The following is a 72,089-nucleotide window of genomic DNA, read 5'->3' on the forward strand; positions in this document are numbered from 1 at the left end:
CTGGGGGACTTATATAACCACTGATGACCTGACGAGGATAACAAGCCCCAGGGGTCACATGCCATGACATACCTCTGCAGAGAGACACCATTCTGTCCCAATGAAAGTGTGTGACTGACGGGATAGCAAAAAGGTGACTGAAACAACAAAACTTATTGGAAGACAATTTTATTTTTTACCTTTATTTAACTAGGCAAGTCAGTTAAGAACAAATTCTTATTTTCAATGACGGCCTAGGAACAGTGATGCCTTGTTCAGGGGTAGAGCGACAGATTTGTACTTTTTCAGCTCAGGGATTTGATATTGCAACCTTTGGGTTACTAGTCCAGCGTTCTAACCACTAGGCTGCCTGTCACCCCAGGCTTAGCAGCAGATGTTTGCTCACCTTACCAAATAGAACATGTGCAATGTTTATGATCATATAGGAGAGACTACATGACAGAATCTACTATACAGTGTGTCAGTCCAAAATTCTAGTCAGTGCAACTGTGATAGAGACAGTTCCACGTGGTTTGCAGTGGCCTTTATTTTTATCCATGACCAATTCAGTGAGGAGTCAAAAAACAGTTCTAATTCTCTGTCAGCTTCACGTCTATAATGATGATGTATGGATTATTTCTAGAAGGCATCCAAGTCATAACCATTTTCATCATCAACTGTGCAGGTTTCAGCATTGATTAGCCCATCATACCATTATCAACTGTATAGGTTTCAGCATTGATTAGCCCATCATACCATTATCAACTGTATAGGTTTCAGCATTGATTAGCCCATCATACCATTATCAACAGTATAGGTTTCAGCATTGATTAGCCCATCATACCATTATCAACTGTATAGGTTTCAGCATTGATTAGTCCATCATACCATTACCAACTGTATAGGTTTCAGCATTGATTAGCCCATCATACCATTATCAACTGTATAGGTTTCAGCATTGATTAGCCCATCATACCATTATCAACTGTATAGGTTTCAGCATTGATTAGTCCATCATACCATTATCAACTGTATAGGTTTCAGCATTGATTAGTCCATCATACCATTATCAACTGTATAGGTTTCAGCATTGATTAGCCCATCATACCATTATCAACTGTATAGGTTTCAGCATTGATTAGCCCATCATACCATTATCAACTGTATAGGTTTCAGCATTGATTAGTCCATCATACCATTATCAACTGTATAGGTTTCAGCATTGATTAGCCCATCATACCATTATCAACTGTATAGGTTTCAGCATTGATTAGTCCATCATACCATTATCAACTGTATAGGTTTCAGCATTGATTAGCCCATCATACCATTATCAACTGTATAGGTTTCAGCATTGATTAGCCCATCATACCATGATCAACTGTATAGGTTTCAGCATTGATTAGTCCATCATACCATTATCAACTGTATAGGTTTCAGCATTGATTAGCCCATCATACCATTATCAACTCTATAGGTTTCAGCATTGATTAGCCCATCATACCATTATCAACTGTATAGGTTTCAGCATTGATTAGCCCATCATACCATTATCAACTGTATAGGTTTCATCATTGATTAGCCCATCATACCATGATCAACGGTGCAGGTTTCAGCATTGATTAGTCCATCATACCATGATCAACGGTGCAGGTTTCAGCATACCAGCAGGTAATATCTTACAAGCCACCACATTAAGCATTACGTGGTCGAAATTACTATTTGGCAGTCACGACTCTATTACCTTGCATTGTGCATCATACGATTTTGGGTGCAGCCTACTGTACTGTGCGCACAGCTCACACTTAAAGCATGAAGAGAGAGCACTGAGTATAGCCTACTGCAAATACATTTTGGATAAATATTTTCAACAGTTGATTGTGCATGTCCAAAATGCAAAACGGTAACTTTTGTTTCCATAAGAATTAAGCACAATCAAGTTGTTGCATTATCTTATTTTTTCTTGCACGAATATATAACTGCTTATCATCATGCAACATGATTTTATTTTGATGAAAACATTTTCGATTAAATCACATTTTTTATTAAAGAAGGTAGGCTAATTAAAGATAATTAAATTTGTGCACCATGCCAGGGGTAATTGATTTATCTAATTCCTTTCTCAAATAGCCCTAGACCATGCCTAGTATTAAATGTATAATTATTTCTGTAACAATAGTCTAGACAATCTGCACTGATTCAATACCTAAACTTTCACGTTGACCACTTGTGTTTCAATATTCTTTAGACGCATGCAAGCTGTTCTAAGCTGTCCTAAACAAAATATCTGGATGGCTTAATTAAAAATATAGTTTATCGTTAGGCTATGGTTTGTCCCTGACAAGGCACACTGACGCTCCCCCAGCCAATTTTGCCCGTTTTCGGTCTCGCCAGACCAGCTGGCACCTCGTTTGCTGCGCAGCGCCCCAACTCTTGAGAGACTGACAGACAGATGGGGGAGTCGCGCACTGCAGCGTTAGCACAGCAGCGCCGGGGTTTCCCAGGCCATACATCGACAGTCTTTCTGCAGCTGCTGCTGCCATAGGACATGTCCTTGTGTGCATTTGAGATTTCCCCATTCTCTGTCGGTCTATAATTATAGTGAAACCACTGTCACTGGGTGTGCAGGCGTTTTACAGTAAATGAAAAACAGCAGCATGTGAAGGTCTATAGCTAATCTTAGTAACTGGCTTTTGATGGGGGTAAATAAATGACATTCATGAATTAATAATGTTGGATTCTGGAGGCTTTAGATTCGAACCTAATTCGATGTTGACTGCAGTTTTATTTGAAAATACCCCACTAAGGTCCGCATCAAAACTTGGCACCATATTCCAAATGAACCTCTTGGCAACTAAAGACAAACATTGTAAGGTGGGACATTTATGTGCGGAATTTTAAGTTATAAGGCATTGACTATGTTTGACTCGGGAGAGCACAACTTTACAGTACTGTAAAGTCTTACAAACTTGAATATTTCCCTTATAAACCTGAATTAAACAGAGGGGAGTCCTGGAGAAGGTGTGCCAGAGACATGTACCATGCATGGGGAAGGGAGGGGGGGTGTATAGCTATTGAAATCTAGTGACACTGCAGCAAAGGTATGCAGCAGGAGACATAGCCCATAACTTGTCATTTCAGAAAGTGAGTTCACCACTCAGCAGCCTCATTGGTCAGTGGGCCCCCGGACCAATAAACTTGTCCGATATAGATGTATCCAGGTCAGGCTGTGCTAACCTGAATTACAGCTTCACTCACTGACACTGACCCTTTGATAATGTCAGAGAAACACCAGACAGCTTGATGAACTGGATGGCATCAGTGTATCAACTACTATGTTAAAACTGGCACTACCAAGATCTGAACGTCAAATGTCACAACGCTCTCTCTTTCTCTCTCACTCTCTATCTCTCTATGAAACGTGTCTAGAACATTAATATCTTATATTGATGACCTAATGAGACTCTTAAGGGACCATTCTCTTAAGATGTGGGAACGTTTGTTGTTAGCTGGGTTGCTCTCTTTTTATTTTTTATTTTTGTATTTATTTTTATTTTACCTTTATTTAACCAGGTAGGCCAGTTGAGAACAAGTTCTCATTTACAACTGCGACCTGGCCAAGATAAAGCAAAGCAGTTCGACACAAACAACAACACAGAGTTAAACATGGGATAAACAAACGTACAGTCAATAACACAATAGAAAATCTGTATACATTGTGTGCAAATGATGTAATGAGGTAAGGCAATAAATAGGTCATAGTGGCGAAGTAATTACAATTTAGCAATTAACACTGGAGTGATAGATATGCAGATGAGGATGTGCAAGTAGAAATACTGGTGTGCAAAAGAGCAGAAAAAACTAAAACAAATATGGGGATGAGGTAGGTAGTTGGTTGGATGGGATATTTACAGATGGGCTGTGTACAGCTTCAGCGATCGGTAAGCTGCTCTGACAGCCGATGCTTGAAGTTAGTCTCTAACACAAGCTAGGCTGAATTCACACCTCCCTGGGAGCCCAGACCACACATATTCGCGCGTGGTACGTGTGACATGGGCCTTGGTCAGGTTTGACTTCTGACCTGAAGAAAACGAGGGGCTGTTACCATGCATGTTATAGATTCTCCCCCGGCAGTAGATAGTATCTTTCTGGAAGCGTTGTGTTCATTAGGGCACTCAGTGGTAGTCCCTCCCTGTCTGTTTTCTTGCATTAGTGGCCTAATTAAGACAACACAGTGACTTTAATACAAAATAAACATTTACAGCCAACTTCACATTTGAATGCATTTGCTTGATCGATAAAAGTGACAGACAGTGTCCATAAAATATAGTAAATCGATACAGAATTATGTGCTTGCTGAGGACATTCTAAAATCTATGCAATGAATTGCACCGAACAGCAACTTTTCTCCTTAAAACCAGTTAAATGTAATTAAATGTAATCGAAAATGTAATCTAGGTGATCCTCAAAAGTAATAATTTATCATGAGAGTGTCATAAACAATAACTAGTAATGCTGCATACCCCAAGAAAGGTTCAAATTTCCCTTGCTGGTACATTGTTGTATACATTGCTGAGGCGTAGTCACTTTTGAGAACACAAGCTCAAGTACACAGTGCAAATATGATAAAATATGAAATATTTTATATGATGTATTTCCTACTCAACAAAACTGGATGAATAAGGCTTTAAATGACTTATATGCTTTCTAAATATTGTATAATCAAATTATAAAATGACTAAGTATAAGATTTCACCTTCCTTATATCTGTAAAATACATATTTGAATGTTTAGTGTTGGAGAAAATGTGCATATTTTCTAAAGGTCTCACTTGATCAAAATGTCTGCCCCCATTACTGTCAACGTCTCACAGAACTTGGCGTCCTGAATTCATTAGGAACTCACCTTTTATTTCATATGAATCTTGTCTGTCTTTGACAAACAAAGTATTTTATGTTTAAAATTTATGAATTCATTTAGATTAATGGCTATAAATCTATCTCTGAATGTGCTACGGTGATGAAACCCCTCTTTCCTGCTACGCTACGATGTAAGGATTGCAGGCATGTGCTTTGTCAGTGGTTGTGATGTAGAGTTCAGCAAGGAGTTGAGGGACAGTCCGAAGAGCGAATTAAATGGTAGAAGGGACATTCCAGGTTCGTGGTTTCAGATTTCACATACTATGTCACACAGGCTCAGAAAATATACTACTGTGTCCGTGGGAACGGGCAATCACTCAATGCAAGCCAGTTCCATCTACCGTGTCCACAGATCGATTTCTAAGAGACAAGGTCAGTCTGAACCGGTACCAGAACCACGCCTTGCCTAGTTAAATAACATAGGGGACTTTACATCTAAGTTAACTTGTTGCTTATGATTCTGATATTGAAACATTATTTGCTTTGTTACTAGTTGTTCGCCTGTCTCCAGTCTCTCTGCCTGGGAACACCACAGCCATCCTGTGTGTCATCACCTCTACAAATATTATGCTGAATGTCCACACAGAGTTCACCCATGCTTTAGGCTGTCAGTGCCAGTTAGCTGTTGTGATACCTGCAGAACACAAACAACTTCAAGTAGTAAGCTGTCCTGAAAAGAACACGTAGCGCCTAGTAAAATACTTAAAATCGTCCTTCCTTCTTTCCTTCCTTCCTTTCCGTTACCACAAACAACTTAAGTATTGAGATGTCCTTAAATGAAAACAGGCCCTGTTGGAATATTTGTAATTGAACCCTTTCTTCTTGGCGTAACACTGATCTGATAAGTGAATGCAAAGTTCCAACCATCTCTCAGATCTGTGATTTAAATATTCAAACTGGGCCACAACTGTATACACATGTTCTGAGAAGAAAAACAGTGACTCCCAATCGAGAGTGAAGGAGGAAAAACTGTCAACAGCACAGAAGCCAGTTGGCTTGCAGCCCCTGCAGGGCCGTCCAATAAAGGAGAGTAAAACAGAGGAACTGAACTCTGTCCACTGACGCTTGGCTGCAACACTGTGCCTGCAACACTGTGCCTGCGAACATGATCTAGCGGGACTATTTCTAAACAGTTACATAGTCTCTCGAGTGTTCATAGCTAACATTCATTTAACCAACGAGGTCCTTTGACTTTAATGTCACTCATCTACGTTAAGTGATTTGAACAGGCTATTCTACGGGCCAAAGAAGAGGGACCTGATGAGGCTCCTATGACGCAATCAATTATTTGTGGTCACCGTTAAGTGAAAGGACTAGCCTACATAAGGTCAGGCTATTGTATTACTAAGCACTCATGCTTTGACCGAGATACATGCAGGAGTAGGATAGGAAAGTGGAGAATAGGAAAATGTGCATACCATTATGTAACAGGGCCTCATAAGCTCATGAGCTAACTTTGATCCTTTGTCTTCCCAGTTCTTGTGAAATAGATTTCAAGGAAATTGCAAAGGTTGTTGTGCAGACTAGAAAGAGAGAGACACAGAGAGAGAGGGGGAAAGAGAGAGAGAGGGGGAAAGAGAGAGAGAGGGGGAAAGAGAGCGAGAGAGGCAAAAATTGAACATTTGAGCAGCAGCTGCTGAAAAAATGAGCTCCTACAAATATTGAAATTTACATGGTTTTTAGAGTGAAGTACATCAGAAAAAAGCAAAAGAAAACTGCAAGACTGAATAGGAGACAAAACAAGCAACAAACAAAGAAGATGGGCTTTTGAAAAAGTAACTATTCTTCAAAAAAATTGTAGTTATCTTAGCTAGCTGAATTGTTTACTAGTTGTTAAGCAGTTGCTAGGGACTCTCCTGGAAGAAGCTAGCTAGCTAACAAAGAATAACAAAGAATATCAAGTTAACAGAAGAAAAGAAAGACAAAATAAGGACAGAAGAAAAAGGACATCAAAGTGAAACAGTCCTCTAAAGACACAAGAGACAATAATACAAGAACCAACGCTTCTATTGCAACATTGTAGCCAACATCACCAGCGTTGCTATGGAAATGGTTTACCCACCAGACATCCAAACAGAGACAGAACCATGAATGCCTGTTTGCAGATCTTACAAGTTGCAAAACAAGAGCAAATTAAATTGTTAATACCAAACGAGGGCACATATGGAAAAGGGTTATTTGCAACCATTTCCCTTTCTAAAAAAAGAGAGACATCAGCCAAGGATGTCAGATCAGCATTTTTGAAGAAGCTGACCAGAGCAACACGTATCAAACAGTAAACTCATATAATAATGGAACTGTATTGATACAAGGCAATGATTCAAGCCTCCAGGCTTTTGAGAATAGATTTGCTACCCTAAAAGCAGAAGCTGAAATCATCTCAGAAACTACTTACTGCTCAGCTCTTGGGACAAGTGTAGTCGATTATGCCATCACTGACATTGACCCCTCCTCCATTAGTGCATTCACTGTCAGACCACAGACACCATTGTCAGATCACAGTCAGATCAACGTGTTTCTGAAGAAATTAACCGACAATACTCATTCAAAAAAACAGCCCAATAAACTCTACAACATAAACCAATCGTACAGATGGGCTCCAAACAGTGCAGAGAGATTCATTGAAATGTTGAACTCAAATGAAATGATGAACTCTATACAGTTTTTCAATAACTCACAATACCAAAACAATAAAGATGGTGTCAATTCGGCTACTCAAAACATCAACTGCATATTCCAAAAAGCAGCATCGAAAGCAAATTTGAGAAAACCAAAGAAATGCAACATCAGAAACAAAAAACAAAATGTTTCTGATAAATGGTTTGATAATGAATGTAAAACAATTAGAAAACACCTAAGACAAATGTCAAATGAAAAACATAAGCAGCAAAACAACCCAGAGCTACGATATGAATACTTTGAAACTCTGAAACAGTATAAACAAACACTGAAACGCAAGAAATTGAATTATACCAACAAGACACTTAATGAAATTGAAAACGCAATTGACAAAAATCAGTTCTGGGACATGTGGAACAATTTAAGCACAACAAAGCCACAAGAATTAGTCATACAAGATGTAGGAATTTGGAAAACTTATTTTGATAATCAATACAAAAACATCCCACAAAAAGACTTAGAACAGAACCAATTAGAAATTAAAGAAAAATTGAACATCCTTGAATCAGTCATTAAAAACAACCAAAATCCATTAGAATACCCAATAACCCCACAAGAACTAAATGAAAAGCTCAAATCTATTAAATCAAAGAAGGCTTGTGGTCTAGACAACATCAGAAATGAAATGCTGAAAAACAGCACACCTGAGTTAAAAATGCTGTGCTTAAATTGTTCAACATGGTTTTAACTTCTGGCTGCTTCCCTGATGTCTGGAACCAGGGGCTCATCTCCCCTATCCACAAAAATGGAGACAAATCAGACCCCAATAATTACAGGGGAATTTGCGTAAACAGTAACTTGGGAAAGGTTTTCTGTAGCATTTTGAATTCAAGAATTCAAACCTTTCTTCAAGAAAAAAATGTAATAAGTAAATGTAAAATTGTCTTTCTCCCTAACCATTGCACTACTAAACACGTCCACCAAAAAAAAGAGGACAAAATCTTTGCTTGCTTTATTGACTTTAAAAAAGCATTTGATTCTATTTGGCACGAAGGGCTATTCAACAAAATTCTCCAAATTGGGCTTGGTGGTAAGGTGTATGACTTAATAAAATGTATGTACACAGAAAACAAATGTGCAATAAAAATCAAAAACCAAAGAACAGAATTATTTTCACAATGTCGAGGTGTGAGACAAGGCTGCAGTTTGAGTCCAAACATTTTCAACATTTATGTCAATGAATTAGCAGACATGTTGGACCATTCTCCAGCCCCAGGACTCCTGCTATATGCTGATGACTTGGTACTTCTATCACCAACCAAAGAAGGTCTTCAACAGAACATTAGTATTCTACAGCAATATTGCTATAATTGGGCCCTGGCAGTAAATTTCCCAAAAATGAAAATCATGATTTTCCAACAAAAAAACAGATGTCAGAAACACAAATATAAATTCATCCTGAACAACACCATCATTGAACACACTAAAAATTACACCTACCTTGGTCTGACCATATCTGCATCGGGAAACTTTAATATGGCAGTGAATGCACTCAAAGAAAAAGCCCGCAGAGCATTGTATGCAATAAAAATGAAATTATTCAAAATCAACATCCCAATTACAATTTGGATGAAAATATTTGACAGTGTAATCCTACCAATAGCTCTTTACGGAGTGAGGTTAGGGGGCCACTCAATAAACTGGACTTTAAAATGTGGGACAAACATCCAATTGAAGCCCTACATGCAGAATTCTGTCGGGAAATCCTACAAGTCCAGAGAAATACACCAACTAATGCATGTAGGGCAGAATTGGGCCGCTTTCCAGTAATAATGAAAAATACAGAAAAGATCATTAAAATTTTGGCTACATCTAAATTCAAGTCCAAATTCAAGTCTGCAATTTAAAGCACTTCAAACCCAAGAGCTGAGCCCAGAAACGAGCCCTCTCAGTCAGCTGGTGTTGGACCTCACCAACCAAGCTGACACCAGCACTGCTTCAAAAGAAAGAATTCAAATAAACAAAATCATGAACCAATCAAAGGACTCATATTTACAACATTGGAAAAACGAAACAAAATCCCAAAGCCAACTAAATTGCTATCTGACCCTAAACAGAGAATATGAATTGGCTGATTATCTCTACTCTGTCAGAGATACGAAGCAGAGACAGATCCTTACCAAGTACAGGCTGAGTGACCACCGATTGGCAATAGAAACCGGCAGACATAAAAAGACATGGCTACCCAAAGAGGAGCGTGTATGTGGTCACTGCACGACAGGGGAAGTAGAGACAGAGATGCACTTTCTCCTTTACTGTGATAAATATTCCTCACAAAGAGATTCCTTATTCACAGAAATGACTACATTTATTCCAAATTTGAATTTATTAAACCCAGAGGAAAAACTAAAAATACTCATGGGCGAAGGAGCAATGGCTCCTTTTGCAGCCAAATATGTATTTGCCTGACATAGCCTGAGGGACACTGAATAATAACATCTGCATAGTAAGCAGTAACTTACTTATTATTACTATTATTGTTATTGCTATTATTATTGTTGTTTATCATTCCAAATAGTAGTGGTATGGGTGGTAATGGTAATGATAGCAGTTTAGTGATGGTGGTGGTAGTAGTAGTGGTAATGATGATAGTAGTTGTAGTACTGATGTAATGGTGAAGTTGACCGTTATTTAGTTATAAGTTAGTTATAGATTCATTTTCCATATTTATATTTTTATATTTATTACATTCTACTATTTTACTATTATTTTACTACTATTTTATTGTTATTATTTTTATATTTAATTTGGTATTATTATTTACTGCCATTTTATATAATTATTTGTTTATAATTGTATTACAATGTATATTGTATACATTGTTGCTTTGGCAATATTAACACAATGTTTTTCATGCCAATAAAGCAGCTTGAATTTGAGAAATTTGAGAGAGAAGGAACAAGAGAGACAGAGAGAGAAGGAAAGAGAGAGACAGAGAGAGGGGAAAGAGAGACAGAGAGAGAGGGAAAGAGAGAGACAGAGAGAGGGGGAAAGAGAGAGACAGAGAGAGAAGAAAAGAGAGAGACAGAGAGACGGAAAGAGAGAGACAGAGAGAGAAGGAAAGAGAGAGAGAAAGGGGGAAAGAGAGAGACACAGAGAGAGGGGGAAAGAGAGGGAGAGCGAGAGAGGGGGAAAGAGAGAGACAGATGGAGGGGGAAAGAGAGAGAGAGAGAGAGAGAGAGAGAGAGAGGGGGAAAGAGAGAGACAGAGTGAGGGGGAAAGAGAGAGACAGAGAGAGGGGGAAAGAGAGAGAGAGGAAGAGAGCCAGAGAGGGAAAGAGAGAGACAGAGAGAGGGGGAAGAGAGACAGAGAGAGAGGGAAAGAGAGAGACAGAGAGAGGGGGAAAGAGGGAGACAGAGAGAGGGGGAAGAGAGAGTCAGAGAGAGAGGGAAAGAGAGACAGAGAGAGAAGGAACGAGAGAGACAGAGAGAGAAGGAAAGAGAGAGACAGAGAGAGGGGGAAGAGAGAGAGAGAGCCAGAGAGGGAAAGAGAGAGACAGAGAGAGGGGGAAAGAGAGAGACAGAGAGAGGGGAGAGAGAGAGAGAGAGAGAGCCAGAGAGGGAAAGAGAGAGACAGAGAGAAGGAAAGAGAGAGAAGGAAAGAGAGAACACATGAAAACATGTCGCCCTGACCCCACATCTCTACCCGGTGTGACACAATTTGCAGGCCCCTTTGAAGTTTCATCTTGTTTGGCCCTCTGCCCCCCTCTCTCTCTCTCTCTCTCTCTCTCTCTCTCTCTCTCTCTCTCTCTCTCTCTCTCTCTCTCTCTCTCTCTCTCTCTCTCTCTCCTCTCTCTCTCTCTCTCTGTCTGCAGCATGCAATCCCTATATTGGAAGACAGGCCTTTTAGTTTAAACAACACCAACCAATCACATAAACCATGTTTTTTTGTTCCTTTGTCTTATGCTCTGTAAATAAAATCCTAGGATGTAAACACTTCTTTTTTTTTACACAGCAGTGTTAACTATCCACTGCATTGATGCCTGCATTACAGTTGTTATAGGCTACAAACGCTGTTTATAAAATGCTCAATTGTTCAATTGAGTACAGGCTTAACTGAATGAACATTAAAGTTGGAATGCAATATGACGTTTTATTAAATAGTTTGGGGAATGGTCTAGTCTCCGAGGGAAGATCCTCGGATTCAGATGATGTGATGGCAGGTAGCTCTATGCAGGACTGCTGCCATCGAAACGCTAGGGAAAAGAAGTTCCAATGACGGGCCTTGAGGTTATTCTAGATGGTGGTGGTGGGAAGGTGGATGGTGTTTAAAAACTGCTAAAAAAACAACAAGTTGACATATAAATACATCCCAAGATTTAAGCCCATTGGTTGAGACAGGAAGGTGATAATTGCTAGAGTGAGCCCATAGGTTAAACAGCAAGCATGAGGAATGTGTATTATTGTGCTGTGCTTATAGACTATAAGGTAAATAGGTGAATGACATTCCGCACATGGCTAATAGTGAAGAGAAGAAGAAACGAGACCCTATGCTGATGATACATTTGTATTCATTCTCACTATGCCCCTAGAATAGGAAACAAAGTGAATGATGCTATTCTTACTGGGGCTGCAGGTAGCCTAGTGTTTAGAGCATTGGGCCAGTAACTGAAAGGTTGCTGGATCGAATCCCAGAGCTGACAAGGTAAAAATCTGTTGTTCTGCCCCTGAACAAGGCAGTTAACCCACTGTTCCCTGGTAGGCGGTCATTGTAAATAAGAATTTGTTCTTAACTGACTTGCCTGGTTAAATAAAAAAAAGTTAAATGAGCATTCAGAACTTTCATAAACTGCATTTGAAACAATAATAAAACTGTCACCCTGGTAAACAGCTGAGGGAAGGGCCTGGATAAATGTAACCCTTCTGTTCTGGTAAACAGCTGAGGGAAGGGCCCGGATAAATGTAACCCCTCTGTTCTGGTAAACAGCTGAGGGAAGGGCCCGGATAAATGTAACCCCTCTGTTCTGGTAAACAGCTGAGGGAAGGGCCTGGATAAATGTAACCCTCTGTTCTGGTAAACAGCTGAGGGAAGGGCCTGGATAAATGTAACCCCTCTGTTCTGGTAAACAGCTGAGGGAAGGGCCTGGATAAATGTAACCCCTCTGTTCTGGTAAACAGCTGAGGGAAGGGCCTGGATAAATGTAACCCTCTGTTCTGGTAAACAGCTGAGGGAAGGGCCTGGATAAATGTAACCCCTCTGTTCTGGTAAACAGCTGAGGGAAGGGCCTGGATAAATGTAACCCCTCTGTTCTGGTAAACAGCTGAGGGAAGGGCCTGGATAAATGTAACCCTCTGTTCTGGTAAACAGCTGAGGGAAGGGCCTGGATAAATGTAACCCTCTGTTCTGGTAAACAGCTGAGGGAAGGGCCTGGATAAATGTAACCCTCTGTTCTGGTAAACAGCTGAGGGAAGGGCCTGGATAAATGTAACCCTCTGTTCTGGTAAACAGCTGAGGGAAGGGCCTGGATAAATGTAACCCTCTGTTCTGGTAAACAGCTGAGGGAAGGGCCTGGATAAATGTAACCCTCTGTTCTGGTAAACAGCTGAGGGAAGGGCCTGGATAAATGTAACCCCTCTGTTCTGGTAAACAGCTGAGGGAAGGGCCTGGATAAATGTAACCCCTCTCAAATTCATAGACGGAGCTAATCATACAAGATAACAAATTATTGTTTTAAACATGTTTTGATCCATGTGGTTGTTTACGTTTACATTGTTGGAGTAAAACAAGCTTACATTCTGGGTTCTGATGGGGTACGACAGTTGAACTAAGTTCATGAGGCATTTATAAGTTATATTCTTCAAGAATCAATGGGTACATATCATTAATTTATAAGTCCAAAAATTGATGAAGCAACTTAGGATTCTAGCTTTAAGTCTCCTCGCTGACTGCAAGTGCATGCAATAGCTGACCATAGGGGATCTCAGGCCATGCTAAAAAAATACAAAAGGTGTGATGGTTTCGCACTCAAAAAGATGTTGCATAAAGGACACTTCATTATTATTTTCACCACATCAAGGACAGCGTGCACAGACTTTTCTGCTTTGCAGCCTTCTTCATTGTTAAAAGAAAGCCCCATTTCACCAGATCACAGCAAATTGCATCAGCCTTGTAATTTTTCAAAAGTTGCAAAAGAACTTCAAACAGCCACACCGACAGCCTGCACTGTCTGTCACCTGCACTGTCTGTAACCTGCACTGTCTGTAGCCTGCACTGTCTGTAACCTGCACTGTCTGTAACCTGCACTGTCTGCAACCTGCACTGTCTGTAACCTGCACTGTCTGTAACCTGCACTGTCTGCAACTTGCACTGTCTGTAACCTGCACTGTCCGTAACCTGTACTGTCTGTAGCCTGCACTGTCTGCAACCTTCCCTGTCTGTAACCTGCACTGTCTGTAACCTGCACTGTCTGTAACCTGCACTGTCTGTAACCTGCACTGTCTGTAACCTGCACTGTCTGCAACCTGCACTGTCTGTAACCTGCACTGTCTGTAACCTGCACTGTCTGTAACCTGCACTGTCTGCAACCTGCACTGTCTGTAACCTGCACTGTCTGTAACCTGCACTGTCTGTAACCTGCACTGTCTGTAACCTGCACTGTAAGCAGCCTGCACTGTCTGTAACCTGCACTGTCTGTAACCTGCACTGTCTGTAACCTGCACTGTATGCAGCCTGCACTGTCTGTAACCTGCACTGTCTGTAACCTGCACTGTCTGCAGCCTGCACTGTCTGTAGCCTGCACTGTCTGTAACATGCACTGTCTGTAACCTGCACTGTCTGCAGCCTGCACTGTCTGTAGCCTGCACTGTCTGTAACATGCACTGTCTGTAACCTGCACTGTCTGTAACCTGCACTGTCTGTAACCTGCACTGTCTGTAACCTGCACTGTCTGTAACCTGCACTGCCTGTAACCTGCACTGTCTGTAACCTGCACTGTCTGCAACCTGCACTGTCTGTAACCTGCACTGTCTGCAACCTGCACTGTCTGCAACCTGCAATGTCTGCAACCTGCACTGTCTAAGTGGAACTCCCTTTCTCGCCCCACACTTTCGGTCTTTCTCTCTCTTTCTGTCCCCCCCTCTCTCTCTTGCACGCTCTCTCCCTCCCTCCATTCCAAAGCCTGTCCTCCCCTGACTGAGCCCTCCCTCTTCCCCAGCTTGTAAATAAGCTCTAGAATTACCGGGAACATTCTGTCTTTCTGATCCAGCTTCACGCCTCCACTCTGTACACACACACACACACACACACACACACACACACACACACACACACACACACACACACACACACACACACACACACACACACACACACACACACACACACACACACACACACACACACACACACACACACCTTCACCCCATCCCTCCTTCGTTCTTCTCAACGCACAGGGCCCCTTGCACAATGTCTTGTGCGTGTTTGAGAAATCTCAAGAGAGTTGTGCATTAGTTAAAGACCATGGTGCACTTCTGGTCTGCAGAGTACATCAGATCACATGATTCTTCACACTTGCAACATTTATATACACAGACATGCATGCATGCATGCAAACATCAAAATATATTCTCATACATACGCGTGTATGAACATTGTTTACCCCTTGCTCAGCCATTACAAACTGAGTCACAGAGAACATTGTCGATGAATGCAATTCAACAGAATTCTACCCTTATCAAATTCAATATGACCTGCAAATATGTCTTTCAAAATGAGCCAGAGCGTTGCATGAGTAACAGCAGCAAAGTGCAATTCAACAGAACGCTACCCCTGTTGAATTCGTCTATCTGGCCCTGGCCTTTCACAGCTGATCTATCTGGCCCTGACCTTCCACAGCTCGTCTATCTGGCCCTGGCCTACCACAGCTCGTCTATCTGGCCCTGGCCTTCCACAGCTCGTCTATCTGGCCCTGGCCTTCCACAGCTCGTCTAGCTGGCCCTGGCCTTCCACAGCTCGTCTATCTGGCCCTGGCCTACCACAGCTCGTCTATCTGGCTCTGGCCTTCCACAGCTCGTCTATCTGGCTCTGGCCTTCCACAGCTCGTCTATCTGGCTCTGGCCTTCCACAGCTCGTCTATCTGGCCCTGGCATACACTGCTCCACAGTAATACACTCCAAAACATATCTCATGCCTTCCAATACACACACCCCCTACAGTAGCCTGAGGAGCACACTGAGGTGGGTGTTGGATTTACTTGTGGTGACATGTGATATTGTTCCAGGACAGAGAGTGCTCAGGTTAGCGTTACCGGTGGCACGCAATCAAATGCACACTCTCAACTACACACCTCAAATACACAAACATAAACACACACACACATTCATGCACACACGCACACAAGCACACATACTTTCAAATAAGCAGGAAAAGGTGGAGAGAGAGAGGGATTGGAGGAAAATGGAGGCAGGGGGAAGGGTGGGTCTGGAAAGGGCTATGTGTTTTTCTCTCTATCCTACATTTTCAGTTGTGGCTCAACATGCACTCTTTTGTTTTTCCAGTTGTCAGTGGAAAAAACAGGGAACAGTGTGTCTCTGCCGTGGCAGTCTCTGCCTGGATCAGATAGAGAGGGAGGGCTGCAGGAGAGGAGGAAGAGATGGGTCATTCCCTCACTAACTACACCCACCACATGTGGTAAACAACCAAACAACAGTACCATTACAACATATTTAAAGCAGTGCCAAAGAACATATAGTGTAGATAGATGTGAAATCATATTTTATGTACAGTGGTGAGAGAAAGAGGGGGAGAAAGAAGGATAATACAAAATTCAAGGCCCAAATAAAACCCAGGAAATCAACAGGAGAAGAGGGCAAAAAACACCCAGCGATTGAGATGTTGGAAATCAACAGGAGAAGAGGGCAAAAAACACCCAGCGATTGAGATGTTGGAAATCAACAGGGAAGGAGGGCAAAAACACCCAGTGATTGAGATGTTGGAAATCAACAGGGAAGGAGGGCAAAAACACCCAGTGATTGAGATGTTGGAAATCAACAGGGAAGGAGGGCAAAAACACCCAGTGATTGAGATGTTGGAAATCAACAGGGAAGGACGACAAAAACACCCAGTGATTGAGATGTTGTCGTGTCACACTCACTGAGATGTTATTGTGTTGACAGTATGACAAAATGACTGACAAGGCTTTGCACTATGTACAGTCCACCTATCATCAAGACCACAGGGTGAAAAACACTGAGCACTAATGATAGCATGTTTATATGTTATGAAATATGCCTCAAACAGCTAATTTCCAGAAATCAGCCAAAGGGTCTTTCAAGCATGTGGTGCAGTTCATTATAATAATAGCATGTTTATAAAAAATATGTTGATGAGATATGTTTCAAACAGCTCGTTTCCAGACATCAAATCAAATCAAATTTGTTTATAGAGCCCTTCTTACATCAGCTGATATCTCAAAGTGCTGTACAGAAACCCAGCCTAAAACCCCAAACAGCAAGCAATGCAGATGTAGAAGCACGGTGGCTAGGACAAACTCCCTAGAAAGGCCAAAACCCAGGAAGAAACCTAGAGAGGAACCAGGCTATGAGGGGTGGCCAGTCCTCTTCAGGCTGTGCCGGGTGGAGATTATAACAGAACATGGCCAAGATGTTCAAATGTTCATACATGACCAGCATGGTCAAATAATAATAATCACAGTTGTCGAGGGTGCAACAAGTCAGCACCTCAAGAGTAAATGTCAGTTGGCTTTTCATAGCCGATCATTGAGAGTATCTCTACCGCTCCTGCTGTCTCTAGAGAGTTGAAAACAGCAGGTCTGGGACAGGTAGCACGTTCGGTGAACAGGTCAGGGTTCCATAGCCGCAGGCAGAACAGTTGAAACTGGAGCAGCAGCACAGCCAGGTGGACTGGGGACAGCAAGGAGCCATCATGTCAGGTAGTCCTAAGGCATGGTCCTAGGGCTCAGGTCCTCCGAGAGAGAGAAAGAAAGAAAGAGAGAAAGAGAGAATTTGAGAGAGCATACTTAAATTCACACAGGACACCGGATAAGACAGGAGAAATACTCCAGATATAACAGACTGACCCTAGCCCCCCGACACATAAACTACTGCAGCATAAATACTGGAGACTGAGACAGGAGGGGTCAGGAGACACTGTGGCCCCATCCGACGATACCCCCGGACAGGGCCAAACAGGCAGGATATAACTCCACCCACTTTGCCAAAGCACAGCCCCCACACCACTAGAGGGATATCTTCAACCACCAACTTACCATCCTGAGACAAGTCCGAGTATAGCCCACAAAGATCTCCGCCACGGCACCACCCAAGGGGGGGTGCCAACCCAGACAGGAAGACCACGTCAGTGATTCAACCCACTCAAGTGACGCACCCCTCCTAGGGACGGCATGGAAGAACACCAATAAACCAGTGACTCAGCCCCTGTAATAGGGTTAGAGGCACAGAATCCCAGTGGAGCGAGGGGAACCGGCCAGGCAGAGACAGCAAGGGTGGTCCGTTGCTCCAGAGCCTTTCCGTTCACCTTCACACTCCTGGGCCAGACTACACTCAATCATAGGACCCACTGAAGAGATGAGTCTTCAGTAAAGACTTAAAGGTTGAGACCGAGTCTGCATCTCTCACATGGGTAGGCAGACTATTCCATAAAAATGGAGCTCTATAGGAGAAAGCCCTGCCTCCAGCTGTTTGCTTAGAAATTCTAGGGACAATTAGGAGGCCTGCGTCTTGTGACCGTAGTGTACGTGTAGGTATGTACAGCAGGACCAAATCGGAAAGATAGGTAGGGGCAAGCCCATGTAATGCTTTGTAGGTTAGCAGTAAAACCTTGAAATCAGCCCTTGCCTTAACAGGAAGCCAGTGTAGGGAGGCTAACACTGGAGTAATATTATCAAATTTTTTGGTTCTAGTCAGGATTCTAGCAGCCGTATTTAGCACTAACTGAAGTTTATTTAGTGCTTTATCCGGGTAGCCGGAAAGTAGAGCATTGCAGTAGTCCAACCTAGAAGTAACAAAAGCATGGATAAATTTTTCTGGATCATTTGTGGACAGAAAGTTTCTGATTTTTGCAATGTTACGTAGAAGGAAAAAAGATGCCCTTAAAACAGTCTTGAAGTGTTCTTCAAAAGAGAGATCAGGGTCCAGAGTAACGCTGAGGTCCTTCACAGTTTTATTTATTTATTATTTATCAGCCAAAGGCTCTTTCAAGCATGTGGTATAGTTCATTATAATAATAGCATGTTTATAAAAAATATGTTGATGAGATACGTTTCAAACAGCTCGTTTCAAGATAACAGCCATCGGGTCTTTCAAGCCTCAGTATGTAATAGAACATCTAGTATGTACTACAACAGCTGGTATGTACTACAACAGCTGCTATGTACTACAACAGCTGGTATGTACTAGATCAGTTGATATGTACTACAACAGCTAGTATGTACTTTAACAGCTGGTATCTACCAGATCAGCCAGTGTGTACCTGAACAGCTGGTATGTACTAGAACAGCCAGTATGTACCTGAACAGCTGGTATGTAATAGAACAGATAGTATGTACCTGAACAGCTGCTATGTACTAGAACAGCCAGTATGTACCTGACAGCTGGTATGTACTAGAACAGCCAGTATATACCTGAACAGCTGGTATGTACTAGATCAGCCAGTATGTACCTGAACAGCTGGTATGTACTAGAACAGCCAGTATGTACCTGAACAGCTGGTATGTACTAGAACAGCCAGTATGTACCTGAACAGCTGGTATGTACTCGAACAGCTAGTATGTACCTGAACAGCTGGTATGTACTAGAACAGCCAGTATGTACCTGACAGCTGGTATGTACTAGAACAGCCAGTATGTACCTGAACAGCTGGTATGTACTAGATCAGCCAGTATGTACCTGAACAGCTGGTATGTACTAGAACAGCCAGTATGTACCTGAACAGCTGGTATGTACTAGAACAGCCAGTATGTACCTGAACAGCTGGTATGTACTAGAACAGCTAGTATGTACAAGAACAGCTAGTATGCACTAGAACAGATAGTATGTACTAGAACAGCTAGTATGTACTAAAACAGATAGTATGTACTAGAACAGCTAGTATGTACTAGAACAACTAGTATGTACTAAATCAGATAGTATATACTAGAACAGATAGTATGTACTAGAACAGCTAGTATGTACTAGAACAAAAAGTATGTACTAGAACAGCTAGTATGTACTAGAACAGCTGGTATGTACTAGAACAGCTAGTATGTACTAGAACAGCTGGTATGTACTAGAACAGCCAGTATGTACCTGAACAGCTGGTATGTACTAGAACAGCATGTATGTACCTGAACAGCTGGTATGTACTAGAACAGCCAGTATGTACCTGAACAGCTGCTATGTACTAGAACAGCCAGTATGTACCTGAACAGCTGGTATGTACTAGAACAGCTAGTATGTACCTGAACAGCTGGTATGTACTAGAACAGCCAGTATGTACCTGACAGCTGGTATGTACTAGAACAGCCAGTATGTACCTGAACAGCTGGTATGTACCAGAACAGCAAGTATGTACCTGATAAGCTGGTATGTACTAGAACATCCAGTATGTACCTGAACAGCTGGTATGTAATAGAACAGATAGTATGTACCTGAACATCTGGTATGTACTAGAACAGCCAGTATGTACCTGAACAGCTGGTATGTAATAGAACAGATAGTATGTACCTGAACAGCTGGTATGTAATAGAACAGCCAGTGTGTATCTGAACAGCTGGTATGTACTAGAACAGCCAGCATGTACCTGAACAGCTGGTATGTACTATAACAGCCAGTGTGTATCTGAACAGCTGGTATGTACTAGAACAGCCAGTATGTACCTGAACAGCTGGTATGTAATAGAACAGATAGTATGTACCTGAACAGCTGGTATGTACTAGAACAGCCAGTATGTACCTGAACAGCTGGTATGTAATAGAACAGATAGTATGTACCTGAACAGCTGGTATGTACTAGATCAGCCAGTATGTACCTGAACAGCTGGTATGTACTAGAATAGCCAGTAAGTACCTGAACAGCTGGTATGTACTAGAACAGCCAGTATGTACCTGAACAGCTGGTATGTACTAGAACAGCTAGTATGTACCTGGACAGCTGGTATGTACTAGAACAGCCAGTATGTACCTGAACAGCTGGTATGTACTAGAACAGCCAGTATGTACCTGAACAGCTGGTATGTACTAGAACAGCCAGTATGTACCTGAACAGCTGGTATGTACTAGAACAGCCAGTATGTACCTGAACAGCTGCTATGTACTAGAACAGCCAGTATGTACCTAAACAGCTGGTATGTACTAGATCAGCCAGTATGTACCTGAACAGCTGGTATGTACTAGAACAGCCAGTATGTACCCGAACAGCTGGTATGTACCTGAACAGCTGGTATGTATTAGAACAGCCAGTATGTACCTGACAGCTGGTATGTACTAGAACAGCCAGTATGTACCTGAACAGCTGGAATGTACTAGAACAGACAGTATGTACCTGAACAGCTGGTATGTACTCGAACAGCCAGTATGTACCTGAACAGCTGGTATGTACTAGAACAGATAGTATGTACTAGAACAGCTAGTATGTACTAAAACAGATAGTATGTACTAGAACAGCTAGTATGTACTAGAACAGCTGGTATGTACTAGAACAGCTAGTATGTACTAGAACAGCTGGTATTTACTAGAACAGCCAGTATGTACCTGAACAACTGGTATGTACTAGAACAGCTAGTATGTACCTGAACAGCTGGTATGTACTTGAATAGCCAGTATGTACCTGAACAGCTGGTATGTACCTGAACAGCCAGTATGTACCTGAACAGCTGGTATTTTCTAGAATAGCCAGTATGTACCTGAACAGCTGGTATGTACTAGAACAGCTAGTATGTACCTGAACAGCTGGTATGTACTAGAAGAGCCAGTATGTACCTGCACAGCTGGTATGTACTAGAACAGCCAGTATGTACCTGCACAGCTGGTATGTACTAGAACAGCCAGTATGTACCTGAACAGCTGGTATGTAATAGAACAGATAGTATGTACCTGAACAGCTGGTATGTACTAGATCAGCCAGTATGTACCTGAACAGCTGGTATGTACTAGAACAGCCAGTAAGTACCTGAACAGCTGGTATGTACTAGAACAGCCAGTATGTACCTGAACAGCTGGTATGTACTAGAACAGCTAGTATGTACCTGGACAGCTGGTATGTACTAGAACAGCCAGTATGTACCTGAACAGCTGGTATGTACTAGAACAGCCAGTATGTACCTGAACAGCTGGTATGTACTAGAACAGCCAGTATGTACCTGAACAGCTGGTATGTACTAGAACAGCCAGTATGTACCTGAACAGCTGCTATGTACTAGAACAGCCAGTATGTACCTAAACAGCTGGTATGTACTAGATCAGCCAGTATGTACCTGAACAGCTGGTATGTACTAGAACAGCCAGTATGTACCCGAACAGCTGGTACGTACCTGAACAGCCAGTATGTACCTGAACAGCTGGTATTTTCTAGAATAGCCAGTATGTACCTGAACAGCTGGTATGTATTAGAACAGCTAGGATGTACCTGAACAGCTGGTATGTACTAGAAGAGCCAGTATGTACCTGCACAGCTGGTATGTACTAGAACAGCCAGTATGTACCTGCACAGCTGGTATGTACTAGAACAGCCAGTATGTACCTGAACAGCTGGTATGTACTCGAACAGCCAGTATGTACAAGAACAGCTAGTATGCACTAGAACAGATAGTATGTACTAGAACAGCTAGTATGTACTAAAACAGATAGTATGTACTAGAACAGCTAGTATGTACTAGAACAACTAGTATGTACTAAATCAGATAGTATATACTAGAACAGCCAGTATGTACCTGAACAGCTGGTATGTACTAGAACAGCATGTATGTACCTGAAAAGCTGGTATGTACTAGAACAGCCAGTATGTACCTGAACAGCTGGTATGTAATAGAACAGATAGTATGTACCTGAACAGCTGGTATGTACTAGAACAGAGAGTATGTACCTGAACAGCTGGTATGTACTAGAACAGCCAGTATGTACCTGAACAGCTGGTATGTAATAGAACAGATAGTCTGTACCTGAACAGCCGGTATGTACCTGAACAGCTGGTATGTACTAGAACAGCCAGTATGTACCTGAACAGCTGGTATGTACTAGAACAGCCAGTATGTACCTGAACAGCTGGTATGTACTAGAACAGCTAGTATGTACCTGAACAGCTGGTATGTACTAGAACAGCCAGTATGTACCTGAACAGCTGGTATGTACTAGAACAGCCAGTATGTACCTGAACAACTGGTATGTACTAGAACAGCTAGTATGTACCTGAACAGCTGGTATGTACTAGAACAGCCAGTATGTACCTGAACAGCTGCTATGTACTAGAACAGCCAGTATGTACCTAAACAGCTGGTATGTACTAGATCAGCCAGTATGTACCTGAACAGCTGGTATGTACTAGAACAGCCAGTATGTACCCAAACAGCTGGTATGTACCTGAACAGCCAGTATGTACCTGAACAGCTGGTATGTACTAGAATAGCCAGTATGTACTAGCACAGCTGGTATGTACTAGAACAGCTAGTATGTACCTGAACAGCTGGTATGTACTAGAACAGCCAGTATGTACCTGCACAGCTGGAATGTACTAGAACAGCCAGTATGTACCTGAACAGCTGGTATGTACTCGAACAGCCAGTATGTACCTGAACAGCTGGTATGTACTAGAACAGATAGTATGTACTAGAACAGCTAGTATGTACTAAAACAGATAGTATGTACTAGAACAGCTAGTATGTACTAGAACAGCTGGTATGTACTAGAACAGCTAGTATGTACCTGGACAGCTGGTATGTACTAGAACAGCCAGTATGTACCTGAACAGCTGGTATGTACTAGAACAGCCAGTATGTACCTGAACAGCTGGTATGTACTAGAACAGCCAGTATGTACCTGAACAGCTGGTATGTACTAGAACAGCCAGTATGTACCTGAACAGCTGCTATGTACTAGAACAACCAGTATGTACCTAAACAGCTGGTATGTACTAGATCAGCCAGTATGTACCTGAACAGCTGGTATGTACTAGAACAGCCAGTATGTACCCGAACAGCTGGTATGTACCTGAACAGCCAGTATGTACCTGAACAGCTGGTATTTTCTAGAATAGCCAGTATGTACCTGAACAGCTGGTATGTATTAGAACAGCTAGTATGTACCTGAACAGCTGGTATGTACTAGAAGAGCCAGTATGTACCTGCACAGCTGGTATGTACTAGAACAGCCAGTATGTACCTGCACAGCTGGTATGTACTAGAACAGCCAGTATGTACCTGAACAGCTGGTATGTACTCGAACAGCCAGTATGTACAAGAACAGCTAGTATGCACTAGAACAGATAGTATGTACTAGAACAGCTAGTATGTACTTAAACAGATAGTATGTACTAGAACAGCTAGTATGTACTAGAACAACTAGTATGTACTAAATCAGATAGTATATACTAGAACAGCCAGTATGTACCTGAACAGCTGGTATGTACTAGAACAGCATGTATGTACCTGAACAGCTGGTATGTACTAGAACAGCCAGTATGTACCTGAACAGCGGGTATGTAATAGAACAGATAGTATGTACCTGAACAGCTGGTATGTACTAGAACAGAGAGTATGTACCTGAACAGCTGGTATGTACTAGAACAGCCAGTATGTACCTGAACAGCTGGTATGTAATAGAACAGATAGTCTGTACCTGAACAGCCGGTATGTACCTGAACAGCTGGTATGTACTAGAACAGCCAGTATGTACCTGAACAGCTGGTATGTAGTAGAACAGCCAGTATGTACCTGAACAGCTGGTATGTACTAGAACAGCTAGTATGTACCTGAACAGCTGGTATGTACTAGAACAGCCAGTATGTACCTGAACAGCTGGTATGTACTAGAACAGCCAGTATGTACCTGAACAACTGGTATGTACTAGAACAGCTAGTATGTACCTGAACAGCTGGTATGTACTAGAACAGCCAGTATGTACCTGAACAGCTGCTATGTACTAGAACAGCCAGTATGTACCTAAACAGCTAGTATGTACTAGTTCAGCCAGTATGTACCTGAACAGCTGGTATGTACTAGAACAGCCAGTATGTACCCGAACAGCTGGTATGTACCTGAACAGCCAGTATGTACCTGAACAGCTGGTATGTACTAGAATAGCCAGTATGTACTAGCACAGCTGGTATGTACTAGAACAGCTAGTATGTACCTGAACAGCTGGTATGTACTAGAACAGCCAGTATGTACCTGCACAGCTGGAATGTACTAGAACAGACAGTATGTACCTGAACAGCTGGTATGTACTCGAACAGCCAGTATGTACCTGAACAGCTGGTATGTACTAGAACAGATAGTATGTACTAGAACAGCTAGTATGTACTAAAACAGATAGTATGTACTAGAACAACTAGTATGTACTAGAACAGCTGGTATGTACTAGAACAGCTAGTATGTACTAGAACAGCTGGTATTTACTAGAACAGCCAGTATGTACCTGAACAACTGGTATGTACTAGAACAGCTAGTATGTACCTGAACAGCTGGTATGTACTTGAATAGCCAGTATGTACCTGAACAGCTGGTATGTACCTGAACAGCCAGTATGTACCTGAACAGCTGGTATTTTCTAGAATAGCCAGTATGTACCTGAACAGCTGGTATGTACTAGAACAGCTAGTATGTACCTGAACAGCTGGTATGTACTAGAAGAGCCAGTATGTACCTGCACAGCTGGTATGTACTAGAACAGCCAGTATGTACCTGCACAGCTGGTATGTACTAGAACAGCCAGTATGTACCTGAACAGCTGGTATGTAATAGAACAGATAGTATTTACCTGAAAAGCTGGTATGTACTAGATCAGCCAGTATGTACCTGAACAGCTGGTATGTACTAGAACAGCCAGTAAGTACCTGAACAGCTGGTATGTACTAGAACAGCCAGTATGTACCTGAACAGCTGGTATGTACTAGAACAGCTAGTATGTACCTGGACAGCTGGTATGTACTAGAACAGCCAGTATGTACCTGAACAGCTGGTATGTACTAGAACAGCCAGTATGTACCTGAACAGCTGGTATGTACTAGAACAGCCAGTATGTACCTGAACAGCTGGTATGTACTAGAACAGCCAGTATGTACCTGAACAGCTGCTATGTACTAGAACAGCCAGTATGTACCTAAACAGCTGGTATGTACTAGATCAGCCAGTATGTACCTGAACAGCTGGTATGTACTAGAACAGCCAGTATGTACCCGAACAGCTGGTATGTACCTGAACAGCCAGTATGTACCTGAACAGCTGGTATTTTCTAGAATAGCCAGTATGTACCTGAACAGCTGGTATGTATTAGAACAGCTAGGATGTACCTGAACAGCTGGTATGTACTAGAAGAGCCAGTATGTACCTGCACAGCTGGTATGTACTAGAACAGCCAGTATGTACCTGCACAGCTGGTATGTACTAGAACAGCCAGTATGTACCTGAACAGCTGGTATGTACTCGAACAGCCAGTATGTACAAGAACAGCTAGTATGCACTAGAACAGATAGTATGTACTAGAACAGCTAGTATGTACTAAAACAGATAGTATGTACTAGAACAGCTAGTATGTACTAGAACAACTAGTATGTACTAAATCAGATAGTATATACTAGAACAGCCAGTATGTACCTGAACAGCTGGTATGTACTAGAACAGCATGTATGTACCTGAACAGCTGGTATGTACTAGAACAGCCAGTATGTACCTGAACAGCTGGTATGTAATAGAACAGATAGTATGTACCTGAACAGCTGGTATGTACTAGAACAGAGAGTATGTACCTGAACAGCTGGTATGTACTAGAACAGCCAGTATGTACCTGAACAGCTGGTATGTAATAGAACAGATAGTCTGTACCTGAACAGCCGGTATGTACCTGAACAGCTGGTATGTACTAGAACAGCCAGTATGTACCTGAACAGCTGGTATGTACTAGAACAGCCAGTATGTACCTGAACAGCTGGTATGTACTAGAACAGCTAGTATGTACCTGAACAGCTGGTATGTACTAGAACAGCCAGTATGTACCTGAACAGCTGGTATGTACTAGAACAGCCAGTATGTACCTGAACAACTGGTATGTACTAGAACAGCTAGTATGTACCTGAACAGCTGGTATGTACTAGAACAGCCAGTATGTACCTGAACAGCTGCTATGTACTAGAACAGCCAGTATGTACCTAAACAGCTGGTATGTACTAGATCAGCCAGTATGTACCTGAACAGCTGGTATGTACTAGAACAGCCAGTATGTACCCAAACAGCTGGTATGTACCTGAACAGCCAGTATGTACCTGAACAGCTGGTATGTACTAGAATAGCCAGTATGTACTAGCACAGCTGGTATGTACTAGAACAGCTAGTATGTACCTGAACAGCTGGTATGTACTAGAACAGCCAGTATGTACCTGCACAGATGGAATGTACTAGAACAGCCAGTATGTACCTGAACAGCTGGTATGTAGTACTAGAACAGCTAGTATGTACCTGAACAGCTGGTATGTACTAGAACAGCCAGTATGTACCTGCACAGATGGAATGTACTAGAACAGCCAGTATGTACCTGAACAGCTGGTATGTACTCGAACAGCCAGTATGTACCTGAACAGCTGGTATGTACTAGAACAGATAGTATGTACTAGAACAGCTGGTATGTACTAAAACAGATAGTATGTACTAGAACAGCTAGTATGTACTAGAACAGCTGGTATGTACTAGAACAGCTAGTATGTACTAGAACAGCTGGTATGTACTAGAACAGCCAGTATGTACCTGAACAACTGGTATGTACTAGAACAGCAAGTATGTACCTGAACAGCTGGTATGTACTAGAACAGCCAGTATGTACCTGAACAGCTGGTATGTAATAGAACAGATAGTATGTACCTGAACAGCTGGTATGTACTAGAACAGCATGTATGTACCTGAACAGCTGGTATGTACTAGAACAGCCAGTATGTACCTGAACAGCTGGTATGTACTAGAACAGCAGGTATGTACCTGAACAGCTGGTATGTACTAGAACAGCTAGTATGTACCTGAACAGCTGGTATGTACTAGAACAGCCAGTATGTACCTGAAAAGCTGGTATGTACTAGAACAGCAAGTATGTACCTGAACAGCTGGTATGTAATAGAACAGATAGTATGTACCTGAACATCTGGTATGTACTAGAACAGACAGTATGTACCTGAACAGCTGGTATGTAATAGAACAGATAGTATGTACCTGAACAGCTGGTATGTAATAGAAAAGCCAGTATGTATCTGAACAGCTGGTATGTACTAGAACAGCCAGTATGTACCTGAACAGCTGGTATGTACTAGAACAGCCAGTGTGTATCTGAACAGCTGGTATATACTAGAACAGCCAGTATGTACCTGAACAGCTGGTATGTAATAGAACAGATAGTATGTACCTGAACAGCTGGTATGTACTAGAACAGATAGTATGTACCTGAACAGCTGGTATGTACTAGATCAGCCAGTATGTACCTGAACAGCTGGTATGTACTAGAACAGCCAGTATGTACCTGAACAGCTGGTATGTAATAGAACAGATAGTATGTACCTGAACAGCTGGTATGTACTAGAACAGCCACAGCTGGTATGTACTAGAACAGCCAGTATGTACCTGAACAGCTGGTATGTACTAGAACAGCAAGTATGTACCTGAACAGCTGGTATGTACTAGAACATCCAGTATGTACCTGAACAGCTGGTATGTAATAGAACAGATAGTATGTACCTGAACATCTGGTATGTACTAGAACAGCCAGTATGTACCTGAACAGCTGGTATGTATTAGAACAGATAGTATGTACCTGAACAGCTGGTATGTAATAGAACAGCCAGTGTGTATCTGAACAGCTGGTATGTACTAGAACAGCCAGTATGTACCTGAACAGCTGGTATGTACTAGAACAGCAAGTATGTACCTGAACAGCTGGTATGTAATAGAACAGATAGTATGTACCTGAACAGCTGGTATGTACTAGAACAGATAGTATGTACCTGAACAGCTGGTATGTACTAGATCAGCCAGTATGTACCTGAACAGCTGGTATGTACTAGAACAGCCAGTATGTACCTGAACAGCTGGTATGTAATAGAACAGATAGTATGTACCTGAACAGCTGGTATGTACTAGAACAGCCAGTATGTACCTGAACAGCTGGTATGTAATAGAACAGATAGTATGTACCTGAACAGCTGGTATGTACTAGATCAGCCAGTATGTACCTGAACAGCTGGTATGTACTAGAACAGCCAGTATGTACCTGAACAGCTGGTATGTACTAGAACAGCCAGTATGTACCTGAACAGCTGGTATGTACTAGAACAGCTAGTATGTACCTGGACAGCTGGTATGTACTAGAACAGCCAGTATGTACCTGAACAGCTGGTATGTACTAGAACATCCAGTATGTACCTGAACAGCTGGTATGTAATAGAACAGATAGTCTGTACCTGAACAGCTGGTATGTACCTGAACTGCTGGTATGTACTAGAACAGCCAGTATGTACCTGAACAGCTGGTATGTACTAGAACAGCCAGTATGTACCTGAACAGCTGGTATGTACTAGAACAGCTAGTATGTACCTGAACAGCTGGTATGTACTAGAACAGCCACTATGTACCTGAACAGCTGGTATGTACTAGAACAGCCAGTATGTACCTGAACAACTGGTATGTACTAGAACAGCTAGTATGTACCTGAACAGCTGGTATGTACTAGAACAGCCAGTATGTACCTGAACAGCTGCTATGTACTAGAACAGCCAGTATGTACCTAAACAGCTGGTATGTACTAGATCAGCCAGTATGTACCTGAACAGCTGGTATGTACTAGAACAGCCAGTATGTACCCGAACAGCTGGTATGTACCTGAACAGCCAGTATGTACCTGAACAGCTGGTATGTACTAGAATAGCCAGTATGTACTAGCACAGCTGGTATGTACTAGAACAGCTAGTATGTACCTGAACAGCTGGTATGTACTAGAACAGCCAGTATGTACCTGAACAGCTGGTATGTACTCGAACAGCCAGTATGTACCTGAACAGCTGGTATGTACTAGAACAGATAGTATGTACTAGAACAGCTAGTATGTACTAAAACAGATAGTATGTACTAGAACAGCTAGTATGTACTAGAACCGCTGGTATGTACTAGAACAGCTAGTATGTACTAGAACAGCTGGTATGTACTAGAACAGCCAGTATGTACCTGAACAACTGGTATGTACTAGAACAGCAAGTATGTACCTGAACAGCTGGTATGTACTAGAACAGCCAGTATGTACCTGAACAGCTGGTATGTAATAGAACAGATAGTATGTACCTGAACAGCTGGTATGTACTAGAACAGCATGTATGTACCTGAACAGCTGGTATGTACTAGAACAGCCAGTATGTACCTGAACAGCTGGTATGTACTAGAACAGCAGGTATGTACCTGAACAGCTGGTATGTACTAGAACAGCTAGTATGTACCTGAACAGCTGGTATGTACTAGAACAGCCAGTATGTACCTGAACAGCTGGTATGTACTAGAACAGCAAGTATGTACCTGAACAGCTGGTATGTAATAGAACAGATAGTATGTACCTGAACATCTGGTATGTACTAGAACAGACAGTATGTACCTGAACAGCTGGTATGTAATAGAACAGATAGTATGTACCTGAACAGCTGATATGTAATAGAACAGCCAGTGTGTATCTGAACAGCTGGTATGTACTAGAACAGCCAGTATGTACCTGAACAGCTGGTATGTACTAGAACAGCCAGTGTGTATCTGAACAGCTGGTATGTACTAGAACAGCTAGTATGTACCTGAACAGCTGGTATGTAATAGAACAGATAGTATGTACCTGAACAGCTGGTATGTACTAGAACAGCCAGTATGTACCTGAACAGCTGGTATGTAATAGAACAGATAGTATGTACCTGAACAGCTGGTATGTACTAGATCAGCCAGTATGTACCTGAACAGCTGGTATGTACTAGAACAGCCAGTATGTACCTGAACAGTTGGTATGTAATAGAACAGATAGTATGTACCTGAACAGCTGGTATGTACTAGATCAGCCAGTATGTACCTGAACAGCTGGTATGTACTAGAACAGCCAGTATGTACCTGAACAGCTGGTATGTACTAGAACAGCCAGTATGTACCTGAACAGCTGGTATGTACTAGAACAGCTAGTATGTACCTGGACAGCTGGTATGTACTAGAACAGCCAGTATGTACCTGAACAGCTGGTATGTACTAGAACAGCCAGTATGTACCTGAACAGCTGGTATGTACTAGAACAGCCAGTATGTACCTGAACAGCTGGTATGTACTAGAACAGCCAGTATGTACCTGAACAGCTGCTATGTACTAGAACAGCCAGTATGTACCTAAACAGCTGGTATGTACTAGATCAGCCAGTATGTACCTGAACAGCTGGTTTGTACTAGAACAGCCAGTATGTACCCGAACAGCTGGTATGTACCTGAACAGCCAGTATGTACCTGAACAGCTGGTATTTTCTAGAATAGCCAGTATGTACCTGAACAGCTGGTATGTACTAGAACAGCTAGTATGTACATGAACAGCTGGTATGTACTAGAAGAGCCAGTATGTACCTGGACAGCTGGTATGTACTAGAACAGCCAGTATGTACCTGCACAGCTGGTATGTACTAGAACAGCCAGTATGTACCTGAACAGCTGGTATGTACTCGAACAGCCAGTATGTACAAGAACAGCTAGTATGCACTAGAACAGATAGTATGTACTAGAACAGCTAGTATGTACTAAAACAGATAGTATGTACTAGAACAGCTAGTATGTACTAGAACAACTAGTATGTACTAAATCAGATAGTATATACTAGAACAGATAGTATGTACTAGAACAACTAGTATGTACTAGAACAAAAAGTATGTACTAGAACAGCTAGTATGTACTAGAACAGCTGGTATGTACTAGAACAGCTAGTATGTACTAGAACAGCTGGTATGTACTAGAACAGCCAGTATGTACCTGAACAGCTGGTATTTACTAGAACAGCATGTATGTACCTGAACAGCTGGTATGTACTAGAACAGCCAGTATGTACCTGAACAGCTGGTATGTACTAGAACAGCCAGTATGTACCTGAACAGCTGGTATGTACTAGAACAGCTGGTATGTACCTGAACAGCTGGTATGTACTAGAACAGCCAGTATGTACCTGACAGCTGGTATGTACTAGAACAGCCAGTATGTACCTGAACAGCTGGTATGTACTAGAACAGCAAGTATGTACCTGAACAGCTGGTATGTACTAGAACATCCAGTATGTACCTGAACAGCTGGTATGTAATAGAACAGATAGTATGTACCTGAACATCTGGTATGTACTAGAACAGCCAGCATGTACCTGAACAGCTGGTATGTAATAGAACAGATAGTATGTACCTGAACAGCTGGTATGTAATAGAACAGCCAGTGTGTATCTGAACAGCTGGTATGTACTAGAACAGCCAGTATGTACCTGAACAGCTGGTATGTACTAGAACAGCCAGTGTGTATCTGAACAGCTGGTATGTACTAGAACAGCCAGTATGTACCTGAACAGCTGGTATGTAATAGAACAGATAGTATGTACCTGAACAGCTGGTATGTACTAGAACAGCCAGTATGTACCTGAACAGCTGGTATGTAATAGAACAGATAGTATGTACCTGAACATCTGGTATGTACTAGATCAGCCAGTATGTACCTGAACAGCTGGTATGTACTAGAACAGCCAGTATGTACCTGAACAGCTGGTATGTACTAGAACAGCCAGTATGTACCTGAACAGCTGGTATGTACTAGAACAGCTAGTATGTACCTGGACAGCTGGTATGTACTAGAACAGCCAGTATGTACCTGAACAGCTGGTATGTACTAGAACAGCCAGTATGTACCTGAACAGCTGGTATGTACTAGAACAGCCAGTATGTACCTGAACAGCTGGTATGTACTAGAACAGCCAGTATGTACCTGAACAGCTGCTATGTACTAGAACAGCCAGTATGTACCTAAACAGCTGGTATGTACTAGATCAGCCAGTATGTACCTGAACAGCTGGTATGTACTAGAACAGCCAGTATGTACCCGAACAGCTGGTATGTACCTGAACAGCCAGTATGTACCTGAACAGCTGGTATTTTCTAGAATAGCCAGTATGTACCTGAACAGCTGGTATGTATTAGAACAGCTAGTATGTACCTGAACAGCTGGTATGTACTAGAAGAGCCAGTATGTACCTGCACAGCTGGTATGTACTAGAACAGCCAGTATGTACCTGCACAGCTGGTATGTACTAGAACAGCCAGTATGTACCTGAACAGCTGGTATGTACTCGAACAGCCAGTATGTACAAGAACAGCTAGTATGCACTAGAACAGATAGTATGTACTAGAACAGCTAGTATGTACTAAAACAGATAGTATGTACTAGAACAGCTAGTATGTACTAGAACAACTAGTATGTACTAAATCAGATAGTATATACTAGAACAGATAGTATGTACTAGAACAGCTAGTATGTACTAGAACAGAAAGTATGTACTAGAACAGCTAGTATGTACTAGAACAGCTGGTATGTACTAGAACAGCTAGTATGTACTAGACCAGCTGGTATGTACTAGAACAGCCAGTATGTACCTGAACAGCTGGTATGTACTAGAACAGCATGTATGTACCTGAACAGCTGGTATGTACTAGAACAGCCAGTATGTACCTGAACAGCTGGTATGTAATAGAACAGATAGTATGTACCTGAACAGCTGGTATGTACTAGAACAGAGAGTATGTACCTGAACAGCTGGTATGTAATAGAACAGCCAGTATGTACCTGAACAGCTGGTATGTAATAGAACAGATAGTCTGTACCTGAACAGCTGGTATGTACCTGAACAGCTGGTATGTACTAGAACAGCCAGTATGTACCTGAACAGCTGGTATGTACTAGAACAGCCAGTATGTACCTGAACAGCTGGTATGTACTAGAACAGCTAGTATGTACCTGAACAGCTGGTATGTACTAGAACAGCCAGTATGTACCTGAACAGCTGGTATGTACTAGAACAGCCAGTATGTACCTGAACAGCTGGTATGTACTAGAACAGCTATTATGTACCTGAACAGCTGGTATGTACTAGAACAGCCACTATGTACCTGAACAGCTGCTATGTACTAGAACAGCCAGTATGTACCTAAACAGCTGGTATGTACTAGATCAGCCAGTATGTACCTGAACAGCTGGTATGTACTAGAACAGCCAGTATGTACCCGAACAGCTGGTATGTACCTGAACAGCCAGTATGTACCTGAACAGCTGGTATGTACTAGAATAGCCAGTATGTACTAGCACAGCTGGTATGTACTAGAACAGCTAGTATGTACCTGAACAGCTAGTATGTACTAGAACAGCCAGTATGTACCTGCACAGCTGGTATGTACTAGAACAGCCAGTATGTACCTGAACAGCTGGTATGTACTCGAACAGCCAGTATGTACCTGAACAGCTGGTATGTACTAGAACAGATAGTATGTACTAGAACAGCTAGTATGTACTAAAACAGATAGTATGTACTAGAACAGCTAGTATGTACTAGAACAGCTGGTATGTACTAGACCAGCTAGTATGTACTAGAACAGCTGGTATGTACTAGAACAGCCAGTATGTACCTGAACAACTGGTATGTACTAGAACAGCCAGTATGTACCTGAACAGCTGGTATGTACTAGAACAGCCAGTATGTACCTGAACAGCTGGTATGTAATAGAACAGATAGTATGTACCTGAACAGCTGGTATGTACTAGAACAGCTGGTATGTACCTGAACAGCTGGTATGTACTAGAACAGCCAGTATGTACCTGACAGCTGGTATGTACTAGAACAGCCAGTATGTACCTGAACAGCTGGTATGTACTAGAACAGCAAGTATGTACCTGAACAGCTGGTATGTACTAGAACATCCAGTATGTACCTGAACAGCTGGTATGTAATAGAACAGATAGTATGTACCTGAACATCTGGTATGTACTAGAACAGCCAGCATGTACCTGAACAGCTGGTATGTAATAGAACAGATAGTATGTACCTGAACAGCTGGTATGTAATAGAACAGCCAGTGTGTATCTGAACAGCTGGTATGTACTAGAACAGCCAGTATGTACCTGAACAGCTGGTATGTACTAGAACAGCCAGTGTGTATCTGAACAGATGGTATGTACTAGAACAGCCAGTATGTACCTGAACAGCTGGTATGTAATAGAACAGATAGTATGTACCTGAACAGCTGGTATGTACTAGAACAGCCAGTATGTACCTGAACAGCTGGTATGTAATAGAACAGATAGTATGTACCTGAACATCTGGTATGTACTAGATCAGCCAGTATGTACCTGAACAGCTGGTATGTACTAGAACAGCCAGTATGTACCTGAACAGCTGGTATGTACTAGAACAGCCAGTATGTACCTGAACAGCTGGTATTTTCTAGAATAGCCAGTATGTACCTGAACAGCTGGTATGTATTAGAACAGCTAGTATGTACCTGAACAGCTGGTATGTACTAGAAGAGCCAGTATGTACCTGCACAGCTGGTATGTACTAGAACAGCCAGTATGTACCTGCACAGCTGGTATGTACTAGAACAGCCAGTATGTACCTGAACAGCTGGTATGTACTCGAACAGCCAGTATGTACAAGAACAGCTAGTATGCACTAAAACAGATAGTATGTACTAGAACAGCTAGTATGTACTAAAACAGATAGTATGTACTAGAACAGCTAGTATGTACTAGAACAACTAGTATGTACTAAATCAGATAGTATATACTAGAACAGATAGTATGTACTAGAACAGCTAGTATGTACTAGAACAGAAAGTATGTACTAGAACAGCTAGTATGTACTAGAACAGCTGGTATGTACTAGAACAGCTAGTATGTACTAGACCAGCTGGTATGTACTAGAACAGCCAGTATGTACCTGAACAGCTGGTATGTACTAGAACAGCATGTATGTACCTGAACAGCTGGTATGTACTAGAACAGCCAGTATGTACCTGAACAGCTGGTATGTAATAGAACAGATAGTATGTACCTGAACAGCTGGTATGTACTAGAACAGAGAGTATGTACCTGAACAGCTGGTATGTAATAGAACAGCCAGTATGTACCTGAACAGCTGGTATGTAATAGAACAGATAGTCTGTACCTGAACAGCTGGTATGTACCTGAACAGCTGGTATGTACTAGAACAGCCAGTATGTACCTGAACAGCTGGTATGTACTAGAACAGCCAGTATGTACCTGAACAGCTGGTATGTACTAGAACAGCTAGTATGTACCTGAACAGCTGGTATGTACTAGAACAGCCAGTATGTACCTGAACAGCTGGTATGTACTAGAACAGCCAGTATGTACCTGAACAGCTGCTATGTACTAGAACAGCCAGTATGTACCTAAACAGCTGGTATGTACTAGATCAGCCAGTATGTACCTGAACAGCTGGTATGTACTAGAACAGCCAGTATGTACCCGAACAGCTGGTATGTACCTGAACAGCCAGTATGTACCTGAACAGCTGGTATGTACTAGAATTGCCAGTATGTACTAGCACAGCTGGTATGTACTAGAACAGCTAGTATGTACCTGAACAGCTAGTATGTACTAGAACAGCCAGTATGTACCTGCACAGCTGGTATGTACTAGAACAGCCAGTATGTACCTGAACAGCTGGTATGTCCTCGAACAGCCAGTATGTACCTGAACAGCTGGTATGTACTAGAACAGATAGTATGTACTAGAACAGCTAGTATGTACTAAAAGAGATAGTATGTACTAGAACAGCTAGTATGTACTAGAACAGCTGGTATGTACTAGACCAGCTAGTATGTACTAGAACAGCTGGTATGTACTAGAACAGCCAGTATGTACCTGAACAACTGGTATGTACTAGAACAGCCAGTATGTACCTGAACAGCTGGTATGTACTAGAACAGCCAGTATGTACCTGAACAGCTGGTATGTAATAGAACAGATAGTATGTACCTGAACAGCTGGTATGTACTAGAACAGCTAGTATGTACTAGAACAACTAGTATGTACTAAATCAGATAGTATATACTAGAACAGATAGTATGTACTAGAACAACTAGTATGTACTAGAACAAAAAGTATTTACTAGAACAGCTAGTATGTACTAGAACAGCTGGTATGTACTAGAACAGCTAGTATGTACTAGAACAGCTGGTATGTACTAGAACAGCCAGTATGTACCTGAACAGCTGGTATTTACTAGAACAGCATGTATGTACCTGAACAGCTGGTATGTACTAGAACAGCCAGTATGTACCTGAACAGCTGGTATGTACTAGAACAGCCAGTATGTACCTGAACAGCTGGTATGTACTAGAACAGCTGGTATGTACCTGAACAGCTGGTATGTACTAGAACAGCCAGTATGTACCTGACAGCTGGTATGTACTAGAACAGCCAGTATGTACCTGAACAGCTGGTATGTACTAGAACAGCAAGTATGTACCTGAACAGCTGGTATGTACTAGAACAGATAGTATGTACCTGAACATCTGGTATGTACTAGAACAGCCAGCATGTACCTGAACAGCTGGTATGTAATAGAACAGATAGTATGTACCTGAACAGCTGGTATGTAATAGAACAGCCAGTGTGTATCTGAACAGCTGGTATGTACTAGAACAGCCAGTATGTACCTGAACAGCTGGTATGTACTAGAACAGCCAGTGTGTATCTGAACAGATGGTATGTACTAGAACAGCCAGTATGTACCTGAACAGCTGGTATGTAATAGAACAGATAGTATGTACCTGAACAGCTGGTATGTACTAGAACAGCCAGTATGTACCTGAACAGCTGGTATTTAATAGAACAGATAGTATGTACCTGAACATCTGGTATGTACTAGATCAGCCAGTATGTACCTGAACAGCTGGTATGTACTAGAACAGCCAGTATGTACCTGAACAGCTGGTATGTACTAGAACAGCCAGTATGTACCTGAACAGCTGGTATTTTCTAGAATAGCCAGTATGTACCTGAACAGCTGGTATGTATTAGAACAGCTAGTATGTACCTGAACAGCTGGTATGTACTAGAAGAGCCAGTATGTACCTGCACAGCTGGTATGTACTAGAACAGCCAGTATGTACCTGCACAGCTGGTATGTACTAGAACAGCCAGTATGTACCTGAACAGCTGGTATGTACTCGAACAGCCAGTATGTACAAGAACAGCTAGTATGCACTAGAACAGATAGTATGTACTAGAACAGCTAGTATGTACTAAAACAGATAGTATGTACTAGAACAGCTAGTATGTACTAGAACAACTAGTATGTACTAAATCAGATAGTATATACTAGAACAGATAGTATGTACTAGAACAGCTAGTATGTACTAGAACAGAAAGTATGTACTAGAACAGCTAGTATGTACTAGAACAGCTGGTATGTACTAGAACAGCTAGTATGTACTAGACCAGCTGGTATGTACTAGAACAGCCAGTATGTACCTGAACAGCTGGTATGTACTAGAACAGCATGTATGTACCTGAACAGCTGGTATGTACTAGAACAGCCAGTATGTACCTGAACAGCTGGTATGTAATAGAACAGATAGTATGTACCTGAACAGCTGGTATGTACTAGAACAGAGAGTATGTACCTGAACAGCTGGTATGTAATAGAACAGCCAGTATGTACCTGAACAGCTGGTATGTAATAGAACAGATAGTCTGTACCTGAACAGCTGGTATGTACCTGAACAGCTGGTATGTACTAGAACAGCCAGTATGTACCTGAACAGCTGGTATGTACTAGAACAGCCAGTATGTACCTGAACAGCTGGTATGTACTAGAACAGCTAGTATGTACCTGAACAGCTGGTATGTACTAGAACAGCCAGTATGTACCTGAACAGCTGGTATGTACTAGAACAGCCAGTATGTACCTGAACAGCTGCTATGTACTAGAACAGCCAGTATGTACCTAAACAGCTGGTATGTACTAGATCAGCCAGTATGTACCTGAACAGCTGGTATGTACTAGAACAGCCAGTATGTACCCGAAAAGCTGGTATGTACCTGAACAGCCAGTATGTACCTGAACAGCTGGTATGTACTAGAATTGCCAGTATGTACTAGCACAGCTGGTATGTACTAGAACAGCTAGTATGTACCTGAACAGCTAGTATGTACTAGAACAGCCAGTATGTACCTGCACAGCTGGTATGTACTAGAACAGCCAGTATGTACCTGAACAGCTGGTATGTCCTCGAACAGCCAGTATGTACCTGAACAGCTGGTATGTACTAGAACAGATAGTATGTACTAGAACAGCTAGTATGTACTAAAACAGATAGTATGTACTAGAACAGCTAGTATGTACTAGAACAGCTGGTATGTACTAGACCAGCTAGTATGTACTAGAACAGCTGGTATGTACTAGAACAGCCAGTATGTACCTGAACAACTGGTATGTACTAGAACAGCCAGTATGTACCTGAACAGCTGGTATGTACGAGAACAGCCAATATGTACCTGAACAGCTGGTATGTAATAGAACAGATAGTATGTACCTGAACAGCTGGTATGTATTAGAACAGCATGTATGTACCTGAACAGCTGGTATGTACTAGAACAGCCAGTATGTACCTGAACAGCTGGTATGTTCTAGAACAGCCAGTATGTACCTGAACAGCTGGTATGTACTAGAACAGCTAGTATGTACCTGAACAGCTGGTATGTACTAGAACAGCCAGTATGTACCTGACAGCTGGTATGTACTAGAACAGCCAGTATGTACCTGAACAGCTGGTATGTACTAGAACAGCAAGTATGTACCTGAACAGCTGGTATGTACTAGAACATCCAGTATGTACCTGAACAGCTGGTATGTACTAGAACAGCCAGTATGTACCTGAACAGCTGGTATGTACTAGAACAGCTAGTATGTACCTGGACAGCTGGTATGTACTAGAACAGCCAGTATGTACCTGAACAGCTGGTATGTACTAGAACAGCCAGTATGTACCTGAACAGCTGGTATGTACTAGAACAGCCAGTATGTACCTGAACAGCTGGTATGTACTAGAACAGCTAGTATGTACCTGAACAGCTGGTATGTACTAGAACAGCCAGTATGTACCTGACAGCTGGTATGTACTAGAACAGCCAGTATGTACCTGAACAGCTGGTATGTACTAGAACAGCAAGTATGTACCTGAACAGCTGGTATGTACTAGAACATCCAGTATGTACCTGAACAGCTGGTATGTAATAGAACAGATAGTATGTACCTGAACATCTGGTATGTACTAGAACAGCCAGTATGTACCTGAACAGCTGGTATGTAATAGAACAGATAGTATGTACCTGAACAGCTGGTATGTAATAGAACAGCCAGTGTGTATCTGAACAGCTGGTATGTACTAGAACAGCCAGTATGTACCTGAACAGCTGGTATGTACTAGAACAGCCAGTGTGTATCTGAACAGCTGGTATGTACTAGAACAGCCAGTATGTACCTGAACAGCTGGTATGTAATAGAACAGATAGTATGTACCTGAACAGCTGGTATGTACTAGAACAGCCAGTATGTACCTGAACAGCTGGTATGTAATAGAACAGATAGTATGTACCTGAACAGCTGGTATGTACTAGATCAGCCAGTATGTACCTGAACAGCTGGTATGTACTAGAACAGCCAGTATGTACCTGAACAGTTGGTATGTAATAGAACAGATAGTATGTACCTGAACAGCTGGTATGTACTAGATCAGCCAGTATGTACCTGAACAGCTGGTATGTACTAGAACAGCCAGTATGTACCTGAACAGCTGGTATGTACTAGAACAGCCAGTATGTACCTGAACAGCTGGTATGTACTAGAACAGCTAGTATGTACCTGGACAGCTGGTATGTACTAGAACAGCCAGTATGTACCTGAACAGCTGGTATGTACTAGAACAGCCAGTATGTACCTGAACAGCTGGTATGTACTAGAACAGCCAGTATCTACCTGAACAGCTGGTATGTACTAGAACAGCCAGTATGTACCTGAACAGCTGCTATGTACTAGAACAGCCAGTATGTACCTAAACAGCTGGTATGTACTAGATCAGCCAGTATGTACCTGAACAGCTGGTTTGTACTAGAACAGCCAGTATGTACCCGAACAGCTGGTATGTACCTGAACAGCCAGTATGTACCTGAACAGCTGGTATTTTCTAGAATAGCCAGTATGTACCTGAACAGCTGGTATGTACTAGAACAGCTAGTATGTACATGAACAGCTGGTATGTACTAGAAGAGCCAGTATGTACCTGGACAGCTGGTATGTACTAGAACAGCCAGTATGTACCTGCACAGCTGGTATGTACTAGAACAGCCAGTATGTACCTGAACAGCTGGTATGTACTCGAACAGCCAGTATGTACAAGAACAGCTAGTATGCACTAGAACAGATAGTATGTACTAGAACAGCTAGTATGTACTAAAACAGATAGTATGTACTAGAACAGCTAGTATGTACTAGAACAACTAGTATGTACTAAATCAGATAGTATATACTAGAACAGATAGTATGTACTAGAACAACTAGTATGTACTAGAACAAAAAGTATTTACTAGAACAGCTAGTATGTACTAGAACAGCTGGTATGTACTAGAACAGCTAGTATGTACTAGAACAGCTGGTATGTACTAGAACAGCCAGTATGTACCTGAACAGCTGGTATTTACTAGAACAGCATGTATGTACCTGAACAGCTGGTATGTACTAGAACAGCCAGTATGTACCTGAACAGCTGGTATGTACTAGAACAGCCAGTATGTACCTGAACAGCTGGTATGTACTAGAACAGCTGGTATGTACCTGAACAGCTGGTATGTACTAGAACAGCCAGTATGTACCTGACAGCTGGTATGTACTAGAACAGCCAGTATGTACCTGAACAGCTGGTATGTACTAGAACAGCAAGTATGTACCTGAACAGCTGGTATGTACTAGAACATCCAGTATGTACCTGAACAGCTGGTATGTAATAGAACAGATAGTATGTACCTGAACATCTGGTATGTACTAGAACAGCCAGCATGTACCTGAACAGCTGGTATGTAATAGAACAGATAGTATGTACCTGAACAGCTGGTATGTAATAGAACAGCCAGTGTGTATCTGAACAGCTGGTATGTACTAGAACAGCCAGTATGTACCTGAACAGCTGGTATGTACTAGAACAGCCAGTGTGTATCTGAACAGATGGTATGTACTAGAACAGCCAGTATGTACCTGAACAGCTGGTATGTAATAGAACAGATAGTATGTACCTGAACAGCTGGTATGTACTAGAACAGCCAGTATGTACCTGAACAGCTGGTATGTAATAGAACAGATAGTATGTACCTGAACATCTGGTATGTACTAGATCAGCCAGTATGTACCTGAACAGCTGGTATGTACTAGAACAGCCAGTATGTACCTGAACAGCTGGTATGTACTAGAACAGCCAGTATGTACCTGAACAGCTGGTATGTACTAGAACAGCCAGTATGTACCTGAACAGCTGCTTTGTACTAGAACAGCCAGTATGTACCTAAACAGCTGGTATGTACTAGATCAGCCAGTATGTACCTGAACAGCTGGTATGTACTAGAACAGCCAGTATGTACCCGAACAGCTGGTATGTACCTGAACAGCCAGTATGTACCTGAACAGCTGGTATTTTCTAGAATAGCCAGTATGTACCTGAACAGCTGGTATGTATTAGAACAGCTAGTATGTACCTGAACAGCTGGTATGTACTAGAAGAGCCAGTATGTACCTGCACAGCTGGTATGTACTAGAACATCCAGTATGTACCTGCACAGATTGTTTGTACTAGAACAGCCAGTATGTACCTGAACAGCTGGTATGTACTCGAACAGCCAGTATGTACAAGAACAGCTAGTATGCACTAGAACAGATAGTATGTACTAGAACAGCTAGTATGTACTAAAACAGATAGTATGTACTAGAACAGCTAGTATGTACTAGAACAACTAGTATGTACTAAATCAGATAGTATATACTAGAACAGATAGTATGTACTAGAACAGCTAGTATGTACTAGAACAGAAAGTATGTACTAGAACAGCTAGTATGTACTAGAACAGCTGGTATGTACTAGAACAGCTAGTATGTACTAGACCAGCTGGTATGTACTAGAACAGCCAGTATGTACCTGAACAGCTGGTATGTACTAGAACAGCATGTATGTACCTGAACAGCTGGTATGTACTAGAACAGCCAGTATGTACCTGAACAGCTGGTATGTAATAGAACAGATAGTATGTACCTGAACAGCTGGTATGTACTAGAACAGAGAGTATGTACCTGAACAGCTGGTATGTAATAGAACAGCCAGTATGTACCTGAACAGCTGGTATGTAATAGAACAGATAGTCTGTACCTGAACAGCTGGTATGTACCTGAACAGCTGGTATGTACTAGAACAGCCAGTATGTACCTGAACAGCTGGTATGTACTAGAACAGCCAGTATGTACCTGAACAGCTGGTATGTACTAGAACAGCTAGTATGTACCTGAACAGCTGGTATGTACTAGAACAGCCAGTATGTACCTGAACAGCTGGTATGTACTAGAACAGCCAGTATGTACCTGAACAGCTGCTATGTACTAGAACAGCCAGTATGTACCTAAACAGCTGGTATGTACTAGATCAGCCAGTATGTACCTGAACAGCTGGTATGTACTAGAACAGCCAGTATGTACCCGAACAGCTGGTATGTACCTGAACAGCCAGTATGTACCTGAACAGCTGGTATGTACTAGAATAGCCAGTATGTACTAGCACAGCTGGTATGTACTAGAACAGCTAGTATGTACCTGAACAGCTAGTATGTACTAGAACAGCCAGTATGTACCTGCACAGCTGGTATGTACTAGAACAGCCAGTATGTACCTGAACAGCTGGTATGTACTCGAACAGCCAGTATGTACCTGAACAGCTGGTATGTACTAGAACAGATAGTATGTACTAGAACAGCTAGTATGTACTAAAACAGATAGTATGTACTAGAACAGCTAGTATGTACTAGAACAGCTGGTATGTACTAGACCAGCTAGTATGTACTAGAACAGCTGGTATGTACTAGAACAGCCAGTATGTACCTGAACAACTGGTATGTACTAGAACAGCCAGTATGTACCTGAACAGCTGGTATGTACGAGAACAGCCAGTATGTACCTGAACAGCTGGTATGTAATAGAACAGATAGTATGTACCTGAACAGCTGGTATGTATTAGAACAGCATGTATGTACCTGAACAGCTGGTATGTACTAGAACAGCCAGTATGTACCTGAACAGCTGGTATGTTCTAGAACAGCCAGTATGTACCTGAACAGCTGGTATGTACTAGAACAGCTAGTATGTACCTGAACAGCTGGTATGTACTAGAACAGCCAGTATGTACCTGACAGCTGGTATGTACTAGAACAGCCAGTATTTACCTGAACAGCTGGTATGTACTAGAACAGCAAGTATGTACCTGAACAGCTGGTATGTACTAGAACAGCCAGTATGTACCTGAACAGCTGGTATGTATTAGAACAGATAGTATGTACCTGAACAGCTGGTATGTAATAGAACAGCCAGTGTGTATCTGAACAGCTGGTATGTACTAGAACAGCCAGTATGTACCTGAACAGCTGGTATGTACTAGAACAGCCAGTGTGTATCTGAACAGCTGGTATGTACTAGAACAGCCAGTATGAACCTGAACAGCTGGTATGTAATAGAACAGATAGTATGTACCTGAACAGCTGGTATGTACTAGAACAGCCGGTATGTACCTGAACAGCTGGTATGTAATAGAACAGATAGTATGTACCTGAACAGCTGGTATGTACTAGATCAGCCAGTATGTACCTGAACAGCTGGTATGTACTAGAACAGCCAGTATGTACCTGAACAGCTGGTACGTACTAGAACAGCCAGTATGTACCTGAACAGCTGGTATGTACTAGAACAGCTAGTATGTACCTGGACAGCTGGTATGTACTAGAACAGCCAGTATGTACCTGAACAGCTGGTATGTACTAGAACAGCCAGTATGTACCTGAACAGCTGGTATGTACTAGAACAGCCAGTATGTACCTGAACAGCTGGTATGTACTAGAACAGCTAGTATGTACCTGAACAGCTGGTATGTACTAGAACAGCCAGTATGTACCTGAACAGCTGGTATGTAATAGAACAGATAGTATGTACCTGAACAGCTGGTATGTAATAGAACAGCCAGTGTGTATCTGAACAGCTGGTATGTACTAGAACAGCCAGTATGTACCTGAACAGCTGGTATGTACTAGAACAGCCAGTGTGTATCTGAACAGCTGGTATGTACTAGAACAGCCAGTATGTACCTGAACAGCTGGTATGTAATAGAACAGATAGTATGTACCTGAACAGCTGGTATGTACTAGAACAGCCAGTATGTACCTGAACAGCTGGTATGTAATAGAACAGATAGTATGTACCTGAACAACTGGTATGTACTAGATCAGCCAGTATGTACCTGAACAGCTGGTATGTACTAGAACAGCCAGTATGTACCTGAACAGCTGGTATGTACTAGAACAGCCAGTATGTACCTGAACAGCTGGTATGTACTAGAACAGCTAGTATGTACCTGGACAGCTGGTATGTACTAGAACAGCCAGTATGTACCTGAACAGCTGGTATGTACTAGAACAGCCAGTATGTACCTGAACAGCTGGTATGTTCTAGAACAGCCAGTATGTACCTGAACAGCTGGTATGTACTAGAACAGCCAGTATGTACCTGGACAGCTGGTATGTAATAGAACAGATAGTATGTACCTGAACAGCTGGTATGTACTAGAACAGCCAGTATGTACCTGAACAGCTGGTATGTAATAGAACAGATAGTCTGTACCTGAACAGCTGGTATGTACCTGAACAGCTGGTATGTACTAGAACAGCCAGTATGTACCTGAACAGCTGGTATGTACCTGAACAGCTGGTATGTACTAGAACAGCCAGTATGTACCTGAACAGCTGCTATGTACTAGAACAGCCAGTATGTACCTAAACAGCTGGTATGTACTAGATCAGCCAGTATGTACCTGAACAGCTGGTTTGTACTAGAACAGCCAGTATGTACCCGAACAGCTGGTATGTACCTGAACAGCCAGTATGTACCTGAACAGCTGGTATTTTCTAGAATAGCCAGTATGTACCTGAACAGCTGGTATGTACTAGAACAGCTAGTATGTACATGAACAGCTGGTATGTACTAGAAGAGCCAGTATGTACCTGGACAGCTGGTATGTACTAGAACAGCCAGTATGTACCTGCACAGCTGGTATGTACTAGAACAGCCAGTATGTACCTGAACAGCTGGTATGTACTCGAACAGCCAGTATGTACAAGAACAGCTAGTATGCACTAGAACAGATAGTATGTACTAGAACAGCTAGTATGTACTAAAACAGATAGTATGTACTAGAACAGCTAGTATGTACTAGAACAACTAGTATGTACTAAATCAGATAGTATATACTAGAACAGATAGTATGTACTAGAACAACTAGTATGTACTAGAACAAAAAGTATTTACTAGAACAGCTAGTATGTACTAGAACAGCTGGTATGTACTAGAACAGCTAGTATGTACTAGAACAGCTGGTATGTACTAGAACAGCCAGTATGTACCTGAACAGCTGGTATTTACTAGAACAGCATGTATGTACCTGAACAGCTGGTATGTACTAGAACAGCCAGTATGTACCTGAACAGCTGGTATGTACTAGAACAGCCAGTATGTACCTGAACAGCTGGTATGTACTAGAACAGCTGGTATGTACCTGAACAGCTGGTATGTACTAGAACAGCCAGTATGTACCTGACAGCTGGTATGTACTAGAACAGCCAGTATGTACCTGAACAGCTGGTATGTACTAGAACAGCAAGTATGTACCTGAACAGCTGGTATGTACTAGAACATCCAGTATGTACCTGAACAGCTGGTATGTAATAGAACAGATAGTATGTACCTGAACATCTGGTATGTACTAGAACAGCCAGCATGTACCTGAACAGCTGGTATGTAATAGAACAGATAGTATGTACCTGAACAGCTGGTATGTAATAGAACAGCCAGTGTGTATCTGAACAGCTGGTATGTACTAGAACAGCCAGTATGTACCTGAACAGCTGGTATGTACTAGAACAGCCAGTGTGTATCTGAACAGATGGTATGTACTAGAACAGCCAGTATGTACCTGAACAGCTGGTATGTAATAGAACAGATAGTATGTACCTGAACAGCTGGTATGTACTAGAACAGCCAGTATGTACCTGAACAGCTGGTATGTAATAGAACAGATAGTATGTACCTGAACATCTGGTATGTACTAGATCAGCCAGTATGTACCTGAACAGCTGGTATGTACTAGAACAGCCAGTATGTACCTGAACAGCTGGTATGTACTAGAACAGCCAGTATGTACCTGAACAGCTGGTATGTACTAGAACAGCTAGTATGTACCTGGACAGCTTGTATGTACTAGAACAGCCAGTATGTACCTGACCAGCTGGTATGTACTAGAACAGCCAGTATGTACCTGAACAGCTGGTATGTACTAGAACAGCCAGTATGTACCTGAACAGCTGGTATGTACTAGAACAGCCAGTATGTACCTGAACAGCTGCTTTGTACTAGAACAGCCAGTATGTACCTAAACAGCTGGTATGTACTAGATCAGCCAGTATGTACCTGAACAGCTGGTATGTACTAGAACAGCCAGTATGTACCCGAACAGCTGGTATGTACCTGAACAGCCAGTATGTACCTGAACAGCTGGTATTTTCTAGAATAGCCAGTATGTACCTGAACAGCTGGTATGTATTAGAACAGCTAGTATGTACCTGAACAGCTGGTATGTACTAGAAGAGCCAGTATGTACCTGCACAGCTGGTATGTACTAGAACATCCAGTATGTACCTGCACAGATTGTTTGTACTAGAACAGCCAGTATGTACCTGAACAGCTGGTATGTACTCGAACAGCCAGTATGTACAAGAACAGCTAGTATGCACTAGAACAGATAGTATGTACTAGAACAGCTAGTATGTACTAAAACAGATAGTATGTACTAGAACAGCTAGTATGTACTAGAACAACTAGTATGTACTAAATCAGATAGTATATACTAGAACAGATAGTATGTACTAGAACAGCTAGTATGTACTAGAACAGAAAGTATGTACTAGAACAGCTAGTATGTACTAGAACAGCTGGTATGTACTAGAACAGCTAGTATGTACTAGACCAGCTGGTATGTACTAGAACAGCCAGTATGTACCTGAACAGCTGGTATGTACTAGAACAGCATGTATGTACCTGAACAGCTGGTATGTACTAGAACAGCCAGTATGTACCTGAACAGCTGGTATGTAATAGAACAGATAGTATGTACCTGAACAGCTGGTATGTACTAGAACAGAGAGTATGTACCTGAACAGCTGGTATGTAATAGAACAGCCAGTATGTACCTGAACAGCTGGTATGTAATAGAACAGATAGTCTGTACCTGAACAGCTGGTATGTACCTGAACAGCTGGTATGTACTAGAACAGCCAGTATGTACCTGAACAGCTGGTATGTACTAGAACAGCCAGTATGTACCTGAACAGCTGGTATGTACTAGAACAGCTAGTATGTACCTGAACAGCTGGTATGTACTAGAACAGCCAGTATGTACCTGAACAGCTGGTATGTACTAGAACAGCCAGTATGTACCTGAACAGCTGCTATGTACTAGAACAGCCAGTATGTACCTAAACAGCTGGTATGTACTAGATCAGCCAGTATGTACCTGAACAGCTGGTATGTACTAGAACAGCCAGTATGTACCCGAACAGCTGGTATGTACCTGAACAGCCAGTATGTACCTGAACAGCTGGTATGTACTAGAATAGCCAGTATGTACTAGCACAGCTGGTATGTACTAGAACAGCTAGTATGTACCTGAACAGCTAGTATGTACTAGAACAGCCAGTATGTACCTGCACAGCTGGTATGTACTAGAACAGCCAGTATGTACCTGAACAGCTGGTATGTACTCGAACAGCCAGTATGTACCTGAACAGCTGGTATGTACTAGAACAGATAGTATGTACTAGAACAGCTAGTATGTACTAAAACAGATAGTATGTACTAGAACAGCTAGTATGTACTAGAACAGCTGGTATGTACTAGACCAGCTAGTATGTACTAGAACAGCTGGTATGTACTAGAACAGCCAGTATGTACCTGAACAACTGGTATGTACTAGAACAGCCAGTATGTACCTGAACAGCTGGTATGTACGAGAACAGCCAGTATGTACCTGAACAGCTGGTATGTAATAGAACAGATAGTATGTACCTGAACAGCTGGTATGTATTAGAACAGCATGTATGTACCTGAACAGCTGGTATGTACTAGAACAGCCAGTATGTACCTGAACAGCTGGTATGTTCTAGAACAGCCAGTATGTACCTGAACAGCTGGTATGTACTAGAACAGCTAGTATGTACCTGAACAGCTGGTATGTACTAGAACAGCCAGTATGTACCTGACAGCTGGTATGTACTAGAACAGCCAGTATGTACCTGAACAGCTGGTATGTACTAGAACAGCAAGTATGTACCTGAACAGCTGGTATGTACTAGAACAGCCAGTATGTACCTGAACAGCTGGTATGTATTAGAACAGATAGTATGTACCTGAACAGCTGGTATGTAATAGAACAGCCAGTGTGTATCTGAACAGCTGGTATGTACTAGAACAGCCAGTATGTACCTGAACAGCTGGTATGTACTAGAACAGCCAGTGTGTATCTGAACAGCTGGTATGTACTAGAACAGCCAGTATGAACCTGAACAGCTGGTATGTAATAGAACAGATAGTATGTACCTGAACAGCTGGTATGTACTAGAACAGCCGGTATGTACCTGAACAGCTGGTATGTAATAGAACAGATAGTATGTACCTGAACAGCTGGTATGTACTAGATCAGCCAGTATGTACCTGAACAGCTGGTATGTACTAGAACAGCCAGTATGTACCTGAACAGCTGGTATGTACTAGAACAGCCAGTATGTACCTGAACAGCTGGTATGTACTAGAACAGCTAGTATGTACCTGGACAGCTGGTATGTACTAGAACAGCCAGTATGTACCTGAACAGCTGGTATGTACTAGAACAGCCAGTATGTACCTGAACAGCTGGTATGTACTAGAACAGCCAGTATGTACCTGAACAGCTGGTATGTACTAGAACAGCTAGTATGTACCTGAACAGCTGGTATGTACTAGAACAGCCAGTATGTACCTGAACAGCTGGTATGTAATAGAACAGATAGTATGTACCTGAACAGCTGGTATGTAATAGAACAGCCAGTGTGTATCTGAACAGCTGGTATGTACTAGAACAGCCAGTATGTACCTGAACAGCTGGTATGTACTAGAACAGCCAGTGTGTATCTGAACAGCTGGTATGTACTAGAACAGCCAGTATGTACCTGAACAGCTGGTATGTAATAGAACAGATAGTATGTACCTGAACAGCTGGTATGTACTAGAACAGCCAGTATGTACCTGAACAGCTGGTATGTAATAGAACAGATAGTATGTACCTGAACAACTGGTATGTACTAGATCAGCCAGTATGTACCTGAACAGCTGGTATGTACTAGAACAGCCAGTATGTACCTGAACAGCTGGTATGTACTAGAACAGCCAGTATGTACCTGAACAGCTGGTATGTACTAGAACAGCTAGTATGTACCTGGACAGCTGGTATGTACTAGAACAGCCAGTATGTACCTGAACAGCTGGTATGTACTAGAACAGCCAGTATGTACCTGAACAGCTGGTATGTTCTAGAACAGCCAGTATGTACCTGAACAGCTGGTATGTACTAGAACAGCCAGTATGTACCTGGACAGCTGGTATGTAATAGAACAGATAGTATGTACCTGAACAGCTGGTATGTACTAGAACAGCCAGTATGTACCTGAACAGCTGGTATGTAATAGAACAGATAGTCTGTACCTGAACAGCTGGTATGTACCTGAACAGCTGGTATGTACTAGAACAGCCAGTATGTACCTGAACAGCTGGTATGTACTAGAACAGCTAGTATGTACCTGAACAGCTGGTATGTACTAGAACAGCCAGTATGTACCTGACAGCTGGTATGTACTAGAACAGCCAGTATGTACCTGCACAGCTGGTATGTACTAGAACAGCAAGTATGTACCTGAACAGCTGGTATGTACTAGAACATCCAGTATGTACCTGAACAGCTGGTATGTAATAGAACAGATAGTATGTACCTGAACATCTGGTATGTACTAGAACAGCCAGTATGTACCTGAACAGCTGGTATGTAATAGAACAGATAGTATGTACCTGAACAGCTGGTATGTAATAGAACAGCCAGTGTGTATCTGAACAGCTGGTATGTACTAGAACAGCCAGTATGTACCTGAACAGCTGGTATGTACTAGAACAGCTAGTATGTACTAGAACAGCTGGTATGTACTAGAACAGCCAGTATGTACCTGAACAACTGGTATGTACTAGAACAGCAAGTATGTACCTGAACAGCTGGTTTGTATTAGAACAGCCAGTATGTACCTGAACAGCTGGTATGTAATAGAACAGATAGTATGTACCTGAACAGCTGGTATGTACTAGAACAGCATGTATGTACCTGAACAGCTGGTATGTACTAGAAAAACCAGTATGTACCTGAACAGCTGGTATGTACTAGAACAGCCAGTATGTACCTGAACAGCTGGTATGTACTAGAACAGCTAGTATGTACCTGAACAGCTGGTATGTACTAGAACAGCCAGTATGTACCTGACAGCTGGTATGTACTAGAACAGCCAGTATGTACCTGAACAGCTGGTATGTACTAGAACAGCAAGTATGTACCTGAACAGCTGGTATGTACTAGAACAGCCAGTATGTACCTGAACAGCTGGTATGTACTAGAACAGCCAGTATGTACCTGAACAGCTGGTATGTACTAGAACAGCTAGTATGTACCTGAACATCTGGTATGTACTAGAACAGCCAGTATGTACCTGAACAGCTGCTATGTACTAGAACAGCCAGTATGTACCTACACAGCTGGTATGTACTAGATCAGCCAGTATGTACCTGAACAGCTGGTATGTACTAGAACAGCCAGTATGTACCCGAACAGCTGGTATGTACCTGAACAGCCAGTATGTACCTGAACAGCTGGTATGTAATAGAACAGATAGTATGTACCTGAACAGCTGGTATGTACTAGAACAGCATGTATGTACCTGAACAGCTGGTATGTACTAGAACAGCCAGTATGTACCTGAACAGCTGGTATGTACTAGAACAGCCAGTATGTACCTGCACAGCTGGTATGTACTAGAACAGCCAGTATGTACCTGAACAGCTGGTATGTACTCGAACAGCCAGTATGTACCTGAACAGCTGGTATGTACTAGAACAGATAGTATGTACTAGAACAGCTAGTATGTACTAAAACAGATAGTATGTACTAGAACAGCTAGTATGTACTAGAACAGCTGGTATGTACTAGAACAGCTAGTATGTCCTAGAACAGCTGGTATGTACTAGAACAGCCAGTATGTACCTGAACAACTGGTATGTACTAGAACAGCACGTATGTACCTGAACAGCTGGTATGTATTAGAACAGCCAGTATGTACCTGAACAGCTGGTATGTAATAGAACAGATAGTATGTACCTGAACAGCTGGTATGTACTAGAATAGCATGTATGTACCTGAACAGCTGGTATGTAGTAGAAAAACCAGTATGTACCTGAACAGCTGGTATGTACTAGAACAGCCAGTATGTACCTGAACAGCTGGTATGTACTAGAACAGCTAGTATGTACCTGAACAGCTGGTATGTACTAGAACAGCCAGTATGTACCTGACAGCTGGTATGTACTAGAACAGCCAGTATGTACCTGAACAGCTGGTATGTACTAGAACAGCAAGTATGTACCTGATCAGCTGGTATGTACTAGAACATCCAGTATGTACCTGAACAGCTGGTATGTAATAGAACAGATAGTATGTACCTGAACATCTGGCATGTACTAGAACAGCCAGTATGTACCTGAACAGCTGGTATGTAATAGAACAGATAGTATGTACCTGAACAGCTGGTATGTAATAGAACAGCCAGTGTGTATCTGAACAGCTGGTATGTACTAGAACAGCCAGTATGTACCTGAACAGCTGGTATGTACTAGAACAGCCAGTGTGTATCTGAACAGCTGGTATGTACTAGAACAGCCAGTATTGTACCTGAACAGCTGGTATGTACTAGATCAGCCAGTATGTACCTGAACAGCTGGTATGTACTAGAACAGCCAGTATGTACCTGAACAGCTGGTATGTACTAGAACAGCCAGTATGTACCTGAACAGCTGGTATGTACTAGAACAGCTAGTATGTACCTGGACAGCTGGTATATACTAGAACAGCCAGTATGTACCTGAACAGCTGGTATGTACTAGAACAGCCAGTATGTACCTGAACAGCTGGTATGTACTAGAACAGCCAGTATGTACCTGAACAGCTGGTATGTACTAGAACAGCCAGTATGTACCTGAACAGCTGCTATGTACTAGAACAGCCAGTATGTACCTAAACAGCTGGTATGTACTAGATCAGCCAGTATGTACCTGAACAGCTGGTATGTACTAGAACAGCCAGTATGTACCCGAACAGCTGGTATGTACCTGAACAGCCAGTATGTACCTGAACAGCTGGTATTTTCTAGAATAGCCAGTATGTACCTGAACAGCTGGTATGTACTAGAACAGCTAGTATGTACCTGAACAGCTGGTATGTACTAGAAGAGCCAGTATGTACCTGCACAGCTGGTATGTACTAGAACAGCCAGTATGTACCTGCACAGCTGGTATGTACTAGAACAGCCAGTATGTACCTGAACAGCTGGTATGTACTCGAACAGCCAGTATGTACAAGAACAGCTAGTATGCACTAGAACAGATAGTATGTACTAGAACAGCTAGTATGTACTAAAACAGATAGTATGTACTAGAACAGCTAGTATGTACTAGAACAACTAGTATGTACTAAATCAGATAGTATATACTAGAACAGATAGTATGTACTAGAACAGCTAGTATGTACTAGAACAGAAAGTATGTACTAGAACAGCTAGTATGTACTAGAACAGCTGGTATGTACTAGAACAGCTAGTATGTACCTGAACAGCTGGTATGTACTAGAACAGCTAGTATGTACCTGAACATCTGGTATGTACTAGAACAGCCAGTATGTACCTGAACAGCTGCTATGTACTAGAACAGCCAGTATGTACCTACACAGCTGGTATGTACTAGATCAGCCAGTATGTACCTGAACAGCTGGTATGTACTAGAACAGCCAGTATGTACCCGAACAGCTGGTATGTACCTGAACAGCCAGTATGTACCTGAACAGCTGGTATGTAATAGAACAGATAGTATGTACCTGAACAGCTGGTATGTACTAGAACAGCATGTATGTACCTGAACAGCTGGTATGTACTAGAACAGCCAGTATGTACCTGAACAGCTGGTATGTACTAGAACAGCCAGTATGTACCTGCACAGCTGGTATGTACTAGAACAGCCAGTATGTACCTGAACAGCTGGTATGTACTCGAACAGCCAGTATGTACCTGAACAGCTGGTATGTACTAGAACAGATAGTATGTACTAGAACAGCTAGTATGTACTAAAACAGATAGTATGTACTAGAACAGCTAGTATGTACTAGAACAGCTGGTATGTACTAGAACAGCTAGTATGTCCTAGAACAGCTGGTATGTACTAGAACAGCCAGTATGTACCTGAACAACTGGTATGTACTAGAACAGCACGTATGTACCTGAACAGCTGGTATGTATTAGAACAGCCAGTATGTACCTGAACAGCTGGTATGTAATAGAACAGATAGTATGTACCTGAACAGCTGGTATGTACTAGAATGCGGACCGCGCGGGAGTAGCCGTATGTACCTGAACAGCTGGTATGCTGCAGCCGAGTACCGAACAGCGGAGCGACGCTAGTATGTACCTGAACAGCTGGTATGTACTAGAACAGCCAGTATGTACCTGAACAGCTGGTATGTACTAGAACAGCCAGTATGTACCTGAACAGCTGGTATGTACTAGAACAGCCAGTGTGTATCTGAACAGCTGGTATGTACTAGAACAGCCAGTATTGTACCTGAACAGCTGGTATGTAATAGAACAGATAGTATGTACCTGAACAGCTGGTATGTACTAGAACAGCCAGTATGTACCTGAACAGCTGGTATGTAATAGAACAGATAGTATGTACCTGAACAGCTGGTATGTACTAGATCAGCCAGTATGTACCTGAACAGCTGGTATGTACTAGAACAGCCAGTATGTACCTGAACAGCTGGTATGTACTAGAACAGCCAGTATGTACCTGAACAGCTGGTATGTACTAGAACAGCTAGTATGTACCTGGACAGCTGGTATATACTAGAACAGCCAGTATGTACCTGAACAGCTGGTATGTACTAGAACAGCCAGTATGTACCTGAACAGCTGGTATGTACTAGAACAGCCAGTATGTACCTGAACAGCTGGTATGTACTAGAACAGCCAGTATGTACCTGAACAGCTGCTATGTACTAGAACAGCCAGTATGTACCTAAACAGCTGGTATGTACTAGATCAGCCAGTATGTACCTGAACAGCTGGTATGTACTAGAACAGCCAGTATGTACCCGAACAGCTGGTATGTACCTGAACAGCCAGTATGTACCTGAACAGCTGGTATTTTCTAGAATAGCCAGTATGTACCTGAACAGCTGGTATGTACTAGAACAGCTAGTATGTACCTGAACAGCTGGTATGTACTAGAAGAGCCAGTATGTACCTGCACAGCTGGTATGTACTAGAACAGCCAGTATGTACCTGCACAGCTGGTATGTACTAGAACAGCCAGTATGTACCTGAACAGCTGGTATGTACTCGAACAGCCAGTATGTACAAGAACAGCTAGTATGCACTAGAACAGATAGTATGTACTAGAACAGCTAGTATGTACTAAAACAGATAGTATGTACTAGAACAGCTAGTATGTACTAGAACAACTAGTATGTACTAAATCAGATAGTATATACTAGAACAGATAGTATGTACTAGAACAGCTAGTATGTACTAGAACAGAAAGTATGTACTAGAACAGCTAGTATGTACTAGAACAGCTGGTATGTACTAGAACAGCTAGTATGTACTAGAACAGCTGGTATGTACTAGAACAGCATGTATGTACCTGAACAGCTGGTATGTACTAGAACAGCCAGTATGTACCTGAACAGCTGGTATGTAATAGAACAGATAGTATGTACCTGAACAGCTGGTATGTACTAGAACAGAGAGTATGTACCTGAACAGCTGGTATGTAATAGAACAGATAGTATGTACCTGAACAGCTGGTATGTACTAGAACAGCCAGTATGTACCTGAACAGCTGGTATGTAATAGAACAGATAGTCTGTACCTGAACAGCTGGTATGTACCTGAATAGCTGGTATGTACTAGAACAGCCAGTATGTACCTGAACAGCTGGTATGTACTAGAACAGCCAGTATGTACCTGAACAGCTGGTATGTACTAGAACAGCTAGTATGTACCTGAACAGCTGGTATGTACTAGAACAGCCAGTATGTACCTGAACAGCTGGTATGTACTAGAACAGCCAGTATGTACCTGAACAGCTGGTATGTACTAGAACAGCTAGTATGTACCTGAACAGCTGGTATGTACTAGAACAGCCAGTATGTACCTGAACAGCTGCTATGTACTAGAACAGCCAGTATGTACCTAAACAGCTGGTATGTACTAGATCAGCCAGTATGTACCTGAACAGCTGGTATGTACTAGAACAGCCAGTATGTACCTGCACAGCTGGTATGTACTAGAACAGCTAGTATGTACCTGAACAGCTGGTATGTACTAGAACAGCCAGTATGTACCTGAACAGCTGGTATGTACTCGAACAGCCAGTATGTACCTGAACAGCTGGTATGTACTAGAACAGATAGTATGTACTAGAACAGCTAGTATGTACTAAAACAGATAGTATGTACTAGAACAGCTAGTATGTACTAGAACAGCTGGTATGTACTAGAACAGCTAGTATGTACTAGAACAGCTGGTATGTACTAGGACAGCCAGTATGTACCTGAACAACTGGTATGTACTAGAACAGCCAGTATGTACCTGAACAGCTGGTATGTAATAGAACAGATAGTATGTACCTGAACAGCTGGTATGTACTAGAACAGCCAGTATGTACCTGAACAGCTGGTATGTACTAGAACAGACAGTATGTACCTGAACAGCTGGTATGTAATTTGAACAGATAGTATGTACCTGAACAGCTGGTATGTACTAGAACAGCCAGTATGTACCTGAACAGCTGGTATGTACTAGAACAGATAGTATGTACTAGAACAGCTAGTATGTACTAAAACAGATGGTGTGTACTAGAACAGCTAGTATGTACTAGAACATCTGGTATGTACTAGAACAGCTAGTATGTACTTGAACAGCTGGTATGTACTAGAACAGCCAGTATGTACCTGAACAGCTGGTATGTACTAGAACAGCAAGTAAGTACCTGAACAGCTGGTATGTACTACAACAGCCAGTATGTACCTGAACAGCTGTTATGTAATAGAACAGATAGTATGTACCTGAACAACTGGTATGTACTAGAACAGCCAGTATGTACCTGAACAGCTGGTATGTACTAGAACAGACAGTATGTACCTGAACAGCTGGTATGTAATAGAACAGATAGTATGTACCTGAACAGCTGGTATGTACTAGAACAGCTAGTATGTACCAGAACAGCTGGTATGTACTAGAACAGCTGGTATGTACTAGAACAGTTAGTATGTACTAGAACAGATAGTGTGTACTAGAACAGATAGTATGTACTAGAACAGCTAGTATTTATTAGAACAGCTAGTATGTATTAGAACCCTTTGGGGTTATTTGAGGTACTGTTCTTTTGTTTGAGGTATTTCAAGTTTGAACTTTTGCAATCTCTAGTCTCTGTGTGTTTTGTTGGGTACATCATGTACAAAGAGTTACATACACCTCAAGCCATAGATAAGACAAAACAATTCCTGACTTGAGTGAAGTCATTCCCCAAAGGAGTGTGGGTGATTGCAATGGCATTCAGTGCACAAATAACAACAGAAATTCCAATGCAGTAGTCTAATCTTCCACAACTATATACATGGACATTCAATACACAATTACTGCATTGTCTCAAAGCAAAGTGCTTCATTTTACAGTTCCATTCATTAATGCATTGGAGATTGACCATCAAACATCTATGTCATTATTGTTACTCTCTCACAGTCATTTGTTTTATTTTTACCTTTATTTAACTAGGCAAGTCAGTTAAGAACAAATTCTTATTTTCAATGACAGCCTAGGAACAGTGGGTTAACTGCCTTGTTCAAGGGCAGAATGATAGATTTTTACCTTGTCAGCTCGGGGATTAGATTTTGCAACCTTTCAGTTACTAGTCCAACGCTCTAACCACTAGGCTACCTGCTGCCCCAGTCATGCAGTTGGATTGTGGAGAGAAATAATAAACTTAAACTGCTTAATATGTAAAACTAGTGAAGGGCTTTAGGTTTTGGGAAACCCATCAGTCAGGTAATTTTACTTGTTTTAAATCAATGGCCTGCCTGCGATGTGGCCACAGTAAGCCTCTACAGTCAGGTCCATAACAGGGAAGCTCCTGGCTGGCTGGTATTACTAGAACACTTTCTTCGCTTCCACAGAGAGATATACTGCACTACACCAAGGACTCATGGCCGCAGAGCCTGGTTGACTGAGTTCATGTGCAATAAAGCTTCACACACAAACACACACACACATACACACACACAGACACACACACACACTAAATATAGCAACACGAGCTGCCCGCTAGCACTCTAATATCTTTCTGCATTCTGCAGGTAATTCAGACAGTGCAGACTGTACCAAGATGTCATCATTCTTCACTCAAAGTGAAATATGATATCAATCCATTATGACACTTGAATCACGAACACTTGAACATTTGTGAAGCACTTTAGAGGTTCATGCTCCGTGACAGTGTTATGTGAATAGCCATGACCTGTTATGAGTACAGTAAGGTTCCATTAGTGTCAGTGGAGTGTTCCCATGCTTTGGCAAACCTATTGACCACTCAGACAGTATTTTCTGCAGAGCTATAGGGTGAGGGACATCATGAAGGAACCAGACAGAATAACACCTGTGTAATGTTTATGGGGAAAAATGAATCATCGTGTTTCCTCAAAGCCAAACATTCAATTGTCTGTCAGACTTCACACTGAGAGACACAACAACAGAGCATGAAGTACAACACAATGTCTCACAATGGCTGAGAGACACTCTGCCTATGAATAATAGGAAAAGAGAGTGATGAAAAGTCTGCTGCTAATTGGAGGTGGACTCAAGTAGAGAGTTTTTTTAATTGATCCTTTATTAAACTAGGCAAGTCAGTTAAGAACAAATTAGTATTTACAATGACGGCCTACCCAGGCCAAACCCTAACGTGGATGACGCTGGGCCAATTGTGCACCGCCCTATGGGACTATCAATCACAGCCGGTTGTGATACAGCCTGGAATCAAACCAGGGTCTGTAATGATGCCTCTAGCACTAAGATGCAGTGCCTTAGACCGCAGCGCCACTCGGGAGTGCCGGAAGTGTGTCATTCATGCAAGGATGTGTGTGTGTGCATGTGCTTTTGTGTGTGTGTGTAGGTATGTGCTTTTGTGTGTGTGTGTGTGTGTGTGTGTGTGTGTGTGTGTGTGTGTGTGTGTGTGGGAATGTGCTTTTGTGTGCTTTTGTGTGTGTGTGTGTGTGTGTGTGTGTGTGTGTGTGTGTGGGAATGTGCTTTTGTGTGTGTGTGTGTGTGTGTGTGTGTGTGTGTGTGTGTGTGTGTGTGTGTGTGTGTGTGTGTGTGTGTGTGTGTGTGTGTTTTGGGTATGTGTGTGTGTATAATGAGTGTATACTTTATTCAATTCCTACTCTATTTGACCCCTGGGCCCTGACCGCCACATACATACATAAATAGTACTGTGTTTTGCAGGAAAACAATGTGATATGAGGAACACATATAGAAAGGATTGTGAGGAAAATCCCCTGGACAGCACAGTCAGTGATTCACATGTAGCTAGTTGACTGAAAGTCCTGCAAGGAAGCATTCAGCAGAAGAGATTCTGTCCATTCCTCACATTCCAGGAGAGTTTGGCAAGTCCTTGAGTTTCCTTTTTGCACCCCCTCCTCTTCAACCCTGTCCCGCGATCTCGGTTTCCAGTAAAGCTCTCCCAAAAGTGCTCTCACCATTTTCCAGAAGCATCACACACATGGAAGGGCACGTGAGAGAGAGAGAGAGAGAGAGAGAGAGAGAGAGAGAGAGAGAGAGAGAGAGAGAGAGAGAGAGAGAGAGAAGTGCATGTGTGTGCAAGTATACGTGCACGAGAGAGAGAGAGAGAGAGAGAGAGAGAGAGAGAGAAGTGCATGTGTGTGCAAGTACACGTGCACGAGAGAGAGAGAGAGAGAGAGAGAGAGAGAAGTGCATGTGTGTGCAAGTACACGTGCACGAGAGAGAGAGAGAGAGAGGGAGGGCGGGAGAGGGAGGGAGTCACACAATGCAAATTGGGCTGGAACATTTCATTCTTGGGAGACAGCAGGAGGGACAGTATGTTCCAGTGAAATAACAGAATATTACCTTATATGGAATGTGGGCTTTGGCTGAATAGACAGACAGACAGACTCAGTGTAGTTTTTCTCAATTTTGAATAAAACATCGACAGACATCGGCTGTAAAACAAAACAACCAAATAACAAAAAACTTTGCAAACAATTTAACAGGGTGTGACCCAACAGATACAATCTAGCAAGCAATGCAAACAAGATCTTTAGACAATGCAAGCTTGGTAGAAAACTGTTAGCAATGCGAAATGCAATGAAGTATTGACACAAACACATTAAAGGCACAATACATATGTTTTATGTCCTTCTTTAGGGTTGATGGCAATCGATCACCAGTTCTTCTTCATTGATTTTGCACTTGCAATGACCCACCCCAGTACTCCAAAACAAAAATGAAAACCAATTTTATTGAAAGTCTAAGTTATGGATTCTGCCTTTAATGTGACAATATAATAATAACTTCCTACAGTGCAGCTTATGATTGGCTATAACGCAGGAAGTAGACACTTAAATTGCAGATACGTTATATTGCATTAAAGGACCATAACTTGTCAAGCAGTCATTCCCTTCCCCTGTCCCGCACTGGCTCCTGTTTTAAGAGCTATTATATGATTCTCCTCTGGCAGCTTGCCCTGAGTGAAACAGAGACCAGTGGGCGATGTGTTTGTGTTGCTAGGGTGATAGCCACTGATGCTTCCCATAGCATCACTGTATTTGGGATTCCCTTTGCTTGCGGTGAAGTCATCTGATGTTGAATCAGGCCAGAGGAGGTAGTACTCCGTAACAACTGTTTAAGTTGACACGTCCCGAGGGGAGAGGAGAGGCATTTTACAAGCCGTTTCCACTCATAGACTTACAGGTTTTATTTTTTAATTTAACCTTTATTTAAATAGGCAAGTCAATTAAGAAAAACGTTATTATTTACAATGACGGCCTACCAAAGGCAAAAGGCCTCCTGCGGGGATGGGGGCTGGGATAAAAAAATTTAAAAGTAGGACAAAACACACATCACGACAAAAGAGACACCACAGCACTACATAAAGAGAGACCTAAGACAACAACACAACATGGCAGAAACACAACATGACAACACAACATGGTAGCAACACAACACAACATAACAACAACATAACACATTAGCAGCACAACATGGTCTCAGCACAAACATGGTAGAAACATTGTTATGCACAGACAACAGCATAAAGGGTATAAAGGTAGAGACAACAACACGTCACGCGAAGCAGCCACAAGTGTCAGTAAGAGCGTCCATGATTGAGAATTTGAATGGAGAGACGGAGATACAACTGTCCAGTTGGAGTGTTTTTTGCAGCTCGTTCCAGTCGCTAGCTGCAGCGAACTGGAAGGAAGAGTGTGTGTTGTTTCTTCTTACCAAACCACATGACCTTTGTTTTGGAGGTGTCCAGAACAAGGTTAATAAGACATTACAAACAATTACAAATTAAGACTTTACAAACATTTAACAAATAGACAATACAGACAATTAAAATACCTGACAAGAAACACACTTAACATTCAGTTGATGCTTTCTATTTCCTGTCCAGTCATTGCATTACATGTTCTTTAGTGGATTTACTTTTTGCTTGAGAAATATTGATTGGTCAAGAGATCCATTCAGCTATGGCTCCATATACAACTGTAGATTTAAGATGATTTGTCCTTTGCTTGGGTTGTCTTAGATGCCGTGAATTTACCTGTCTGGTTTGGTGGTTATGCGTGTTGCTAGTATGTACTAACTGGCCTGAAAAATACAGTTAAAAAAAAGATATAACATTCCCAAAGAAAATCAGAAGACTAGATAGTAATTTGTTTTTAACGTGAAGCCATGAGAGATTCTGATGTATTTGGATTATATTCATACAGATAGAGCAATGAAGAGCTAATCTGGCAGCCCTGTTCTGAGCGATTTGGAGCTTTCTTTGCTGCAGATGACCACATAACTGGACAGTACTCTAAGTGTGGTAGGACCAGGGATTGAATCACCTGATTCAGTGTGCTAGATGTTACATACTCTGAACATTTTCTTGTAAAAGCAATTCCATCACCCATCTTAATAACAATATTATCTATGTGTTCTGACCATGATAAAGCTGCATCCAATATGACACCTAGTAGTTTTGTTTTTTCACTTGCTCTACATGTATTCTATTCATCAACAAATTCAATTCATCAGCAAGCATATATCTTGAACCAAATACAATACATTTCGTTGTAGAAATGTTTAACACCAATTTGTTCATATTAACCCATCATACACCGTTCTTAGTTCACTGCTCAGTACATCTGTTAGCTCACTACATTCTGATGCTGTGCTATATATTGTCATCAGCATACATTACCACTCTTGCTTTGTTCATTACTAAAGGTAAATCATTAGTAAAGATAGAGTAGAAAAGTGGGCCTAGGCAGCTTCCTTGAGGAACACCACAGTGTATATCTTTACTGTTTGAAAAGCTACCATTAAAGAACCCTTTTTGCCTTCTCCTGTATAGATAGCTTTCCATCCAGGATAGAGTTGCAGACTTAAAACCATAACATTTGAGTTTACCTAGTAACAGTTCATGATCAAATACATCAAAAGCAGCAATGAAATCTAACAACACTGCACCAATTAATTTCCTGTCACCCATACTCTTTAACCAGTCATCTGTCGTTTGTGCTAAGGCCGTACTCGTACTTGTGTGTGTGTGTGTGGGTGTATGTGTGTGCGTGTGTGCTGGAGGCGAGCGAAAGCTCGGGAGAGAGGGGGAGTGTGGTGGGGTACCTGTACTTGACAGAGGGAGACAGACTAGGGCAGACAGGGAGCAGATCGCCAGGAGGGATCCAAGCAGGGAGCTTTTGTCGGGAGGCTGAGTAGGAGAGGAGGCGTTCAACCTTACCAGACAGCGTGGTGGAGCAGATAAAATGTCCGACGCTAAAAAGCTGAATGAAAGACGTTGAGCGAAGACAAAACCAAGATCCCAGTGAAAACGGTAAATTCCAAAGCCAAATCAAACAACAATTAATGTAAAGAGTTTTTTACATATTTTTTTATTTCACCTTTATTTAACCAGGTAGGCCAGTTAAGAACAAGATCTCATTTACAACTGCGACCTGGCCAAGATAAAGCAAAGCAGTGCGACAAACAACAACACAGAGTTAAACATAGGATAAACAAAAGTACAGTCAATAACACAATAGAAACATCTACATACAGTGTGTGCAAATGGAGTAAGGAGGTAAGGCAATAAATAGACCATAGTAGCAAAGTAATTACAATTTAGCAAATTAACACTGAAGTGAGAGATCTTCAGATGATGATGTGCAAGTAGAAATACTGGTGTGCAGAGGAGCAAAACATTAAATAAAAACAATATGGGGATGAGGTAGGTAGATTGGGTGGGCTATTTACAGATGGGCTGTGTACAGCTGCAGCGATCGGTAAGCTGCTCAGAAAGCTGATGCTTAAAGTAAGTGAGGGAGATATAAGTCTCCAACTTCAGTGATTTTTGCAATTCATTCCAGTCATTGGCAGCAGAGAACTGGAAGGAAAGGCGGCCAAAGAGGTGTTGGCTTTGGGGATGACCAGTGAGATATACCTGTTGGAGCGCGTGCTACGGGTGGGTGTTGTTATGGTGACCAGTGAGCTGAGATAAGGCGAAGATTTACCTAGCAAAGACTTAGAGATGACCTGGAGCAAGTGGGTCTGGCGACGAATATGTAGCGAGGACCAGCCGACGAGAGCATACAGGTCGCAGTGGTATATTGGGCTTTGGTGACAAAACGGAAGGCACTGTGATGGACTGCATCCAGTTTGCTGAGTAGAGTGTTGGAGGCTAATTTTGTAAATGACATCGCCGAAGTCGAGGATCGGTAGGATAGTCAGTGAAAAGGTAAACGCTGCATAAGTCCCAGCAGCGTCCTTAGCAAGCAGCCGTTTTCCCGGAAAACAGAAGTTATGTTTGGGCAAAGCGTTATGTTTGGGGCCAACCAGGAGACACTACTCTGTGCTCCTTGCAGGGGGTGCTGCTTATGGGTGTGTGGGCCTCAGTAGTTGGAGTTGTTCTTGCCCCGAGGTAGATCCTAATAGGCTGTGTGCACAGTCACTCAGAGAAAGGGAAACCCTTTCTTTCACATTTTCTATTTGGGACTATTTTAAGGGTGCTTCCTGCTGCTTTCCGCTATGCTGTTGACTGTTGTGGGCGGTAGGGTTGCCATGGCAACAGTCGGGGTGTCATGTGACTGCCTGTCACACCATAGGGCAGCAGCCAGGAAGGAATCTGCATAGGAATGTTGTATGACTGGAATGTATGACACATTGACAGCTTTTCTACTGCATTGTGATAAAAATTCTTTATCTCAATCTCGGTTTTAGTGCTTTTAACTTTCAGATAAAGAAGAGCAACAAAGCATTCTGTATGGGTTATAAGGATGTATGTAGACCTAACGGTTATGAGCACGTATTGTAAATACAATTTTGTGTGGCCTTCTGTGATGTTTTAAGTTGATAACACTTGTGGACAGAAAAAACTGAACGTTCATTACTTTTTTATTAATCTTATCTGTGGCTTGGTGACACCACTGTTGTCCATTTTACCTGCAATGATCCCAATATATTAAAACAGTATACAAGGGAACTTCAGAGAGGAGCTATTGCAAAACGTGTTTATACTCATTATGTAGGATTTAAAGGCATTATGAAGGCTTCATTGAGACTTTGAAGGATTCTACTTTGTTTAAATCTTTATACTTGAAATCTTTAAAGGCTAACACACATAAACATACAGTGGAATGACAAAAGACAACAGACGAACGAACAAGGAAAACAGGAGTCTTGTGTTCCCACATCAATATCAAGCTGTGCATCCTCAAGCCTGCAGGATCAATCAATCCACACCGAAGGTTCATTAAGTACATGTATGTCAAAAATCATTAGTGAGTTGAATGATCATTGTACAAAAGCCAACAAATGTCTAAAGGTGACTCTTGACCACCTCCCACTCCCTCCAGACCCCTATGGGCCCAGTTCAAAAGTAGTGCACTATACAGGGAATTTCGCCTCGTCAAAGTAGTCCATTTTATACAGTTGAAGTCGGAAGTTTACATACACTTAGGTTGGAGACATTAAAAATCATTTTTCAACCACTCCACAAATTTATTGTTAACAAACTATAGTTTTGGCAAGTCGATTAGGACATCTACTTTGTGCATGACACATGTAATTTTTCTAACAATTGTTTACAGACAGATTACTTCAGTTATAATTCACTGTATCACAATTCCAGTGGGTCAGAAGTTTACATACACTAAGTTGACTGTGCCTTTAAAAGGCTTGGAAAATTCCAGAAAAGGATCATGGCTTTAAAAGCTTCTGATAGGCTAATTGACATCATTCGAGTCAATTGGAGGTGTACCTGTGGATGTATTTCAAGGCCTACCTTCAAACTCAGTGCCTCTTTGCTTGACATCACGGGAAAATCAAAAGAAATCAGCCAAGACCTCAGAAAAAAATTGTAGACCTCCACAAGTCTGGTTCATCCTTGGGAGCAATTTCCAAACGCCTGAAGGTACCACGTTCATCTGTACAAACAATAGTACGCAAGTATAAACACCATGGGACCACGCAGCCATCATACGACTCAGGAAGGAGACACGTTCTGTCTCCTAGAGATGAACGTACTTTGGTGCAAAAAGCGCAAATCAATCCCAGAACAACAGCAAAGGACCTTGTGAAGATGCTGGAAGAAACAGGTACAAAAGTATCTATATCCCCAGTAAAACAAGTCCTATATCGACATAACCTGAAAGGCCGCTCAGCAAGGAAGAAGCCACTGCTCCAAAACTGCATAAAAAAGCCAAACTACGGTTTGCAACTGCACATGTGGAGAAAGATCGAACTTTTTGGAGAAATGTCCTCTAGTCTGATGAAAGAAAAATATAACTGTTTGGCCATAATGACCATCGTTATGTTTGGAGGAAAAAGGGGGAGGCTTGCAAGCCGAAGAACACCATCCCAACCATGAAGCACGGGGGTGGCAGCATCATGTTGTGGGGGTGCTTTGCTGCAGGAGGGACTGGTGCACTTCACAAAATAGATGGCATCATGAGGAAAGAAAATGATGTGGATATATTGAAGCAACATCTCAAGACATCAGTCAGGAAGTTAAAGATTGGTTGCAAATGGGTCTTCCAAATGGACAATGACCCCAAGCATATTTCCAAAGTTGTTGCAAAATGGCTTAAGGACAACAAAGTCAAGGTATTGGAGTGGCTATCAAAAAGCCCTGACCTCAATCCTATAGAAAATGTGTGGGCAGAACTGAAAAAGCATGTGTGAGCAAGGAGGCCTACAAACCTGACTCAGTTACACCAGCTATGTCAGGAGGAATGGACCAAAATTCATCCAACTTATTGTGGGACGCTTGTGGAAGGCCACTCAAAACGTTTGACCCAAGTTAAACAATTTAAAGGCAATGCAAACTTATACTAATTGAGTGTATGTAAACTTCTGACCCACTGGGATTGTGATGAAAGAAATAAAGCTGAAATAAATAATTATCTTTATTATTATTCTGACATTTCACATTCTTAAAATAAGTGGTGATCCTAACTGACGTAAGACAGGGAATTTTTACTAGGATTAAATGTCAGGAATTGTGAAAAACTGATTTTAAATGTATTTGTCTAAGGTGTATGTAAACTTCTGACTTCAACTGTAGGTAATAGGGTGTCATTTGTGATGCAGACAGACTGACAGAGACACAGAGAGCAGCTACAAAGAAAAGCCTGTTCATTTCACTGTGAATGTTCATGTTGTCCAAACAGCCTTTGTGGTATCGTGACACGAGCAGTGAGCCAGCTGTCATTTTCTCCAGTCAGACTCTTGTGACTCCTCCTAAGACATAGTCACCAATAAGCGCTATTATGGTGTTATGGGCATGGGGCCTCAATCAAATGGCCCTCTTTGTCTAACTTGACTACACATCCAAGGGTTTTATTGTACTCAACTCTTCTGTCCTATTTTGAACCCAAGATAAATAGCTATATTGGGGGTAAATAACGTGTCATTTTTTTTGTAGCTATTTGCTTCAGCCCTAAGCTTTCTCTGATTCTTTACGATTCTTTTGTGTGCTAATCACCAGCTACACACACACAAATGCATATACTACTGTATGTACGCACACACACACTCATTCATACTGTGCCGACTGCGTGGGTCTCCACCAGTCAACACCCATGTAACTAAAGCAATCACATGCCGGTTGCATAATGGGGCCATCATGTCTGTCTATATTGTACCATTTCCAGGCTAAAATAATATCTCAAAATTAACCTCACGTAGGTCATGCCGCAAAATGACCTTCTTTCTGCTGAAGCTGATTATCACTTTCATGGGGTCTCGTGAAAATGAATAGTTAAATAGTAAGTGACTGGTTATTGAGTAAACTTAACCGACCACCAAGAGCTATTCAGTAATAATAGTGGTAGTTGGGTTTACTAGCTCCCTTAGGGCTTCATCACAGTACAGTCGCTTCAACAAACCTGTAACTCCCCATATAGTAGCATCATGTCAAGATCAACAGAACTATCACAATTTCTATCCAAACCTAATGGTTGACGAAATGGTAGAATCATTTTTACAGTAAGTGGCATTAACATTGGCACGAAGGTACATTCATTCCCATATAAAGGACCAGAGGTTTTGCAGAGGCTTTTAAGGATATAGATACAATGATCATTGGAAAAATTGGAGAAGAAAGAGTTTGGAGGAAAATACATCTGTCTGATGTAAATAGTGTGGCATTAGGAGTGGTTGTTAGCATAATATGACCTCAGACTGGGAAAATCAAGGAGAATTATAATAATATAGATGTACACTCCGTTCAGAAAGTACTCAGACCCTTGACTTTTTCCACATTTTGTTGTGTTACAGCCTTATTTTAAAATGGATTAAATATTATTTATTTTTCTCATCAATCTACACACAATACCTGTAAATGCGTAAATATGATAAACATTTATTTTTATACATTGCAAAATTGTCTAAAAACCTTTTTCGCTTTGTCATTATTGGGTTTTGTGTGTAAATTGCTGAGATATTTTTATTTTTTTTAATCCATTTTAGAATAAGGCTGTTACGTAACAAAATGTAGAAAAAGTCAAGGGGTCTGAATACTTTCTGAAGGCACTGCACTTCAACACAAAAAAAATGTCTGGTTGTTGACCTCATGCTCCCTGGCCAGATGATGTTACATCCTGAATGACAGGAAATGTGTTTGGATGAACACAAAGTAAAACAAAAAACAGAGCCAACAGCCTTGTGCTTGTATAGTTCCTTCATTTGTATCAGCCAATGACGTGACCTCTGCTAAGTGTTGCCGCGCTCCCCTTGTAGCATCATCCGGTAATATTCCTATTTTTCACATTAATTTTGGTTTTAACCTTTCACAATCATAAATATACAGTATATGGACATATACTGTTTATTATAAACTGTGTGGTTCGAGCTTTGAATGCTGATTGGCTGACAGCCATGGTATATCAGACCGTATACCACAGGTATGACAAAACATTTATTTTTACTGCTCTAATTACATTGGTAACAAGTTTATAATAGTAATAAGGCACCTTGGGGGTTTGTGGTATATCACCAATATACCATAGCTAAGGGCTGTATTCAGGCACTCTGCGTTGCGTCGTTCATAAGAACATGCCTTAGCCGTGGTATATTGGCCATGAACCACACCTCCTTTGTCTCGGGCCTAACAACACCCATGCCAATATATCCTCCAAACACTTGGGCATTATCAGTTATCACTTTAGTATATATGCACAGTTATACAGTAGGTGTGTGAGCGCCTTGAAGTGACATCACCTCTCTGTCCCTCAAGGTCACTTTGAGGTTGGGGTTTCCCCGGAGCATCCCAGAGTGTTTTGAGGTCAGAGGTCAAAGTCAGAGATTGACAGGTCAAGTCTGGGATGGGGCGGAACTATAGGAAGATGCAGGGCTTCTTGTTCTTGAAGGGGTTTATCAGCTCTGCTGCTGACTTAGATACCTGGAGAGCGAGAGCGAGAGAACAAGAGAGAGAGAGGGGGGAGGAAGAGAATGAGAGTGAGGGAGAAAATGAAAGTAAGGGAGAGAGGGAGGGAGGGGGAGCGCGAGAGAGAGAAAGAGAGAGAGAAAGAGAGAGAGATAGAGAGAGAGATAGAGAGAGAGATAGCGAGAGAGATGGAGAGAGAGAAAGAGAGAGAGAAAGAGAGAGAGATAGAGAGAGAGATAGATAGAGAGAGAGATAGAGAGAGAGATAAAGAGAGCGAGGGGGGTTAACAACGTTGTTAAATGGAATGAGAGACTGAAATAGAGGATTTAATATAATGATACATCATTCAAAAAATCTGCATGTACCTATAACTAACTCATCCATCCTGATGTCAAAACACTCAAGGACCTTTTAAATCAGATAAAAAAAACATCTAAAGTGATGCCCTATTCTGACTCACACAGCTGCATATTCCCAAATGCCACTTATATTTACTACAATCCCATATCTCATTGCCATCCATTCAAAATGGCAGCCAGTCTCGTGTGAAAACAACAGTGTCATTTCACATGACTGACTTGAAGCGTGGTGGAGTTGTTATTGTCTTCAACAGGCCGGTGACTGTTAGCCCCATGAATAAGGCATTCTCTGGACTGGGGCCGTAACATGAGCCTTGAGGCTACTCCAAAACCCAAACAAACTACTGTTAGCTCTTAACTGTTAGCGGTTAGCCCTGTACAATAAACACTATATATAGGCTAACACTGCTGCTCTGGGTAAAAGTTGCCTTCAGGCAGTGATCTAGAATCAGCTCACCCTTACCAAGTCCTAACCTCCACCATTAGCAGGGGAAACACAAAACGGACCTACTGTAAGATCAGTGTCTTAAGGGAACAATTAACTCTGAAAACATAAACAACATGTGTCATGAAGGCGCTGTCATCAAGGAAGGGCATTCCGTTGCCTGGTTACAAACGACATTCCATCAACAAGCAAGGACAAGGCTAATAACTCTGACCCAGTGAGCAACTGTCTCAGGGACAGAAAAACAACAAGAAATCCACACTAGTGTCATGACTTCTGCCGAAGTCGATGCCCCTCCTTGTTCGGGTGGTGCTTGGCGGTCAACGTCACCGGTCTTCTAGCCATCATTGATCCATTTTTCATTTTCCATTGGTTTTGTCTTGTCTTCCTACACACCTGGTTCCAATCCCATTCATTACATGTTGTGTATTTAACCCTCTGTTTCCCCTCATGTCCTTGTCAGAGATTGTTTGTTGTTATGCTCGTGATTATGGATTGGTGCGCGACGGGTTCTTGTACCCACGTTTATTTTATTATGTACTTTGGTTTTGGAGTTTTTGTTTACGTTATTAAACTACTCCATTTATACCAAGTTTGATTCTTCTGTGCCTGACTTCCCTGCCACCTACACACATGACATGACAACTAGGGTCTATGTGCTCTATCAAGGATTTATTTGTTGGATAAATAGGTTCAAGTTAAATAACAGCCGACAATTAGGATTCAATTATGGATTGTCAAAAATAGACATTTAAATAGCCAACACAGAACCTGAGCAGGTCATACAATAATTGTTTTCATACATTAAATCTACAAATAAATATTAAAATGGTAAATTTTCCAAACTGAAAGATGACATACATGATATGTGCTGGATAAGCTCAATAAGGAGAAGAACAATATAGTCAGACACAACAAACCTTTGCTTTCAAAATAAACTATTGACAGGACAGTCATCCCAACTCCTTTCAGACAGATGATGAGGGAGACAAGCACAATATAAACCTATGTTTACTCATGTGTGATGTGTGTGTGTGCGTGCGTGTGCGTTCGTGAGTGTGTGTGTGTGTTCGTGTGTGTATTTGTGTGTGTGTGTTTGTGTGTGTGCGTGTGTGCGTGTGTGCGTGTGTGCGTGTGTGCGGGGTGTGTGGGTGTGTGTGTGTGTGTGTGTGTGTGTGTGTGTGTGTGTATGCTAGAGACCAAAGCCAGTAACATTGCACAACACCAACTGATGCAAAAATGAGGAGTAAGCAGACAACAACAACAACAACACTCTAGCAGCAAAGTTGATCTACTCTAAAAAAACATGAAACTCATTTTAATTGGTTTGACTTTGAATGCATTCCCATGGTAAATTATACAGTCAGTGTAATATTCAAATCAGGAGATGAATGAGAGTGCCAGTTCAGGGTAGGTACACTGTGCAGCACGTGTTAGCTAGGGTTACAAATGCCCTTGAATGACCTCACATCAGACCAGACCACCCACCCTGCACTCTCTATCCTCCCTCATCCCCTACTCATCCCCTGCCTCCCACTCTCTCCATCTCTCTCCCACTGTTAACAG

This window comes from Salmo salar, chromosome 16 (assembly GCF_965601325.2).
Source record: "Salmo salar chromosome 16, fSalSal1, whole genome shotgun sequence".
NCBI classification, from domain to species: Eukaryota; Metazoa; Chordata; class Actinopteri; order Salmoniformes; family Salmonidae; genus Salmo; species Salmo salar.